Source organism: Ochotona princeps, chromosome 8 (assembly GCF_030435755.1).
Source record: "Ochotona princeps isolate mOchPri1 chromosome 8, mOchPri1.hap1, whole genome shotgun sequence".
Taxonomy (NCBI): Eukaryota; Metazoa; Chordata; class Mammalia; order Lagomorpha; family Ochotonidae; genus Ochotona; species Ochotona princeps.
The window spans coordinates 36900729-36972817 of record NC_080839.1 but is presented as its reverse complement, the minus strand read 5'-3'; the positions used below and the strand labels follow the sequence as shown (position 1 = coordinate 36972817).

The 72089-nt window shown below is 41.4% G+C and overlaps 1 protein-coding gene and 1 pseudogene across 1 annotated transcript; one reads left to right on the top strand and one right to left on the bottom strand.

Moving 5' to 3' along the window:
• Positions 1 to 14979: 14979 nt before the first annotated feature.
• On the bottom strand, positions 14980 to 71779 carry SANBR (SANT and BTB domain regulator of CSR). Its single transcript, XM_058667849.1, has 21 exons — positions 71630 to 71779; positions 65363 to 65521; positions 61444 to 61630; positions 58975 to 59068; positions 55975 to 56213; positions 52150 to 52208; positions 48539 to 48699; positions 43456 to 43542; positions 43236 to 43346; positions 41869 to 41992; positions 35396 to 35548; positions 33353 to 33498; positions 32395 to 32494; positions 30244 to 30276; positions 29340 to 29439; positions 23791 to 23882; positions 22666 to 22694; positions 22506 to 22579; positions 20963 to 21051; positions 17258 to 17349; positions 14980 to 15191 (listed from the first exon to the last, which is right to left on the bottom strand). The coding sequence occupies exons 2-21, from the start codon at positions 65510 to 65512 to the stop codon at positions 15155 to 15157; spliced, it is 2157 nt and encodes a 718-aa protein (XP_058523832.1). The 5' UTR covers positions 65513 to 65521; positions 71630 to 71779; the 3' UTR covers positions 14980 to 15154.
• On the top strand, positions 62038 to 62524 carry LOC105941535 (ubiquitin-ribosomal protein eS31 fusion protein-like; annotated as a pseudogene).
• Positions 71780 to 72089: the final 310 nt, after the last annotated feature.

Sequence of the window (72089 nt, the reverse complement as noted above, 5' to 3'; positions counted from 1 at the left end):
CTGTTTGAGTCAACCAGGTGAGGGAAGTTTCTGTCTGTCTCTCCCTCTGTGTAACTCTACCTTTCAAATAAGTAAATATTTAACAAATATACTAATCTTTTTGCAAAAGCTATTGCTTCTGGCCTTTACCTTTTAAGTCTCCTCCATTCACACTCCTTTTTCTTCTCCAAATATGTCTTGATTATCTTTAGCTTTTATTTTTTTCCATTCCAGTTTTAATAACACTTATTTACCTGTAGTTTTGAAAGGCAGAGTGATGGAGAGAAGAGAGAGGTGTCTTCTGCCTGCTGGTTCCATCCCTAGATTGCTGTAACACTGGGGCTGGGCCAGCCTGAAGTAGGAGTCAGCAACTCCATTCCAGTGCTCCTCGTGGGCAGCAGTCTTAAGCCGCCACCCACTGCTTCTCCAGGAACAGCAGCAAGCAGGTAGTCTGAAAGCAGAGCAATCATTAGACAATCATGGAGAATCATTAGACAAGGTAAAGCACGGGGAACAGATTACAGGAAAAGATAGGGGTCAGGCAGTCAACAGAGGTATATCTGGAGATCCCCTGGACATAGGGAAGAGGTGGCGACAGCAGAGCGGTGTTACAGGGAACAGAAAACCCACCTCCCGCCGATCTGGGCACCAGTGACAACCAGGTATCCAGCGTGGGCCACAGGTGGGAGCTTGGGTTTGCACGGGGAGCTCAGGAGGTGAAGGTAGGCTGGGACCAGCCAATCCTGCCGAATAGATTGGCCCAACAACAAATGGGGATGGAGTGGCAGACTCTTAGGGGCAGACTGCTGGAGAATTGCAACTCACAGCACAGGGATAGAACGCCGGAGTGGGTGCGTTTCTGGTTAGTCACACAAGGCTCATCCCAGGGGGAAGACAGAGCCAGCTTCATGTTCTGCAGGACCTATGTGGTCCCCGGATCCAAAGGCCAACAGCCCTGGCTCTCCAGCAGTGCTCTGCTGGGCACCATCTTGTGTATCTAGACAAGATCATTAATGCATTTAAAGGGAGAAATAGACTCCAACACAATCATAGCAGGTAATCCTATTAACATCAATGAACAGATCAAAAAGACAGAAATTCAGCAAAGAAACAACAGAACTCACCCAAACTCTAGAGCAAATGGACTTAGTTGATATCTACCAAATCTTTCATCCTAGATAAATATATATTTTTTTCATCAGTACATGGAACTTTCTCCAGAATTGACCATGTTATAGTCCACAAAAAAAGTCTCAGCAAATGTAAAACACCTGAAATTATACCATGCATCTTCTCAGATCATCATGGAGAGAAGTTAGGGTTTAAAAAGGCAAAACACCCAGGAAGACCTGCAAACACATGGAGACTGAACAATGTGTTACTAAATAAGCAATGGGTTAGAGAAGAAATCAAAGGGGAAATTAAAAATTGCTTGAAACAAATGAAGGCATCAACACAATATATCAAAACTTATGGGACACAATCAAGGCAGTGTTAAGAAGAAAGCTCATCTCAATAAATACTTATGTTAAGGAATTAGAAAAGCATCAAGTAAATGAGATAACCTTACAGTTGGAGGAGCTAGAAAAAACAACAGCAAAGCAATCCCAAGATTACTAGGAAAAAAGAAATAATCAAAATAAGGGAGGAAATAAACCAAATAGAGACCAAGAGAATTGTACATAAGATCAATGAATCAAAGAGCTGGTTGTTTGAGAAAATCAACAAAATAGATTCCCCACTAGCCCAACTAATCAAAAAAAGGAGGGAGAAGATACGAGAAAGGAAACATAACAGATACCTCACACATACAGAGAATTATTAGGAACTATTACAAGCAACTATATGTGAACAAATCAGAAGAGATGGATAGATTTTTAGACACAAACAATCCACAAGAATTGAGTCAAGAAGCAATTAACAATCTAAATAGACCTATAACATGGACTGAGATTGAATCAGTAATTAAAGCTCTCCCAAGCAAAAAATGTCCCGGACCAGATGGCTTCCCTGCTGAATTCTACCACACGTTTCAAGAGGAACTTACCCCAATCCACAAGCTTTTCCAAACAATAGAAAGAGAGGCAATCCTTCCAAACTCTCTTTATGAAGCCAGCATCACCTTAATACCAAAGCCAGTTAGACAAACAACAGAAAAAGAGAACTAGAGACCAATATCCTTGATTAACCCAATGCCAGCATTATACTAAATGGGGAAAGACTGGAAGCCTTTCCACTAAAATCTGGAACTAGACAGGGATGCCTACTGTCTACTCTTGAATATAGTATTGGAAGTCCTTGCCAGAGCTATTGGGCAAGAAAAAGGAATTAAAGTAATCCAAATTGGAAATGAGGAACTGAAATAATCTATTTGCAGATGACATGATTCTTTTTTTTTTTTTTTTAAAGATTTATTTTATTACAAAGTCAGATATACAGAGAGGAAGATCTTCCATCCGATGTTTCACTCCCCAAGTGAGCTGCAACGGGCCGGTGCGCGCCGATCTGAAGCCGGGAACCAGGAACCTCTTCCGGGTCTCCCACACGGGTGCAGGGTCCCAAGGCTTTGGGCCATCCTCGACTGCTTCCCCAGGCCACAAGCAGGGAGCTGGATGGGAAGTGGAGCTGCTGGGATTAGAACTGGCGCCCATATGGGATCCCGGGGCATTCAAGGTGAGGACTTCAGCCGCTAGGCCACGCTGCCGGGCCCTGATGACATGATTCTTTAGGATAACCAAAAAATTCAGTCAAGAGACTACTGGAACTCACAAGAGACTTTGGCAGGGTAGCAGGATACAAAATCAATGAACACAAATTGATGACCCTAGCGTACACAAATAATTCCATGGATGAGAAAGAAGTTGCAAGTATAGTCCCCTTAAATACCTAAGGATTAAGCTAACTACATATGCGGAAGACCTCTATTATAAAAAGTATAAAACATTAAAAAAGGAAATAGAAGAGGATATTGAAAAATGGAGAAGCTTACCATGTTTCTCGATTGGCAGGATGTCCATATTACCAAATGTAATATACAGATTCAAAGAAGTCCCAATCAAAATCCCAACAATATTCTTTTCAGAAACAGAAAAAAGATTAAAAAGTTTATCTGGAAACACAAAAGGCCACGAATCACCAAAGCTATCCTGAAGAATAAAGCTGGAGGAATCACAATTCCAGACCTCAAGACATACTATAGGACAGTGGTCATCGAAACAGTCTGGTACTGGTACAGAAACAGAGAAGAAGACGAATGAAACAGAATAGAAACCCCAGAAGGGAGCCCATACATGTACAGACAACAAATCTTTTTTTTTTTTAAGACTTTATTATTATTGGAAAGCCGGATGTACAGAGAGGAGGAGGGACAGAGAGGAAGATCTTCCATCCGATGTTTCACTCCCCAAGTGAGCCGCAATGGGCCGATGCTACGCCAATCCGATGCCGGGAACCAGGAACCTCTTCCAGGTCTCCCACACGGGTGCAGGGTCCCAAAGCTTTGGGCCGTCCTCGACTGCTTTCCCAAGCCACAAGCAGGGAGCTGGATGGGAAGTGGAGCTGCCGGGATTAGAACCGGCACCCATATGGGATCCCGGGGCGTTCAAGGCGAGGACTTTAGCCACTAGGCCACGGTGCCGGGCCCCAGACAACTAATCTTTGACAAGAAAACTGAAAACAATCCAGGGAAAAAGCCTGGTCTAGTTAACAAATGCTGTTGGGACAACTGAATAGCAGCCTGCAGAATTAAGAAGCAAGACTCACACCTGTCACATTATGCAAAAATCAGCTCTAAATGGTCAAGGACCTAAATCTACACTCAGAAACCACCAAACTATTAAAGCAAAACATAGCAAATACTCTCCAAGAAATAGGAATGGGGAAAGTCTTCTTAGAAAGATGGCAAAAGCACAGCAGTCAAAGACAAACAAATGGGACTACATCAAACTAAAAAACTCTGTACAGCAAAGGTAATGAATGATTAACTAAGTAATGATGCAACCAACAGAATGGGAGATTTTTGCACACTGCACAAGTGATAGGGGACTAATATCCAAGATTTACAAAGAGCTTCAGAAACCTAGGGACAGAAAGAAAGAAAAAGAAAAAGAAAAAGAAAACAAACATAACCTTGTGAAAAAATGGGCAAAGAAAACATTTTTCAAAAGAACAGATACAAATGGCTAACAGACATATGAAAAGATGCTCAGGCTCCCTAGCCATCAGAGAGATACAAATGAAAACCACATTGAGGTACCACCTAACTTCAGTAAGACTGGCTTACATTCAGAACACAACTAACAACACATGCTGGTGTGGATGTGGGGAGAAAGGTACCCTCCTTCACTGCTGGTGGGAGTGCAGGCTAGTACAACCACTACAGAAATCAGTAAGGAGTGTACTTAGAGAATTGCAAATAAACTTGCCATATGACCCAGCTATCCTGCTCCTAGGAATATACCCCGAGAAAATGAAAACTGCATATGAGAAGAGGATCTGTAATCCTATATTAACAGCAGCACAATCTACAATAGCAAAGACATGGAAACAATCCAGATGTCCATCCAAAGAAGAGTGGTTAAAGAAACTGTGGTACATCTACTTCATGGAATATTACTCAGCAAGTAAAAAGAATGAAATCATACACTTTGCAACTTGATCATCCCAACTAGAAACCATTATGCTCAGTGAAATAAGTCAATTTCAAAAAGAAAAATACTATATGTCCTAATATAAGGAAATCATCATGCAACCTTGAATGTATAGTGATAGAGTAATGGAAACTACCATATCCAGATATGAAGACACAATGTGACATGCATCCCTACTTTCAAATCAAAGATGGAATCCCAATGAAACTGTCTGACATATCTAGATAATGGGACAGACAATGGGACATTGTCTGTACCAGCAATGTTGGGGCACACTTAAATAGCAGACTGATGGAATTGTAACTCCTTATGAAGACATATATTGTGACAATATGGGGAAATTCAGTTGGGAGGCTGGGCATTGGGGGGAGGGGAATTCAAGACTATTCAGAATTGTACCATAAAATTCAAAATTTAAAATAAAGATTTTTTTTTTTAAAACAGACTGAAGCTCATTAACTTTTCACATGTTTGAGGTTTCTCTGTAATTACTTTTCAGGGGACTGGGCCCGGCACCGTGGCCTAGCGGCTAAAGTCTTCACCTTGAACGCCCCGGGATCCCATATGGGCGCCGGTTCTAATCCCGGCAGCTCCACTTCCCATCCAGCTCCCTGCTTGTAGCCTGGGAAAGCAGTCGAGGACGGCCCAAAGCTTTGGGACCCTGCACCCGTGTGGGAGACCTGGAAGAGGTTCCTGGTTCCCGGCATCGGATTGGCGTAGCATCGGCCTGTTGCGGCTCACTTGGGGAGTGAATCATTGGACGGAAGATCTTCCTCTCTGTCTCTCCTCCTCTCTGTATATCTGACTTTGTAATAAAAATAAATCTTTAAAAAAAAATTACTTTTCAGGGAACTTATTCCCCAGTGCCTGCCTCCTTTCTACTGGGCTGCTGATAGTCAATGGTTAAATATTTAAAATGAATAATTTATGTCTGTATTTGGAAAAGAAAGTTAAGGAAAAAAGATGCTAAAACTCTTACTATAAAAAAAGAAGGGCCCGGCAGCATGGCCTAGCAGCTAAAGTCCTCGCCTTGAACGCCCCGGGATCCCATATGGGCGCCGGTTCTAATCCCGGCAGCTCCACTTCCCATCCAGCTCCCTGCTTGTGGCCTGGGAAAGCAGTTGAGGACGGCCCAATGCATTGGGACCCTGCACCCGTGTGGGAGACCCGGAAGAGGTTCCTGGTTCCTGGCATTGGATCGGCACGCATCGGCCCATTGCGGCTCACTTGGGGAGTGAAACATCGGACGGAAGATCTTCCTGTCTGTCTCTCCTCCTCTGTGTATATCTGGCTATAATAAAATGAATAAATCTTTTAAAAACAAAAAGAAAAAGAACATATCAGTCTGACTTCCAGGAGTTTGGAACTTGAAGGATCCTGGCACCTAAAGAGATTCCAAGGACTTCACACAAGTTCTGACTTGATGGTGAACTCAACTCTTATGCTTCAAAAAGCCTCACCTGAACCTAGTAACTGTATTGGGCTCATTTCCTACTATTGAAAAAGTGTCCACAGGTGCCCAAGAGCTTAATAAGAGGCTTAATAAACCTTTTTTAAAGGTTTATTAAGTTTGGGGAGGGGTGGAGAGAATCCAAGTACCTATGAAACTGTGTCACATAATACAATGTAATTAATGAATTAATAATAATAAATAAATTTTTAAAAAGGTTTATTAAGGAGTCTTTATTAACCACGCTTGGTGATAACAGGGCCCATTAGAAATAGCAAATCACAAGTCCATACAGCAATCCAACAAATCGTAACTCCAAGAAGTCCATTTGTTAAACTGAAGATCTATGTCCCAGCTTCCCCAGCAACATAAGTTATCCTAAGAGACAAACATTGAATAACCTGGACACACTTACAAAGCTACAGGCAGTCAACCTTTCCCTGGCTTCTCTGCCCACATTCCGCTACTGTTAGGCCTCAGCTCTCCTGGAACTCCCAGTAGTACACAAATTGGAAATACAAAGCATCTTAGCATTGCTATCTTACTGTTCCGCCCAAGCAGTGAACAGAGGCTGAGGAATACATACAGGCGCCAAGCTCAGGGGATACCTGTCTTCAGAGTCTGTCCGTCAGAAGCCAGGGAGCAAGCATGTACAGGGGAGGAAAAGAGTCAGAGTGCTAGAGCAACAGAAGCACACGACCCAGAGAGTGAGCATCTCCTTATCATGAGCCTTTATAAGGGCTTGTGAGGGGTGTGGTTACACGACAGTGCAATATCGCCCCTCTCAGGTCCAGGTGATAGGTGAGCATCACAGGTGAGCAGGAGGGTACATGTAGGCGGTGGTGGAGGAGTGGCTTTCAAGTCTGTGATCCTGAACTAGCTGCCTATCTCACCACATTCCCCCCTCAGAGACTTCCTAACCCTTAATCTTGAGAGTTGCTGAGGGAGGCAGAATCTTATCTTCTGAGCTGCTTCCTGCTGATTAGGGATGGAGGCACTGCCTTTCTGGGGTTTAGAAGTCTCTCCATCTCATCTAGTTAGTGGATCCATCTCATGAGTTGGATAATTTTCAGTCACTGCAAAGGGCTGTGCCCCCACATGGTCTGTATTCTCCCAAGTAGTTGCTAGATTCGGAAATAGACAGTTTCAATCAGTATAAGCAAAACTAGAACAAAACAAATAAACACTCTAAGGCCTGTCAGTTATCCATAACTGTTTAGACAGAGTATCCATAGATTTGAGTGTTTGCTATGAAAGCTGGAAAGCAGTGAAGCGCCTGATTCTTAATGTCAGTCTGCTGCACACAATGTAGGCCTCAGGCCTTTGTGCAGCTCCTAGGAGTGCAGCTACGCCCTCTGCTGTTGGAGAACTTCCTGAGATACTATTCCTGATTCAATGGAGGAATTCTATACAGAATCAACAAGGCATCTTCCTGAAGCCCTGAACAGCAAAACCCACATGACAACAGCAGGTGTTCATCACCCTGCCGAATGGCGTCTACAGCGAGCTCTCTAACTTAATGTTTGATATTGAGAAGGAAAGTGATCTTAGAGCCTTCAAGAGTGCCAGGAGGGTAACAGCTAGCCATGTATTTTAATGCTCCACGGACAGCGCTACAAAGGCAACCAGATGAAAAAACTGAAGAAAACCCATTGGCCTTCATGGAGAAAAACATGCCCTTGCCTTTCTTATCTGGTTGATGTCATGAGGGGCGGGCATTTCCTCCGTGTGTTAAGCCACTGCTTGGGAGGCCCACATCCCATATCTGAGGTCTGAATCAGTCTAGGCTATTCTGCTCTGCACCCAGCGCCCTGTTAATGTATCTAGGAGGCGGCAGCTGATGACTCAGGTACTTGTATGGTATACACCGAAGATCCTGGTGAAGTTCCTGGTTCCTGGCTCTGACCTGACCCAGCCCTGTTACCATTTGAAAAGTGAACCAGCAGATGCGAAGATACTTATAACTCTCTACCCACTACACCTAATGTCAAATAGCTGAAAGGAACTATTAAAGAAAAACTTTACAGAAATATATTACTGATTCTGAAAAGGATGCTGTCACACTTCTGCATTAAAAATTCTTGTTTTTAATCTGAAAGGCTGAGAAGGAGAGAGAGAGACAAATGGAGATTTCCCATCTGCTGGTTGAGTCCCAAAAGACCTACAACTACCTACTTGGGTGGTGAGACTGGGCCAGGTCAGTAAGGAGCCCCAAATTCCATCTGTGCCTCACATGCAGGTGGCAAGGACCCAACCATTTGAGTTGTCATCAACTGCTGCCTACCTAGGTGCATTTCTGCATTTTAGGAGCCTTTAAAGAGCATTTAATAGGCATAAGGACCAGAGCAATGGTTCAATAGTTTAATCCTCTACCTGCAGCACCGACAACCCATATGGACATTGGTTCTAGTCCTGGCTGCTCCACTTTTTTTTTTTTTTTTTAAGATTTATGTGTTTTTATTGGAAAGACAGATATACAGAGAGGACAGACAGAAAGATCTTCCATCTGCTGGCTCACTCCCCAAGTGGCCGCAATGGCCAGAGCTGAGCTGATCCGAAGCCAGTAGCCAGGAGCTTCTTCCAGGTCTCCCCACGCAGGTGCAGGGTCTCAAGGCTTTAGACCATTCTCTACTGCTTTCCCAGGCCACAAGCAGGGAGCTGGACAGGAAACGGGGATGCCGGGACAGGAACCAGTACCCATATGGGATCCTGGCAGTTGAAAGGCAAGGATTTTAGCCACCAGGCTTCCGCGCTGGGCCCAGATGCTCCACCTCTAATCCAGCTCCCTGCTTATGGACTGGAAAGAAGTAGAGGATAGCACAAGTCTTTGGGACTCTGCAACCACATAGGAGACCCAGAAAAAGCTTTGGAAATGCCTGGCTTTGGAAATGCTCAGCTCAACAGTTGTGGCCATTTGGAGAGTGAACGAGCAGAGAGAAAATCTCTTCTCTCTGTAAATCTGCCTTTCAAATAATAAATAAATCTTTGGAAAAGAGAAAAAAAAAAAAAGAAATGCAGGCCTAGACTTAGAAAAATCTCCCATGCCCTTTGTTTATTCCTCAATTGCCCACGAGAATCAGTATTGCAGCAGGCACATTCCACAAGTCTGTGAATTAATTCTCCCTCCCCATGGGTGGTAGGGACCCAGAGATCTGGACCATCACACTGCACATTAGCAGACAGCTGGACTGGACTGGAACTGAATTCAAGTGTCAGTGTCCCACAAGACACTCCAACATACAAGTGGAAAGTTACCTAATTGAGCCATCACACTTGGCCCTTAAAGTTACTTTCTAACTTTTACAGATTTGTGGTCGCAGGAAACTTCCTTTAAAAAGACTTATTTATCTATGTGAAAAACAAACTTCAGAGGGAGGAAGAACTATTTCCAATCCAGCTCCCTGCTTATGACCTGGGAAAGCAAGGGAGGATGGCTCAAGTCCTTGGGCCCCTGAACTCATGTGGGAGATCAGGAAAAAGCTCCTGGCTCCTACCTTCTGATTGGCTCAGCTCTGGATGTTGTGGCCATTTGGGGAGTAAACTAATGGATGTCTCTCTGTATTTTTCCTCCTTTCTGTATAATTCTGCTTTTAAAATAAAAATAAAAATACATCTTAAAAAAAAAAGATACTTTATTTTTCTAAGTTCACCTATAACCAATTCCAAACACCACTCACAGTTATGAAAACTGAACTTAAGTTTCAGGTTCCAGCTTCTGCCTTTTGTGTCCTGCCAAAGCAGACACTGGAAGGTAGGGGTGATGACTCCCATAATCAGACTTCTGCCACCTATGTGGGAGGCCAGGATTGAGTTCCTGCTTCCCAGGTTTGGCCTAGACCAGCCCCAGCCTTGTGAATATTTGGTGATGGAACTATAAGAAGGGAGATCTCTCTTGCTCTTTTTTTCTCCTGCTTCTCAAATATGTAAGTCTAAAGACTGTTAGTTCAGTTATTCAGTTATTATTATGTATTTAGAGCATGTTCAAGTTAAAGATAGATATGTGGTTGACAGTTATATACACTGCTTGCGATTGAGCTCCAGCAATCAAGTTTAGAGACCTCCAGTAGTATTCTACCAGCCATTGCTAAGCACCCAGAAACAGGCAGCCCACTGCATGCAGCAGAACTCAGCTAAACCACAGATGTGTTCCCTTCACACACTCAAATATCACCAGGCTTCCAGAATGTAACCTAAGGTTTAAAAAGGAAAGACGGGATAGAGAAACAGACCAAAGGCTCTCCTCATTGGCTGTCTTTTTCAGTACTGTACACATGCCCCAAAGGCTGATGAAATCGTAACATGTGGATTCTGTGTACTGATTACATCACATTCTGGCTGCAAAGTGTCCTTTTATCAGTTTAAAAAAAAATGAGTAGCAGGCCCAGCGCAGTACCCTAGTGGTTAAAGTCCTTGCCTCACATGCACCAGGATCCTGTATGGCTGCCAGTTCTTGGCAGCCCTGCTTTACATCTAGCTCCATGCGTGTGGCCTGAGAAAATGGTTGAGAAGGGTCCAAAGCCTTAAGACCCTGCACCTGTGTGGGAGATCCAGAAGAAGCGCCTGTCTCCTGGCATTAGACTGGCTCAGCTCCGGCTGTTGGGGCCACCTGGGGAGTGATGACTCGGGTGCTTGGGTCCCTGCCACCCGAGTGAGAGACTCTGATTGAATCCCAGTTTCTGGCGTCAGTCTGGCTCTGGCCTAACTGTTGAAGCATTTGGGGAGTGAACCACCAGGTAGGAGGGCTCTGTCTCTCTGAACTGCTTTTCTTCCTTTTTTTTTTTTTTAAAGATTTATTATTTTTTAAAATTTATTATTATTATTATTATTATTGGAAAGCTGGATATACAGAGAGGAGGAGAGACAGAGAGGAAGATCTTCCATCCGATGTTTCACTCCCCAAGTGAGCCTGAACGGGCCGGTACGCACGAATCCGAAGCCTGGACCAGGAACCTCTTCCAGGTCTCCCACACGGGTGCAGGGTCCCAAAGCCTTGGGCCGTCCTCCACTGCTTTCCCAGGCCACAAGCATGGAGCTGGATGGGAAGTGGAGCTGCCGGGGTTAGAACCGGCGCCCATTTGGGATCCCGGGGCTTTCAAGGTGAGGACTTTAGCTGCTAGGCCACGCCGCCGGGCCCAAAGATTTATAATTATTGGAAAGCCGGATATACAGAGAGGAGGAGAGACAGAGAGGAAGATCTTCCATCCAATGTTTCACTCCCCAAATGAGCCGCAACAGGCCGGTGTTGTGCCAATCCGATGCCTGGGAACCAGGAACCTCTTCCGGGTCTCCCACACGCAGGTGCAGGTTCCCAAAGCTTTGGGCCGTCCTCGACTGCTTTCCCAGGCCACAAGCAGGGAGCTGGATGGGAAGTGGAGCTGCCGGGATTAGAACCAGCGTCCATATCGGATCCCGGGGCGTTCAAGGAGAGGACTTTTAGCTGCTAGGCCACGCCGCCGGGCCCCTGAACTGCTTTTCAAATGAAGTAAAAATAAAGTTAAGAAAAAATAAGAATATCCAGTTTGAAGGGTTTACTATGAGGCTACAAGAGATAATGCACATACTAAAATAGCACCATCCTCAGCATAAACTAAATATTCAACAAATAGCAACCACCTGAACCATGACCATCTCTGGTCTAATAACAGCTAGTTTTGTAATAGACAAATAATAAGACCCAAGCTACTACTTACAGTTTCTCAAAGACAGACATACCCTGGGAAGATAGCTGCAAATGATCATGCCAAATCCACTGTCCTTAACTAAGCCTGTGTAAACAGCATAGGCCAGTAACACTTACCAACAAGTAGTATTTTTCTATTTTGCTTTCTGCAGATGCCATTTAACTCTGTCTAGATAAGGCAAGACATTTAGTATGATTTCTAAATGTCTCAAATGATGTGTAGCAACCACCAAAATATCAGGTCCTCCTATTTAAACACACATACAGTTGAAGAAGGTTAGTCAACACTTGTTAAAGCACGACAAGGATAACTATGCAGGATCACTATATTTTGTAGGACCACTTTGTGCAAGACAGGGCTCTTGCTGTGGGAGAAAGATTGGAGTCAGGTCTGAATACATACAGATAAGAGGGAATTTAGTCATGTAGCAGGGTGGGTGACAGTGTATGGGAAATTACTATGAGTAAATATTAGGAGTGGAGAATTCTGGCTAAGTTGATCTAACGGGATGCCTGTTGAGGACAGGTGTAGGGTGATCAGCATCTGGGAAGAGGTAGAATATGAATCTGACCAAGTATCAAAGTTGGGGTAGAGTTTTTATTCTTTGCTAAGAGGATTTTATAAGGAAGTGCTCAGAGGGCCAAGGAGAAGGTTCAGAAGTTCAGAGCACATACATGTAAGATTTGGTAAGCAAAGAATCTTTGTCAAGACACACACATACTAGTTGCAGCCACTCAAGTTACAGGAAGAGGGATATCAAATTCTCATTCCAGAATTTTAAGGTAAAACCAATTCACTTAATCCCTCCAGCAATCCTATAATGGTGGGAATGACGTTAACCTTGTATTCCTCAGCTGAGAGTGCAGGCAGCTGCCTATTAGAATTGAACCGTCCCGGGGCCTTTATCTTGGGAGGTGTCAAGCAGTGGTTCAGTGACCTGATGAAGGATGACAGAAGAATTAATCCAAAGCATTGGGAGAAAAATGGTACTTTGGGGATTAGGGTTTATGTTAAAATGTGTCATTAGCAGATGAGCATTTCAGAGCTCTGGCCTCACCTTCCAGAGCACTCAACATCATATACCATCCAACTGAGCATTCCGGGGAAGGAAAAGAACAAGCTGTCAGGTGCATCAGCACAGTTCCGAGGTGCCTTTATTCAGTTGCATTTTATCCTGAAAAGTTCTGCTGAATTTTTACCAGAATAGTCTAATTCAAAACAATCATGAAAGTTTCACTGTGGAAAGCAGTCACTTTTCCATAAAAATTTGCAACATCTAGAGCCAACACAGACATCTTCTGAGAAGAGGGAATGATTCTGATGTAGGACTCCCCCAACAATTTTTGTAACGTTTATTTCAATGAAAAAAAAAATGTGAATTCAGAGTGAATGTCAAGATAAAAATCTCAAGGTATTTGCAAAATGAATGCTGTAAACAGTTTGAGGAAAATGCGTAGAACCTGTGCAGCATCTTGCAGACAGACAGTAACAAATATAAAAAGTATATACTGAAATGAACCAAAATTTGCTCAATACTGGTCTGCAAAAATCAGTTCAGTGGTATGGGCTCCTCAGGGGAGAAATAATTTGCATTTCAACATGAGTTATCAATCGCAAGAGCATACATTCCTCTTCTAGTTGTGACCATCACGGCACTGCTTCCATACAGAAACCCAAATCCTTTACCAGAGCATCAGTAAGCTACAAAGAACACTCTGAGATTTACAGGGCTTATACATAATGCATTACAAAACATTTAAAAAAAACACAAAAACAGTATAATCTATTTCCAAAATATCAAACAATGAAAGCAAATATAACCTGGAACAAAATTCCCAAACAAAAGTTCAAAAACCTTGGCAAAGCCATACGTATAACATTTACCTTAATTTGTGAACTAAAATACTCACCAAAAATAATGATTTCTGAATATGTACAATGAGCGTAACATTTCAGTATTTCAGTAGAAATTGTCACAACACATCGTCAAAGCATGTTCTCTGTATAATTTTAAGAAATTTCAATTATAAGGCAAATGAAAACTAAAAAATAGAAACAGTGCATCTTGAAGTTTTTCAGAGACCTATACAGGTAATTTCCAAACACATAATTTATTATAAGCTTACGATTTGGAAAAAGTTTTCCCTGAGCAGTCTGCCTGGTTAGAAAAATGATCTATAAAATAAATTTCATTTTGATTTTTCTTGAATACATGTAGTTTTTCACCCAATTACAGTATTTTGGGAATTTTCTTTTTATACATCTCTTAAGTATCTGGCAATCACAGCTGCTTTAAGGGGCTTTTCAAATGGCTATAGAAATAAAGTTTGTTTTAAAAGCCCTGAGTATCTCATACAACTGAAATGACTTGACTACAACTATCAATAGTTATTTTAACAAATTCAGAACAGCACTAGCTTTACAGAAAAGATGATAATCCAGCTTCTCAGATGATTGATAAACATTAAAAAACAGAAGAAAAAACTGGTTAAGATTATAACATTAGCCCCTCTGCCCAACACAGTCCTGAAATACTTAACCCTTGAAACTTTAATGAAGTTTTAAGATCTGCAACTTCTTAATATTCATGCAAACTGAAAATTCACATCACTGGATATTTCATCCTACAAAGTGCAGTTCTCACAGTTCTAGAATTTACAGCCCTGAAGACACACTACAATCAGTGCACATACACAGGAAAACTACCAGCCGTATCCTTTCTTTTTTAAAGGTTTTACAAACACCCAGTTTATGTTCTTCTCTTTGAAATAAATAAAGTGTAACAAATAGTAGGAGACTTAAACAACTTTATACACAGTTGTCTCCTATACAGTCTAGAATCATATTGAAACAAACTCAGTCTTAAGAAGTAGCACATAGGGCCCGGCACCGTGGCCTAGCAGCTAAAGTCCTCACCTTGAAAGCCCCGGGATCCCATATGGGCGCCGGTTCTAATCCCGGCAGCTCCACTTCCCATCCAGCTCCCTGCTTGTGGCCTGGGAAAGCAGTCGAGGACGGCCCAAGGCTTTGGGACCCTGCACCCGTGTGGGAGACCTGGAAGAGGTTCCAGGTCCCAGGATCGGATCGGCGCGTACCGGCCCGTTGCGGCTCACTTGGGGAGTGAATCATCGGATAGAAGATCTTCCTCTCTGTCTCTCCTCCTCTCTGTATATCCGGCTTTCCAATAATAATAAAATCTTTAAAAAAAAAAAAAAAGAAGTAGCACATATACAACTGGATTTTCATAAAACTTAACTATTTCTCTTAGCATAATTTGTGTGACTTGTAAGAATTAATAATAAATAACTTAAACATTTAGAAGACATCATTCTGAAGATATTCACGGGAGTAGTTTCAGATGTCTTGGAGTATGCCTTTTGTCATCTCATGGTGTTTTATGCCGGACGTCCTGGGCCAAAACGACTCTTAGACCTAGATTTTTATAAACAGAAAAGAAGGTTAGAACTCCTTCTAAAACAACAGGAAGTTGTCATGGCTTTAGATTGTGTTTACTTGACATCATCAAAGTCTAATAAAAATTATACTTCAACACCTGTTTTCTAAAACCTTTGGAACAAGATTTATTATTTTGGAATCCAAATTTTTTTGAGAATATTATAATACATACATGATATCTGATACATTTGGAACAGTTTTCCATAATCAAAAACAATGTTTCTCTAGTGACACAAGAAACATTTACATTAAGTGGGATAAACAAACATTATAGGACACATCACAGCAGCTTAATTCAGCTTTTCATTGCCAAAAACTAATGGGGAAAAAACCCACTTTTGGATTTCTGAACTGTCTGGATTTTTGAATTACTGATAAGGCATTAGGATCTGTTAATAATAATGTTCAAGCCTCAATAACTGTTAATCTCAAAAAATGACAGATTCACAAGTTCAATTTTATTAAGAAAAGTCATAAATGAAAAGACTTCAGTGATTTATATAAAGCAATATTTCATATTCTACAAATATTAAAGCTTGTTTTTAAAATATAGTTATTTATTTGAAGGAATAAGAGGCAGAGGCAGGGCAGCAGGAGACAGACAGACATGCAGTTCCCATCTCCTGGTTCACCTCCCACATGCCCACTGTGGCTGTACCCGGCTAGAATGGAAGCCAGGAGAGCAGGGACTGCAGTTCAGGTTGTCCATGTGTCCAGGAGCCCAAAGACCTGTGCCAACAATCCTACCACTCAGGGTCTGCATTAGAAGAAAGTTGGATTGAGGAGTTGGGGCCAATATTTGAACTCAGGGACAGTGCTGTAGGACATGGGTATCTTACCCGCTGGGTGAAATGCCTGCCACTACAGCTTACATTTCATCAGCAGCTGACTCAGAATGAAGGCTGCTCAATAAGCAGCAAAAAATGCTTAAACCTTATGCTTTCATTAAAATTTGTACTTCAAACTTCTTAAAATTTTAACTTGTAAGTTAAAATTAGGTTGTGAGAAACGCATTAAAAGTTTTTGTGATGATGTTTACATATTTGATCAGGGTGGGAAGGGTCGAGGATCAGGGGATAGTGAGTGAGATTCTTGATACACATTTTCTCCTGTTTCTTCCTGTATATGGGGAAAGGACGATACAAGAGGAGAAACCACACCCAGCCTCCCAACCACTCCTTTACCCCGGGGATTGGGGAACTGCCACCCGATGTCATCCCAGGGTTCCCACTGTGGAGCATTTTCTGAGGGCTCTGTTCATGTGTTTTTGGTGGTTATGAGATGCTGCTGATATCGTCGCTCCAAGGATGAGGAAATCTTTCCAATGTCAATTGGCTGTCCTAGTTCGCCTCTGAGTCTCTGTTGGCCCAGAAATTTGCTGTCAAGTTTCATGTGGGTAGTCGATCAATTTGTTCTGCCCTCCATCCTCAGCAAATCAGGCCTGCTCTGACCAGCCCTGACCAACACACACTCGGCCATCATGTACTGCAGTGGGGGCTGCAGCCCAGTCAGAGTGGCCCCCAATAACCCCCACTGGAACGGCCCCCCAATTGTGTGTGATAAATGTATTGTTAAAACTAAAACTAAACTCAGGGATCCCACTGTTGTGGTGCAGTGGGTTAAGCTGCCACAGGTGATGCCTGCATCCTATGTGAGCTTTGGCTCACAATCGGGCTGCTCTGTTTTTGATGCAGCTCCCAGCCATTGTGCCTGGGAAAGCTGTGGAAGACGGCCCTGGTACTTCGGCCCTTGCCACTTACATGGGAGACCTGGATAGGGTTCTTGGTTCCTGGTTTGGGCCTGGCTCAGACATCATTTTGGGAGTCAACAAGTGAATGGAAGATCTCTTTTATCTCTCTCTACCCCACCCCTTCTCTAATTCTGCCTTTCAAATAAATAGATCATTAAAACAAAATCAAATTATGTGCTTTTAGTGTTTATATGACTTTAACCTAAACACACCCCCCCAAAAACCAAAAACCAACACAAAAGAAGGTGGCTTCAAAGCCAGTGGTAACTTGAATTAGTTTATGGTGCTTTACCTTGTGTTTTTCTCTGAGCTGCTTTGGCGGGCACTGACAGGAACTGAGGCCTTGATCTGTGCTTCGAGCCTGGAATAAATGCCTCCCGCAAACTGCAAAATAAGCAAAATTAAATTGCTTTCAAAGAATTAATGAAAGCACTGCACTATTAAAATTACATATTTTGGGGCCAGTACTGTGGTGCAGCACATTAAGGCACCATCTGAGGTACTGGCATTCCATATGTGCACTGGTTCAGTACTGGCTGCTCCACTTATAATTCAGCTCTCTGCAGCAGCAGATGGCCTAAGTCCTTGGGCCCTCGTACCCACATGGGAGACCCAGAAGAAATTCCTGGCTCCCTGCTTCAGACCAGACTAACTCTGGTCACTGCGGTCATTTGGGGAATGAACCAGCAGGTGGAAGATCTCTGTCTGTCCTTCTTTCTCTACAACTCCTTCAAATAATAAATAAATAAAATCCTTAAAATACTATCTATTTTTAAATTTAGAAGTAATTCTATTGGGACATTTCAGACTTAAGCTTTTTGAAGCATAATTTTACAATTAGTAAAAGTGACTATTTTAGTGTAAAGTTTTGGGTGTTGACAGATGTGGTTGTGTAAACACTGCCACAGTGAAGACAAACACTTCTATCACCAAAAGAAACTCCCCTTGTGCTCCTTTAAGCAAATCCTTCTACCGCTATCAATTCCTTGTAACCAGTGTTCTATTTCTAGACCCTACAATTCTGCAGTTCTTAGAGCATTACACAAATGCAATCATACAGGACACAGTCTTTGGATTGTTTTTAAAGATTTCTTCATTTTTTATTTGAAAGGCAGATCTACAGACAGAAGGAGAAACAGAGAGAGTATCTCCCATCTGTTCGTTCACTATCCAAATTGCTGCCAATGGCTGGAGCGGAGCTGATCCGAAGCCAGGAGCCCAGTGCTTTTTCTTTTGGGTCTCCGACCTGAGGGTAGGATACCAGGGATTATGAGCCATTTTCCTCTGCTTTTTCAGGCCACAATCAGGAAGCTGGACTGAAAGTAGAGCAGTGAGGACACAAACTGGCACTGGTATGGGATGCCAGTGCTGCAAGGAATAGGATTAGCTTACTAAGCCATTACATTGGAACCTGATTTTCTTTCACTTAGACTAACATGTATGAGATTCATTCACACTGTGGCAAGTATCTTCAGTTTGTTCTTTTTTATATGTATAGTTTATATTTAAAGGCTATCATCTGAGATATTTCCAATTTTTGGTCATTATGAATAAAGTCACTAAGAAATATGTGAGAACTGACTTGTACAGCAAATGCATAAAGAAACTGCCAAAGAAGGTATTTCGTACAGTGGTTAGGACACCCGTATCCCCTATGGGAAAGCTTGGGCTTGGACTTCAGCTTCCTGTTGGTACAGACCCTGAGAGGCTGTAGTGATGGCTGGCTCAAGGAACTGGATCCCGGCAACCCACGCTGGAGACCTGGCTTTCATTTTTAGGTCTTGATTCCAGCCCCAGCCATGGTGTGCATTTAGGGAGAAAGCCAGTTAATGGGAGCTCAGTCCATCAGTTCGTCTCTCAAATATATACATAGTTAAAAAAATAAAAAATAAACTGTCAAACTTTTTCTAAAGCAACTGTTGTTTTTTTGCATTCCTACTGGATATTGGATATGTGTGTGTGCGTGTGTGTGTATGAATTCCAGTTACTCCACATTCCCACCAGCACTTGGTACTTTGATTTTTAAATAAGTTAATTTATTGTACGTGTATTACAATTTATTTTACTTATTTGAAAGGTGGAGTCACAGAGAAAAAAAGAGGGAGAGAGAGATCTTCAATCTGATAGTTCATTCCCTAAAAAGCTATAACAGCTTGGGCTGGGCCAGGATGGAGCGAACAGCTTCATCTCATGTGGGTGCAGGGGTCCAAGTGCTCAGGCCATGTACTGCTGCTTTCCCAGACACATTAACAGGGAGCTGGACCAGAAGTAGAGCAGTCGAGATTGGAATTGGTACCAATATGAGAGACGCCTATATTGCATGCAACAACTTTACCCACTATGCCACAAAGCCAGACCCTGTGTACATGCTTTAAGATTTATTGACTATTTATTTGAAAGTCAGAATTACGGAAAGAAGAGATAGAGAAAGATCTTTCATCTGCTGGTTCACTCCCCAGATGGCAGTAGCAGCTGGGGCTGTGCTAAGTGGACTTCAGGAGCCTGGAAACGCACCCAGGTCTCCCATGCTTCCCCACGTATATTAGCAGGGAGATGGATTGAAAGTAGAGCAGCCAGAACTCAAACTGGTGCTCTTACAGGATACTGGTATTTTAAGAGTAGTTTCAACCTACCACTTGAAAAGCAGAGAGAGGGAGAGCGAGAGGGAGGGAGACATAGTGGGATAGGAAGGAAGAGAAGTAAAGAGGAAGGGAGAAAGATATCCCCTGTCTGCAGTGGGACTGGAACTGGCACTGGCACACTGAGGGCATCCCAAGCAGTGACTTAACTTGCTGCACAACAACACTCATACAGGAATTTTATTTTTTAAATGTGAGACATTCTAGTTGGTATATTTTGGCATCTCATTAAAGTTTAATTTACATTTTGCTAATTTTGTGTGCTTATTTGTCATCTAAATCTCTTACGGTGCCTGGTTCATTCTTTTTCAAATTTACTTTTACTGTATTATTTAGATTTGAAAAGGTCTTTACATATTATATAAATTTATTCTCAGGTATGTTTTTATGCTTTTCTTCTCCCCATTTATGGCTCATTTCTTCATTCTCTTAGTAGTGCTTCTCAAAAACAGTTTAAGAATTTTGATGACCTGCAGTTTGCCCATTTCTTTAATAGGTCATACTTTTGGTGTTATAGGTAAGGAATACTTACGTAAATCAAGTTCCCCAATATTTTTCTCCTGTTTTCTTTTAAAAGTATTATAGATCTTTAAGAATAAAACTATGTAGTTAAACAAAAAGTATTATAGATATCATCTTATTTCTTTTTAACTTTTTATCAGGGTCTCACATGTGGGTAGAAGAGTCCCAAGTACTTGGGCCATCTTTCCTTGTTCTCCCAGGAACATTAGCACGGTGCCGGATCAGAAGTACAGCTGGGCCACAAACTAGTGTCCACATGGAATACTGATGTCACAACCAGCAGCTTTAACCACTGCACCATAACAACATTAGCCTCGACAGTTTTTACACTTGATCTTAGCCAAGAGGCTGAGAAGCGATGACAATTTCTTAAATAAAAGAATGAGGCCAAGACTTATGATATACATTTAATACCAACACAGATGATAATATGATAATTTATATGTAACTCTAGTTAGAATTTAGGTATTTCTGGTTATTTTCAGCAAGCTAGCATTTGATACTAGAGATGACACTGAAGTACCACATATAGATTACAACAGAATCAGGGCTTTCAGAAAGACCCCCTCTGGATAGCCAGCATTCATTCAGTCAACAAAGCACAAGCTAATTTTGTATGATCTCACACTGTCCACTATGATATACTATTTGGTGTGTTATAGAGGACACAAAAACATGGATAATAAGAGGTGGTGGAATGAGCTGGTTAACTGGAACAGAATATGAAAATGAATAAATAACTCTTGTTAATTTTGATTAAATCATCCTTATACTCTTCATGTTGAAAATAATAGCAGGAAGGCATAGCTTATACAAGTCCAGTAAACAGCTCTTACTTCTTTTGCTTCTTTTGACTTGACTTTGTCAAGATCACCCAATCTCATTTTTATTAAGTGTCCTGTAATTTCAGACATTCGTCGCTGATCTGTAGGAGAAAACAAACTTAGCAAGAGTGATGGCAGTCAATGAAGGACTTAAGAACATATCTTGGTATTATTTATAGACACATTTATATACTTCCATCTGTAAATAATTTAAGACAGTATCAACATGACTCAGTTGTAGTTAATTGTAATCATTTTTAATTACTGTAAAGCAGCCTAAAACATATTTGATCATCTTAATGTGAAGTCTCAGACTTCAAAACCACAAATGTACGAACCAATACATTACCTATGGGGACTAATAATGAAACTCTGGTTGGTGCCTAAGAGAAAGTAAAATAAAAAATAAATTCTGAGCCTATCTCAGCTGCAACCTTCAAAATTATTCAGCATATGAAGATGTAAAAACTGTGAGAAAATGGAATTAAAACATTCATTTATGGGGCTGGCATTGTGGTGGCAAAGCTGGAATCCATGAGTGCCAGCTCAAGTCTTTTTTTTTTTTTTTCCAATTAGAAAGGCAGATTTACAGAGAGGAGAGAAATATCGTCCAACTTTTGCTTCAATCCCCAAATGGTTGCAATGGCCAGAGCTGGGTCCGTTGAAGCCAGGAGTCAGGAGCGTCTTTCAGGTCTCCCATGTGTATAAAGGGTTCCAAGGCTTTGGGCTGTCCTCTGCTGCTTTCCCAGGCCACAGAAAGGAGCTGGATGGGAAGTGGAGCAGCTGGGACATACCAGTGCCCATATGGGATGCTGGCACTTGAAGGTGAAGAATTTGCCAGCTGAGCCTTCGCACTGGCTCCCTCCAGCTCAAGTCTTGACTGCTCCACTGCCTATGCAGTTCCTGCTGATGTCCCTGGTAAGACAGAAGAAAAACAGCACAGTACTTGGAGCCCTGCCACCCATGTGTGAGATCCCTATGGAGTTGCAGTCTCCTAGCTTCCACTGTAGCCATTTGAAGAGTGAACCAGTGATAGAAGATGTCTTTCTAGCTCTACTTTTCAAACAAATAAATCTTAGAGCAACTTAAAAATTATTCTGTTACAAAAAATTTAAAAACCCATACATGATTTTTTCAAATATGAATTTTAAAAAAGATTTATTTTTATTGGAAAGTCAGATTTATAGAAAGGAGAGATAGATAGAAATATCTTCTATCTGCTGGCTCATTCTCCAAGTGGCTACAATGGCTGGAGCTGAGCTGATCTGAAGCCAGGAGCTTCTTCCAGGTCTCCGCACAGGGGCAGGATCCCAAGGTTTGTGCGATCCTCAACTGCTTTCCCAGGCCATAACCAGGGAGCTAGAAGGGAAGTGGAGCAGCCGGGTTATGAACCGGTGCCCATATGGCATCCAGGCACATGCAAGGCGAGGACTTTAGCCACTAGACGGCCATGCCAGGCCCCACATTATGAATTTTTAGTGAACTTTTTGAAGGCTTTTTGTATTTCATAAAATGAAATTTTATTATCATTTAGACCCCAACTAGTTAAACTCACCATCTTCTCTTTGTGCATCCTGGTTGAATCTCAAGGATCTTGAAGCATCCCACTTATTTTTCTGCATACTCACACTATGGGAAAAAATTGAACAAGTATCAGCATTGCTGCTGCATTAAGAGTACACGGACATCCAACTGGCTTCAAGAGAAATACTTACACAAAAGGGGACACATCTCGAGAAGATGACTAGAAGAGAGCAGATGACAATAAGGCCCAATTACATTTACTGAAAACTAATAATAGCATTCATATTTCTTGAGTGCAAGACACAGTATCAAAAGCTTTTACAAGTGTTACTTCATTAAAACTTTGCAATGATCATGCGAGACACTGTTATATCCATAACAAAAGGATCCAGAGAAGAAAACTCTTGAAGGAGGTATGAATCTAGTATTTAAACTCTGCTGATTGGGAAGCCACGAGATTATATTCTTCCAGAATATCCCACTCATGTGCTGTGATAACTGACCCAAAGTGAATGTACAACCTGTTCAGCCCAATTGTGGGAGTCTTGTCTCGGCACCATCCTTTCACACGTTTTTGAAATCCATGGCTTCTCTTTTAGCCAACTGTGGTGGCTACTGTCCTCTTACACTCACTTGACTTTTTCTCAAGATCACAGGGAAATATGAATTATTTTTAAAAGTCACAAAACTAAAAATCAACTTTTTTGAATTAGTAGCACTGGTTCAAAATTCAAAAGATTAGGGCTTGGCAGCGCGGCCTAGTGGCTAAGGTCCTCGCCTTGATCCCATATGGCCGCTGGTTCTAATCCCAGCAGCTCCACTTCCTCTCTATCTCTCCTCCTCTCAGTATATCTGACTTTGTAATAAAAAATAAAATAAATCTTAAAAAAAAAGACTAGAAAGCTTAAACATGGGAAAGTAATTTCATCAATTTGATTTAAAAAAGAAAATTCAAAAGATTCAGAGAGTAAGTATAACATAAAGCATCTCACCACTGTCCTACACACTTTCATTTACCTTCTGAGAACCAGTCAATTTCATTAATTTCTTGCATAGCTTCCCATACACATTCAAGAAAACACTCCTCTATTATATTACACAATGGCAGCATACTTTGCCACTACACACATTATTTTTCTGCCAATGTATCTTAGGAATCTTTAATCCTAGTCTACAAAAATTTACTTTTTACATAGCCAGCTTTTCAGCAAGGTATTTAGCATTAATTATTTTTTTTTTCAGATTTTGCCTGACTACACTTGCTTGCCTAGTTCTTCTTATAAATTTCAGAAAAATAATGGACAATTTCAAGTTACCTTCTCCAATGCCTTTTCCTTCTTTTGAGTACAGGGAGAAGACATTTGCTTTTTTGGTTGTTTAGTGAACTTCTTTGGTTTCTCCTTTTTCCCTGATAATGGAAGGTCAATAGTATGAATATGGGTCCCACATAACTGCTGCAATTCACTTGCTTTCTCTAAACAACAAATACAATATTATTTTCCTAAACCAACTAATTGGCTCAAGGTAAAAACTAAATATATGGAGAAGTCAAACTGAAATTGTTTAAAGAGGGTCATTTTAGTTATTATTCTTCTTTGTATTTGGTGAAAACCTTCCAGAGGCAGAGGGGCAGAAATAAGGGCAATAAAATGAAAAATAAGTGTTGGGTGAAATTACATATTTATTTCTCTGAAGTCAAAAGTAAAATTGCGGGCCCGGCGGCGTGGCCTAGCGGCTGAAGTCCTCGTCTTGAAAGCCACGGGATCCCCCACACGGGTCTCTCTTCCGGGTCTCCCACACGGGTGCAGTGTCCCAATGCATTGGGCCGTCCTCGACTGCTTTCCCAGGCCACAAGCAGGGAGCTGGATGGGAAGCGGAGCTGCCGGGATTAGAACCGGCGCCCATATGGGATCCCGGGGCTTTCAAAGCGAGGACTTTAGCTGCTAGGCCTGCTAGGCCATGCCACCGGGCCCTAAACATTTTTTAATGGCTTTTGCTTAGGCAGGAGATAAAATCTTGGAAAGAGGTAGACTGGGACGAATTATATGATGGATTAAGGTACTCTTGGAGCCAATATTTTGACACTTCTGGATGACAATTTAGACAGCTTAAGGAAAAAGAGAAGGGGAGAAAAGGCAGAGAAAGAAGCATTTCTTTAAAAATAACATAAGACAACAAGACTAATACCCTGATTAGCTATGTCTTAAATAGAAAGTGCTTGCAATCACTTTCACAAATTTTCATTTAAAAGGGAAACTTTGTAAAATTACCATAAATATGAAACCCTAGCATATGCTACAAAAATGAAAGCCTTGAAGACACTAAAATGAAAAAAGCAAAATTAATAATTAGATAACTGCATTTGTCTGCTGCCATGCCTGGAGATTCTAACACATCTCTTTATTCAATTGGGACATTCTGGAGTGTTATAAATTGTTAAAAGACATGACTGGTTGGGCATTTGAAAACAGTATTGTGGGCCCGGCCTGGTGGCCTAACGGCTATAAGTCCTCGCTTTGAATGTGCTAGGATCCCATATGGGCGCCGGTTCTAATCCTGGCAGCCCTGCTTTCCATCCAGCTCCCTGCTTGTGGCCTGGGAAAGCGGTCGGGGACAGCCCAAAGCCTTGGGATCATGAAGAAACTCCTGGCTCCTGGATTCGGATCGGCAGTCACTTGGGGAGTGATTCATCAGATAGAAGATAGAAGATCTTCCTCTCTGTCTTTCCTCCTCGTTCTATCTATCTGAATTTGTAGTAAAAATAAAATAAATCTTTTTAAAAATAGCATTGTAAAGAGGCTGGATAATTTCTTCCATTAGAAAAGAGAAATTAGGGCCCGGCGTGATAGCGTAATGGTTAAGGTCCTTGCCCTGAATGCACCGGGATCCCATATGGACGCCGGTTCTAATCCCGGCAGCCCCGCTTCCCATCCAGCTCCCTGCCTGTGGCCTGGGGAAGCAGTCGAGGACGGCCCGAAGATTTGGGACCCTTCCACCCATGTGGAAGACCCAGTGGAGGCTCCTGGCTTCAGACTGGCACAGCACCAGTCGTTGCAGCCACTTGGGGAGTGAATCATCGGATGGAAGACGTTGCTCTCTGTCTCTCTTCCTCTCTGTATATCTGACTTTCTAATAAAAATAATAAATAAATCTTAAAAAAAAAGAAAAATTATATAATGGAACAGAAATAGTATAAACAGCTCTGAAGATACTGGTAAACAAGCAAAGAAAGGTGTGTGTCTGCACTTGAAAGATGCTTGGGGTCTGAACTCTTGCTAGCTGCCTTAGGGAAGAAAACTGTAGCCTCACTTTCAGGAAGAAGATGGCTGAATTCAAAGCAACAAAGGAGCTGGAAACACAAAGGGGAAAATTTTGAAAGTATGAAGGTCACAGAAGATCTGAGCTCTAAAATGTGAGTATAAACTCTGTTTAATTTCCTAGCTGACTGTTAAACTATACAAGCGGGTGGGGAGAACCCAAGTACCTATGAAACTGTGTCACATAATACAATGTAATTAATGAATTAAAAATAATAAATAATTTAAAAAGAAAAAAAAAAACTATACAAGCGTGTGAGAGTCCCTCAGAGGTCCAGGTAGCAGGCAGGCATAAAGTAGGAAGGGGCGCCTTGAGAAGCTGCTAAGACAACGCTGCTCTCGGTGGTGAGATATGAGAATCGCTAGTGTCCCTGACTAAATTTTCCCAAACTCAAGTTTCAGACAGTTGGAATCTTAGTGGTTTAAGGTGGCACAGGACAAACCTGGGACCAGAAAAACTAGAAATCTAGGGGGAAAACAATAGGAGCATGAATCCAAAAATCAGAAAGTGTAAATAAATATTTCTGCCTTAAAAAAAAAATCAACTCCAAATCTATGCTATAAATAAGATATCCACTTTAAATTAAAAACACAAAGATGCTAACAATAAAAGGATAGAAAATGACAAGTCGTTCAAGCAATAAACAAAAGAAATTTGTAACAGTTATCTTAATATTAGACAAAACCTTTCCAGACAGGCAGCTGTACTACAATGAGGCCTTATCATAATGAGAAATGAGTCAATATAATACAGATGCATATGTGCCTAATTGCAAAGTTCTAATAAGCACAAAGACCTACAAATCTCAAAGAAAAAATATATAAACTATCAACTACAGCTGCTTTTCAAATTACTGCATCCTTTAAAAAAATAATTACTTTTGATAATTTAAAATGACAAAGAATATCTGAAAGACTGACACCACCAATACTTTAAAAGACACCAAAAAAAGTACAAAATTTAAGACAGTACGGTATTATTATAGTAATGTAAAGATCTACATAGGAATCAAAGGAATAAATAGTTTAGAAATAATCCTACTGTAAATGATAAACTGATTTTGAACAAGGTGCTAACATAATCCAATAAGGAAAGAACAGTCTTTTCAATAAATGGTGTTGGGACAACCAGCTCTGCCTCTTTCTGGGGGCTGGGGAGGAGACAGGAAGTCTGGCCCTTAAATCATATCATACACGCAAACTCACCTGGAAGGTATCAGAGATTTAAATATAAAATACTAAAATCAAGGAAATACTGGAAAAACAAACATCTTTGTGACCTTAAGACAGGCAAAATTAAATTTAAACTAAAAAATTAAGAGTTCACAAAATTATATACTTACAGACTTGCTCTCCAGAAGACACTAACAATTGAGAGGCTTTGGGTGTGAGTTGTGGTGCAGTGAGTTAAGCTGCATTGGTGATGCTGGCTTCCTTTTATTACAGTGCTAATTTGAATCCTGCCTATTTCACTTTGAACTGAGCTTCCTGCCAAGGTGCCTGGGGAGGCAGAGAAAGAGGGTCCAAAATGCTTCGGCCCCCATTACCCACACGGGAGAACAGGACCAAGTTCCTGGTTTCTGGCTTTAGCCTGGCCCAGACTAGGCTACTACATTCATTTAGGGTGTGAACCAGTGGATGGAAGATCTCTGTGTGTTTTACTCTGCCATTTAAATAAATAAAAAAATAAACAAATAAATAAATCCTTTAAAAAATCTGAGGCAAGTCATAGATTAGGGGAAAATATCTGCAGGATACTGACACAGGACTTGTGTTTTTAAAAAATTATTTATTTTGAAAGGCAAAGTTACAGAGGGTGTGAGGCAGAAAGAGAGAAAGAGATCTCCCATCTGCTGGTTCACTCTCCAAACCTCTGCAATGACTTGAGCTGGGCAGGCCAGACCAAAGCCAGGGCCAAGAGCTAAGCATTTCCTGAAGGTCTCTCACATGGTTTGCAATCAGCTCAAGCACTTGGTCATCTTCTACTGCTTCCTCAGGTGCATTAGCAAGATTGAAAGTGGAACTGCCAGGACTCAAGGTATTTGAACTGGCTCCCATATGAGATGCCGGTGGTAGGCAGCAGCCCCATCTGCTACGCCACAGCACCGCCCACAGGACTTGTATCTACAGCACACATTAAAAAATCTTATGTATGATAAGGCAATGACCAATTAAAAATAAAAGGGAAGAGATTTAAACAAACTGGCTAAAACTAAAAGGACTAATAATGCCAAGTCGTGATGCAAGCACATGACTAGAACTTTCATACAGTTCTGGTCATCACATCACAAAGGAGTCTGATAGTTTCCTATAAAATCAAACATATACTTATCGCATGATCCAGAAATTCTACTCCTAGGTATCTATAGAGAAAAATTAACACATGTGTCCATGACAGACTTGTATGCAAGTTTCATAAGCATATTTATGGCAGCAAACAAGTGGAAATACCCCAATGAAGTGTTCATTAAATTGTGAGTGGACAAATAAATTATGGTATATCCACACAAAGGAATAGTAAGTACTCTGCAATAAAAAGCAAGAAACACATGCTATGACATGGATGAATTTCAACAATACTACACCAAGCAAAAAAACCCCAGAGCTAAAAGACTGGCTATAATGTCATCGGTCTGAAATGCCAGAGAAGGTAAACTACAGTGACAGAACACAGATCAGTAGTGCCTCAGGGTAGAAGCGAGGAAGGCAATTAAATGTAAAGGGGCCGGGAGGAACTTTACAGAATGACAGTATTGATCTTGATTTTGGTGATGCTTATACAATGTATGTCAAAATTCAGTGGCATGCATACTTAGAAATGGGTGAATTTTATTACATGTAAATTATCATATAAATTGTCAAAAAACCACAACATAAAAGCACTCTCTCCCTAACTAGAATGGAAAAAAAATTAATAAAAAATTGAATTTTTTATCAGAGAATTCAACATACCAAGAAAAATTAGAGAAGATAATTTTAGATAATATAGAAGTATATTTTTTAATTCTATCGAGTGGAAAAAACAAATCTAAAGACTATGGGTTTGCTGCCTTGTAGAATATTAAGCAGTTTACTATCTTTCCAATCTTTTCTTAGTGTTTTCAAATGTCTATGAATATCTGAGTTACTGCCAACAGTTTTTGTACCATTTTTGGAGCTTACAAGATGAAAAATCGTAACAGAATTTCAGAGTTGTAGAATCATTATTTTAGTATTTTAAGAACTGTATTTCCATGACTGCTACTTAATGGTTTATTTGCGTGTACTCTGGATCATCTCAAGTGCAGCTCAGGTGACATTTCATCCCATGTGAGCCACCCATTTTGAGAAATACATTATACCTGAAGTACACATTTGAAGGATTGTTTCTCAGCATACTGCACTTCCTTTATAACTATACAGTTCATGCTGGTATCAGGGTTAGAGAATCCTGACAAAGTCTCTTTCCTTGTTTCTATGTTATACCCTATCTTCTGTAAAGCCTATCCCACATCAGAGGCTTCAGAAGGCAACCCGCTCACCAAAAAATTTGATTTTAAAGTCAATACTTTGTTTCTTGGTTATTTCTTCTTCATCACCAACTTCATCTTCAGTGACCTCAGATCCAGTAGTATATTCTTCCTCTTCTGAAAATAATGACTGTTGTTTCTAAATTTAAAAAGTCACAACAAAACACATTGATTATAAACGTGAATGACATTTTTTGTGAATTCTTTTCAGCACATTGTATACATTTATGTGGGATGAATGAGTCAAACAAGAGTTGCTAAAATGAGCACTGGATATGTGGCACAACATCTGGGAAATGACCATAAGGATGTCTACCCAGGACAGGATCACAACACATCAAACACTTGTATGTACTGCCTTCACAGAACTTAGGATAGCGGTAAGTATGTAATAAACACTCATGTCGACATGTATCTCTATCACTCAACTGAATGCATGTGCCTTGATACTGAGATTTTTAATTTACTATAATTTATACAATGACTGCCAGTATTAGAGTCACAAACACACATGTACATTCTCTGAGTGAATGTGGCCCTCAATTACTTAATCCTACCTAGAGCAGCTGCCTGCATCAATCTCTTTTGTCTGTCATCTGTTCTACACACTGTGATTCCATTCTTTTGAATACTGATGGCAGAGGGCATAGTACTGGCAAACAGGTAAAACATCCACAGCTAAATAGTTAGAATTTAGATTTTCTTCTTTGTTCATTGTTTCACATGTGATTTAAAAGTGATTTTGAAACCTGTGGTTTAAGTAGCAGATACTGGAATCAGTCTATCTTAAACAGCCAAATGGCATTTCGATAAGTTCAAAACTGGAGGTGAAAAGGAAGATATGCATTTGACTAAACTTTGCAAAACAAGAAATTGATATGATTCAATGTAACTAAACTTTAAGAAAGAGATCCATGGCAGTTTAATATAACTGCTCACTTACCAGTTGCAGTGCCCAGTTTTTCAGTGACAAGAACTGTAAGACACAGGAACAGATCAACAGATCAACACCCACTCAGAATGCAGCTCCTTATTTTCATACGGATACTGCATAAGAGCTGAAAATAGTTACAAGAATAGTTCCTTCTCAGGTTGTGATATGATTTAAAACTCAGGCTAAAACGGATGTATTTATAGTCTTTAGCATCTCTGCCTAAGGGAGGATGTGGAAGTTAGAAGAAAAAAATCAACACTTTCCAAATGACAAGTAGATTGCATGTAGGGACAATACAGTTTGAGAGACAGACACACACATACACACACATAAAGAAACCCAGAAAAATTCCATTTTCCCATTTGCTGGCTTCACTCCCCTAAAATGTCCACAAAAACTGCAGCTGGATCAGGCTATAGCTAGGAGCTGGGAACTCAATCCAGGTTTTCCCACAAGGGCTGCTGGGACCCAATCACTTAAACCATCACTCGTTGCCTCCCAGGGTCCACATGAGCAGAAAGCTGGATTCAGCAAGGGGAATCAGTACTTGAAACCAGGTATTCTATTAGGCTTTGTGAATAACCCGAGAGGTGTCTTAATGGCTATTCCAAATGTCTGCTCCTGTAACTATTTTGACTGTTTTTAAGTTTTTTTTAATTATAAATTGAGGAATAAGATTAAACATGGATATTCTATAAATCTATTTGCTCTGAATATTTACACAGCTCTCTGGAATTTATAAAACAGTTTACATGAAATATTTCACTTTTCTCAGTTAAATCCTACCTCTACCAACACAAAGGCAGAAAGTTTTGAAGCAAACAGATATTTGTCTGTATTAACAGGTAACCAAAAGACATCAAAGGAATAAAAGCTTTTGGGTCACCTTAAAAATATGTATTTGAAGGGGCTGGCATGTGGCATGGTAGGCAAAATCTGTCATCTGCAACATAGCATCCTATGTGGGTCCCAATTGCTATCCTAGCTGTCCCACAAATAATCCAGCTCTTCACTAAAGGAAAGGAAAATCAGGGAAAGATGGCCCAAGTGTTTGGGCCCGTGCAGCCATGTGAGAGACATGAATGAAGCTCCCGGCTCCTGGCTTTGCCTTTGGCCCAGCGCTGCGCTGCCATATAGCCATCTGGGGAGTGAATCAGCAGATGGAAGACTCTGTCTCTTCCTCTACCTTTCACTCTTTCAAAATAAATAAATACATCTTCTTAAAAATTTTATTTTGGACCTTTAGAAAAATTAAACATATTTTGGATTACGATAGAAATGTAAGAAAAAATGTTCACAGTTTGTGGAGGAGACAAAATATCCATGTACTGTATTGTCAATGTTTAAGACATTATTTAATCATAATAAAACATTTAAAACTGCTATTTTAGGGCCCGGCGGCGTGGCCTAGTGGCTAAAGTCCTCGCCTTGAACGCACCGGGATCCCATATGGACGCTGGTTCTAATCCTGGCAGCTCCACTTCCCATCCAGCTCCCTGCTTGTGCCCTGGGAAAGCAGTTGAGGAAGGCCCAAAGCTTTGGGACCCTGCACCTGCGTGGGAGACCTGGAAGAGGTTCCTGGATCCTGGCATCGGATCGGCGCAGTGCTGGCTGTTGCGCTCACTTGGGGAATGAATCATCGGATGGAAGATCTTCCTCTCTCTCTCTCCTCCTCTCTGTATATCTGACTTTGTAATAAAAATAAATAAATCTTTTTTTAAAAAAGTATCTATTTGAAAGATGTAGTTACAGAGAGGGACAGGCAGAGGCAGAGAGTGAGAGAATCTTTCATCCCCTGGTTCATTCAGATGATCACAGTAGCCAGTGATGGGTCAGGTGGAAGCCACGAGCCAGGAGCTTCATCCAGGTCTCCCATGTGGGTGTAGGGACCCAAGTACTTGGGCCATCTTCTTCTGCCTTTTGCACGCCATTAACAGGGAGCTGGATTGGAAGTTCAGCAACTGGGACTTGAATCAGCACCCATGTGGGATAGTATATGCATGTGGCAGTTCAACCCTGTGCCGTAGTGCTGACCCCTGACAGCAACCCTATTAGAGTAAAATTTTGCTATGAGTAGATAGTTCAATTTAAATAAGTTAGGCTTCTGAAATGTCATCAACTTTTTCCATAAACACAGAATAAATGTAACAAGTTACTCACAGCATTGAGCTCCCCAGTTTTGGGGCCCCATGGTGCACTGGGCTCCAGTAGACCATCACACTCTAGACCTTTTTCATCACAGGGGCCAAGTGCAGGATCACTGGAAATAAAGACAGTTTTATAGAGAAATTTAAAATTTCTTGAAATTTTAAATGTGAATGCTTATAAATGTTTTATAAATCACTCTTTAGAACACTGTTTCTGTGCCTAACAATTTTTTACTTCAACATTCGTATTAAATTTTTTAAAAATTTAGTTGAGAGAGAAAGAGAACACAGAGAGGGATCTACTCTCTCACTACACACAAAGACACACACACACACACACACACACCCCAAGCTCCCATCTTCTTGTTCACTTCCCAGATGCCTGCAATGGTTATAAAAGGACCAGATGGAAGCCAGGAACTCAATCCAGGTCTTCTCTGTGCATAGCAGAAAACCCGAGTCCTGGGAGCCATTATCATTGTCTTCCAGGGACTGCATCAGCAGGATTCTAGCTAGAGTCAGGAACCAGAGTCAGAAATTAAACCAAGACACTTTGATATGTGAGGTGTGCATTTTAATCACCAGACTATATGTTCACTCCCACATTTGCATTTCTTAACTCATCTACTGATTCCTCAAGTAAAAGTCATTCCACATATGGGAGCCCTATGGGAGCACCACTGCACTGGAAACATTACACTTGCAAGGTGATAGAATGTGCTAGGAGTGATACTGCTTGAAAACGGCTCTTTTCAAGGTCCTCTAGTTCCCAGATTGATGGATTAGCCATTTCCTGTTGTTCTTAACATCATCCAACATGCAATTTCAGTAAGGCTTTCTGAGACAGTGCAAGCCATCTAAGGACTGATATTATTGATTTGGGGAAGCACAAGGGGTTAAGGATTCTGAAGTGGGAACCACTGGATAAAGCTGTAATAGTGTTGGTTGCTGCTGTTTTTATTTCTCCTCACCCAGCTGTATCTTTAGAAAAAGGTACAACAATGACATCTTTGTGCTTGTGTAGATCATCCAATATTCTGGCTGTTGGACAGGGCAGCAAGTCTCCACTTTCACCTTGATCACGACGAACAACTATGTGGTCCCTCACTTTACAGCCCTGCCATGTAAGAGACACTGAATTAGAGCGGTTGGCTTGTTACCGAAACACTCCTTTATTTCATTTTAAATACTTGTTTGTTTGAAAGGCAGACACACATAGACAGAGCATCTCTCCATGCTGATTCCCCCAATGCCCTCAATAGCTGGGAATGCGCCAGATGGAGCTGAGATCCAGCACCCAGTTCAGATCTTCTATGATGGTGGCAGGGATGCAAACAGCTGAGCCATCACAAGGTGCATATCTGCAGTAAGCTGGGTTGGAAGTGGAGCTGGGCCTCAAACCCAGGCACTCAAAGTAGCATCTCAGTCACTGTGCCAAACACTTGCCCTAGAAACATTTTTCAAGATAACCATATAGCTTTTAGTCTTTACTTGGTCTATCACAATTACTTTGCAATTTTTTTCTGTATGCAGCTCAAATGGAAAAAACAAAAAGATAAACATAGAACTTATTAAATACTAATACCCAAATATTCATAAACTCACATCCTCGTTAAGGAACAGAATATTGTGACACTCCAAAAGCATTCATTAGCCCCTTTCCCATCATCACTGCTTCCCTCCTACTAAAAAAATCTCATTTTAACTTTAGGGCAGTCCTTTCCTTGCATTTACCCTTTTATGATGCACCCCCAAACATAATTAATTTAGTTTTGCCTCAACTGTTTTATTTAATATTAAATGGTTCATCCATGCCACTGCATATAACATTAACACTGCTTTAATTTATAGAATTTATAGTATTCCATAATATGAATATATACTATTTGTATATCTCTTCTAGAGTGGGTAGATGGGTTACTACCAGATTTGGGTTATTACAAATAATAATGCCATGAATATTCTTTTATACTTCTCCCTGTGCAGCTGTATATGAGAATTTCAATTATTCTGCATCTTTGCCAACATTTAGTTAGATTTTCATTTTGGACACACTAGTAAGTATACACTGGCTTCTACTACGGTTGTGATGTATTTTTTTTTCGAAAGGCAGAGAGCAAGAGAGGTATTTCTCATCTGTTGGTTTATTTCCCAAATGCCCACAATAGCCAAGGCTGGGTCAGGCTGAAGCCCAGAACTCCACTCAGGTCTCCCATGTGGGTGGCAGGGACTCCAGTATTTGAGATAATATCTGCTGCCTCTGAGGTTGCACATTAACAGGAAGTTGAGTAAGTGCAAGAGCTGAGGTCTGAACCAGGCATTCTGCCATGGGGTCAATGTGACTCACACAGTGGCTTAACCTGATGTGTCACAACACCTGCCCCTTATTGTGGCTTTAATTTATATCTACCCAGATACAAATGAGGCTGTCCTTTTTACATTTTAATTTGTATAGTTTCTGTTGTCTTTTTTTCTTACTGGTTTGCAGTACTTCTGAAAAACACATACGGATAGTATGGAAATAGGTATTGCTAATGTTCCACCCCAACTGTGAGCCTGTCTTCTCAGTTTTAATTTATTTAATATGGTTGATGAGGGTTAATTTATCAAACTCTTACTGTATGACATTCCTTTAATAGCTTTATTAATTTTCCTTTGATATATAGGATTCATTGTGAATGGTTTTGGTATACAGTACTATTCTACCTTTCCCTCAGTGTCCCACTACTTCTTACTGGAAAGTCAGCACTTTGCCCATTGCTCTGAAGGCACATTGGTTACAGTCAAGTAGCTAAGTCACTCTATTGAGTAGTTTGCCCTTTTATTGGTCTGTCTGCCATACTTTTTACCAGGTTCATCTTGTCCCAGCTGTCACAGCTTTATAACAAATCCCAATCTCTTCCTCATTTAAAAAAATTGTATTTAAAATGCAAAAAGACAGAGATTTTCCATCCTTAGTTCACTCCCCAGAAGCCCACAACAGCCAGGACTGGGTCATGTCATGCAAACCTCACCTTTGTAAGGGGAGTAGGGTCGAACCGAAGAACTTTCTGGTTACAACAGGGGTAAATTCCAGTGCCCACAGTGCTCAGTGAACTTACGGTGGTAGGGTAAACCACTGTTTCTGAGTGGTACTGACAATGTGAAAACTCAATACAGAGAAAAGCCTAGAGAAATCAAACATACAAAATCCATTATTATCCACAGAATGAAATAATTGAAAGTATTTTACTGAAGATCATTATGTGTATCATTTATATGAAATGTACAGAAAATGTCCAATCTATCGAGACTCAAAATAGATTAACGTTGTTGGATACTGAGGGGTGAATATGAGGTAGAAGCAAGTAAGTACAAAGAATCTTTTTTGGGCTCAGCACAATGGCTCATTGGCTTAAACCTCACTTTGCATGTCGCCAGTATTCCATAAGGATGCCGCTTCGTGTCCTGACTGCTCCACCTCCCATCCAGCTCCCTGTTAGTGGCCTGGAGAAGCAGTAGAGGATGGGACCCTGCTCCTGTGGGTGAGACCTGGAAGAAGCTCTGGCTCCTGGTTTTATATTGGCTCAGCTCCAGCCATGTGGCCACTTGGAGAGTGACAGAGCAGATAGAATATCTTTCTATCTCTCCTCTCTATAAATATCTTTCCAATAAAACCTTTTTTTTAATTAAAAAGAAGAATCTTTTTGGCTTAATGGCAAAGTACTAAAATGGAATGGTGATGATTATTGTGTACCTCTGTAAATTTCCTAAAAAAATATAATACATAAACTTTATGGCATATAATTACATTTAAAGCAAAACAAAAGTATTTTACTAAAAAAAATCAGATTAATTAATCTGATCTTGATACACATTTACCTTTTTTTTTTTTTAAAAAAGGTCTATTTATTACTTGTATTGGGAAGTCAGCTATACAGTAAGGAGGAGAGACAGACAGGAAGATCTTCCATACACTGATTCACTCCCCAAGCAGCCACAACTCAGCTGATCCAAAGCCAGGAGCCCGGTACCTCTTCCGGGTCTTCCACACCAGCGCAGTGTCCCAAGGCTTTGGGCCATCCTCGACTGCTTTCCCTGGCTACAAGCAGGGAGCCAGATGGGATGCAGGGCTGCTAGGACACTAACTGGCACCCATATGGGAACCCAGCATGTGCAAGGAGAGGACTTTAGTCACTAGGCTATTATGTAAGGCCTGATACACATTCACTTTTATAATTGGCCACTCATTTAAAATTTTTCTATTAGAAATGAAATAAATGTTAATTTCATTATTCCCTGACATGTTTTTAAAAAAGATTTATTTATTTTTATTGCAATCAGATATTCAGAGAGGAGGAGAGACAGAGAGAAAGATCTTCCATCCGATGATTCACTCCCCAAGTAACCACAACGACCAGTGCTATGCCAATCCAAAGCCAGGAGTTAGGAGCTCTTCTGGGTCTCCCACGCAGGTGCAGGGTCCCAAGGCTTTGGGCCGTCCTCTACTGCTTTCCAGGCCATAAGCAGGGAGCTGGATGCGAAGTGAAGCAGCTGCCAGGATTAGAAACGGTGTCCATATGGGATCCTGGTGTGTTCAAGGTGAGGACTTTAGCTGCTAGGCCACGACGCTGGGCCCCCCTGACTTATTTTTTGAAGATTATTTATCTTTGCTTGAAAGGCAGACTTTATAGAAAGAGGACAAACATAGAGATGTCTTCTATCTGCTATTTCACCCCACAAATGGCTGCAACAGCCAGAGCTAACCTGATTCTAAACTAGGAGCCAGTAGCTTCTTCCAGGTCTCCCACGTGGGTGCAGGAGCCCAAGGACTTTCGCCATCCTCCTTTGCTTTCCTAAGCCATAAGCAGAGAGCTGGATCAGAAGTAGAGCAGCTGGTACATGAATTGGCACCCAAACGGGATGCTGGTGCTAGTAGGCACAGGATTAGCATACTATGCCACAGTATTGATTCTGCTTATTCCCCAACATATTTCACTGCAGGATATTTCAGATTAGTCAGGATATGGAAGTAATCCAGGTGTTTATCAACAGATGAATGAATAAAGTAAATATAATACATATACATATACACAAAGTCTTATTCAAACTTCAAAAAATTCTGTCATTTGCAACTACGTGAATGAAGCTGGAAGACATGCTAAGTGAAATAAGTCAGGCACAGTAGGACAAATACTGCATGCTCTGACTTACACATGGAAGCTAAAAAATCGATCTCACAGAAATTGAGAAAACAGAACTTCCAGAATCTAGGAAGAATATGGCGGCCTGATCAGAAACAGGATGGCTCATTTGTGCAGGAAAGCAGCTGCTTAGGAGGAATAACAATTCATGTTCCACTGCACAACAGAGAAACCATGGTACCAAAACAAACTTAATTTTAATAACATATTACATATTTTGCATTATTAATATTGGCAATACTAACTGAAAACTTCAAAATTACAAGTACAGAGGATTTTGAACATTTCCAGTACAAAAAATGATAAACATCAGATGTCACAGATATCAATTATTCTGATTGATCATTATGTATTGTAACCATGTGCCAAAATGCCACACTGTATCTTAAAAACACATTGTCATTTGTCAATTAAAATAAAGATATATCTTAAAAAGTGCTAAGGCAATCTTTAGCATCAATATTAATGAAAATTGCAGTATAACTTTGAATTGTTTGTGAAAAATACTTATCGAAGCTTAATTATAAAGTGGCTCAGTTTCAGATCTGTACATGAATTGGGGGGGAAATACAAAAACAAAACAAAAAGTTATATTAACAACAGCAGCAATAACACACCTGACTACATCAGGTACTAGTGAGACAGGGAGCAACGGGAACTGACATACGTTATTGGCAGCAATGCAACATGGTTTAATGACTCAGGCACAACAAGTGGCACATTCACATTATATCTGTCATATAATCCAACAATCCTCCTCCTATGTAATTTTCCAAAAGAAATAAAAATCTAGTTTCGGCCGTGGGGTTGGGGCAAAAGAAGCTCCCTGCAGTGTGGCGGCTTTGGGGGGTGTCCCTGCCAGGCCAGACCCAATGCTGAAGACTCAGGCCAAAGCCACTGCCGAAAGGCAATGACCGAGTCTTTGTCTTTGGGCCCAGTATGCCTATTACGCACAAGACTCTTCCTGCTGGTCACCCGGCGGCAAGCTCTGGGGTTTTTAGGATATGTAATTGCTGCCTAGGGACACCCATGAATAAGACCAGTTTTAGTGTAGGTGAGAGATGAATTCTGGATGATTCTCAGTAACAGCGTAATGAAACTTTCGAGCCAGTGTGGGGACTAAGACCTGGTGGTTTGGAGGGGAGAGTTCATAATATCTATTTGGGCTAGACTGATTCATCAAGCCCCATTAGAATCCTGAGATGGGCTGTTAGCATAGAGCATCACTGACTATCACACACCAGTCCACACAAAAGCTATGGCTGGGGGCCTGTCTGGCAGGGCAAGGTACCAGTACCTGACTGAGTGGTGGAACAGGGCATGGGTCATACTTGGCAGAGTCAAGACACTAACCAGCATGCAAGAGAACCAGTTCCGGGAGTAGATTCTGTTGGGGAAGTATGGGCCCAACCCTGCAGAAATACAAGTCCTGCTAGTTAGCTCAAGAGCTGGGTGGTGATGGGCTGAGCTAGGTGTGACCAAGGAACCTGACATCTCTTATGGTTAAGGAACCAAAAGCAGTCTGGGCAGGTCAAGGCAGCAGCACCCGAATGTGCACCCAAAAATAGGATGTGGGGTGGGTCAAGCTGCAACTGGAAGGGGGTGGACAGGGCAGGGCCAAACAAACCTCAACTCACAAGGAAGAACAGAAATCAGGATGGAGCACAGGTCATGCCAAACTAGGCTGTTACACCGACTGGTAACAGCAGGGATATTAGGTATATTAGGGATATTAGGCCACAGCATCAAAGGCAAAGGCTGATACAGGTGAGGGGCTAAGCCAACTGGGTCAGAGCAATCACTGGCATGCGTGTAATCTAGGGCTGGGAATAGGCTTGGTTGGGAGCTGTAAGAGTGTACCTGGTCTGGATATGGCTGTAATCTCCCTTGGCACAAGTGTGAACTGGACCTGGGTACACCTAGCCAGGCTAGACGCCAGCACCATCTGGTGCTCTGAAGGACCTGGGTAGATGTAGGACAGACTAGGCTAGGTCTCTGCCCCTACTGAGCCATGTGGGAGCAGTGTTCGGGTATGGACAAGCCTTAGTTGGGCTGAAACATCCAACAATAAGAACCAGAATGGAATGAAGGCCATCAAGGAGGGATGGCTCATAGACTCACCAGTATGCGCAAGATCTGGCAAAGCGAGAGGTTCTGATGGAGGAGCTTAGGAAACTCTTCTGTTGGGACAGTCTCTACATGTGAGCGCAAGAACCACGAAAGGGAGAAACACAAACAGGCCAGAAAAAGATACCCACCAGCATACATTTGGCATAGGTAGGGGGCAGACCAGGCTGAACCTGTTCACATCACCTGCTGGCGAATCCGAGCACCAGTACAGAGTGTGGGTCAAGCTAGGTATGTTCGTGACACAAACCAGTGTACATTATGGAATGCCAAGGTAAGGTGAGCTGTACCAGATGTGGCCACAGCGCCCAAACAGCACACATGAGAACCAGAGAGGGAGGGGGCAAAGCCAGCAGGGGGAATGTGGGCTCCTCTGCTAGACAACCACTCCCACTGGAGAGTGTGAGCTGGGATGGGGCAGACCAGACCAGGCAGGGCTACAACACCTGTGGGTCTCATGTGAACTAGATCAGGGAAAAGCCAGGTTGGGCTGACTGTTCTGACTGGTGCAAGCAAAAATTAGCGTGGGTGAGGGTTGGTTGAGCTTTGCTGCAGCATCAGCTGGCAGAGGTTGGCACTGGGGGCTAAATCTGTCAAGTTAAACTCCAGAACCACCTGGAAAGTGCATAATCGGGGAGTGGGAGTGGTCTAGGTGGGAAGTAGTGGGTACCTCCCTCTTGGGTTACCACTCCCACTGGAGAGCATGAAAACCAGGACAGGAGCAGTGGTGGTTAGACAGAAAGTTACCTGCCAGTATGTGTGTGGGCTGGATGGTAGGATTGGTTGGGTTGAACTAGGCTTCAATGCCCACTGACATGTACGAGAGCTAAATGGGATGTGGGACAGACTGAACAAGTCTGCAAGCATGGGAACCAGGGCAGGAGGCAGGCCTGTGGAGGTTATGGGGAGTGGTACCAACTAGGCTGCAGCTCCCACTGGTTTGTGTGAGGACCAAGTATGAAGTGGGCAGGATCGGGCTGGACTGCTCAACCATTGTTTCGCGTGGAAGACAGGGCTGGAAACAGAACTGACCCAGCAATTGCAACGACCAGCATGTGCATAAGCTGACTGGGGCGACAGACTGTGTCAGACCCTGTACTGGCAAGCACACACAAGAATCAGGTCTGGGATCATCTCAGACAAAAGTTTCTTTGGAGATCCCTCCAACTGAACTGCTGATCTCAGAATCCCAACCATGAAGAGACTGTGTCAGCCAGTGAATTTTGAAGAGATTTCATCGTGATTGGAACGGTGAGATTGGCAGCAATTCAGAACTGCTGAACTATCAAAACTGCTTGAGCAGGACCCTTGGAGCATGCCCCACATTGGGGACCTGGGATGGGTGGGAGGCTGGGTGGGGCTTCTCCCTTTGTTTCTCCCCTGACCCCAGATACAGGGGACAAAAATGATAATAGTGTGGAAACAATGGTCCTACCTACTTTCCTATAGCCCTTGACCCTTTGTACCCTAATCAACTACGTAAGATTATCAAAAAAAAGAAGAAAAAAAATAAAAGAAAGCAGAAAAAAAAAAAAGAAAAATGTATGCTCAAAGGAAAACCTGCATGGAATTTTTCACCAAAGCTCTCTTTATAATGGTCCCAAATAAGAAACACTGTAAATGGCCCTTAACATGTAGACAACAACCAATTCAACAATAAAAATAATAAACTGACACATGCAACAATGCGGATAAATTTAAATGGATTTTGTTAAATAAAAGATTTTAAACAAAACTCAAGAGGGTAACTACTGTTGACTATACAACATCCTAGAAATTTTAAAACTATGAGAAAAATATCAGTGGTCGTTAGAGCCTGGCATGGTACAGAGAACTAATTAATTAAAGGAAAATGTGGGTGATACTGGCTAGAAAAAAACTAAAGGTAATAGAAATTCTTTACTTATTTTCCTTTGAAAAAATGGACTTGGTCACTTAGGCTTCATTGCATTTGTAAAAATTCACCAAAGCACTGAGTATCACTGCAATGATAATTATAAAAAGAAACACGGCAAACAAATGAAACCAGAGGTAAGCCGCGTCTATCAGAACCTTTGCTTCTGCCATTAGTGTCTCAGAAAGATGCTGGACATTACCAAACACAGTCATTAAACTGAAGATCCCAAGGGAATTGCTCTTACAGTCTGCATGGAAGGATCTTGAAGAAAAAAGCTCACCTGACAACATCTTGCACAAGTCAGCCAGTTGACTGTTCCCCATAAGCGCCAATATACATCTCTCCAAGATTTTAATTCTTCAAAAAGACCAGTCAAATATTCATGAACATCCCAAGTCTTATCTCTGGGGGAAAAAAAGGCCTCAACTGTTATACTGTTTTATAAGCAAGCAACATGAACAAATGCATTAAAACTAGTCACTTTTCCCCAAGAATATTCCCCACATGTGTGTAATGTGGACTGTCCTGAAAGGTAGATAAAACTTACTTAGGGGATGTGTTTATTCTGTGGACAAAAAAGGTATGAAAAATTGAATGCCAAATTATTTCCATTAAGCTAATAAATTTAAAACAACATAGCTTGATAAGCCATCTTTTCCAAGTTTTACGATCATTGTGTTTAGCTCAACATGTAACAAAATGTCATCATTTGGGAGTGAACCATCATTTGCAAAAATTTCTTTCTTCTTCTCTGAAACTTTCTGCCTTTCAAATAAACAAATAACAAATACACCTTTTAAAAAAATAGATAATAGGATATTCTAATTTCAAAGAATTCTCGTCACTCACTAAAATTTAACTGAAAGTAATTCTGATCCTCTTGTTAAATTCAATATATTTAAGTATGTGTGGGGTGCTGCTGTGTTGCAATAGATTACGTGGCTGCCAATAACACCAGCATCCCACAAAAGTGCCAACTGGAATTCCACCTGTTCTACTTCCAGCGCAGCTCCCTGCAAAGGTGCCTGGAAAAGCAGTGGAAGATGGTCCAAGTACTTGGGCCTTTACCATCCATGTGTGAGACTCACACGGGTGCAGGGTCCCAAGGCTTCGGGCCGTCCTCGACTGCTTTCCCAGGCCACAAGCAGGGAGCTGGATGGGAGTGGGGCCAGGGGGATTATATGTGATCCCAATGCATTCAAGGTGAGGACTTTAGCCACTAGGCTATTGTGCTGGGCCTGAAAAATGGCACTTTTGTAGGTATGCTAGCAATTCACATCAAACAGCTGTATTTTATTTTATTTTTAAAATTTTTACTAGAAAGTCAGATTCACAGAGAGAAGGAGAGACAGAGAGAAAGATCTTCCATCTGCTGGTTCACTTCCCAAGTAATCAGAGGCCGAAGGTGAGCCAATCTGAAGCCAGGAGCCAGGAGCTTCTTCTGGGTATCCCACATGGGTGTAGGGTCCTAAGGCCTTGGGTCATCCTCCACTGCTTTCCCAGGCCACAAGCAGGAGCTGGATGGGAAGCGGGGCAGCCAGGACACGAGTCGGCGCCTACATGGGCTCCTGGGCATGCAAAGTGAGGACTTTATCCACTAAGCTACTGCACCAGGCCCAAACAGTTGTATTTTAATATTTGCCACACCTTATGTGAATATAGATGATATTTCCATGTTGATCCACATTGATTTTTCCAGGAATGCAAGGAATTCTCCTTTCTGTTTCTTTTGTTAAAAGTTTCTTGCATAAACAGCATCTACAAATCAAAGAAGATACAAAAAATCCAAGCAGAAAATTTTAGATGAGGTAAATTAAAAAATATAGCTGCTTCATAGACCATGACAGAGGTGAAGCACACTCCATACCTGTATAAGGTCGCGGCATTACTCCGAGAATCTGGATTCAAGCACTCAGGATCAAACAGTCTTTCGATCTTCTTACAGAAGAGCTTACTATTAAGAACAAAGAACCAATAAATTAGCTTTCTATGTGTACTTCTACTAAACTTGCTTCATAGTGAAGAAAACAAACACCGACCTATTTGTACAAGATAAATGAACCCTGCGAGAGACAGACTTTTCTCTTGGGGTTTATAATACATTTCTGATGTTCTAACAAATCTTTTAGAGAGTTCACGTATTTCTATCAGAAACATTACTAACAAATATCTGCCTCAGTTCTTCAACTTTCATACTCATAATCAGAGATTCTGAGAATGCAGCAATCTGGTGCTATCAGTAACAAGGTATGTGATCTTGACCCTCTTATTTACAGTCTCTGAACCCTCTTTTCTTTATAAAACGTGACTAATGATACAAGGTTTAAATGATGTGCTTCTAAGGAGTGCCAGGCATAATGCTAAGCACTCAATAAATGTCAACTACACTATGATGCATATTACTAATGGGACTGAATTTTAAGCCTTAGATATATATACTATTAATTCCGAATGTACATCCTGTCTTCACTATTCCTAGATGTTTTCTGCTATTAAAGGCCAAATCTGGACATAGGCATCTATTCTTATTTTCTAGTGTTAAGCACTTGGATACTTTCTTTCTGTCTCATTCTCATTACTGGTCAAATTCTTAGATAATCTCTATATTATCAGTATCTACCTCCAGTGGATCATTCTGATCAGCATATAAAAATAATCTAGTACCACCCTCCTTTTTTCTAAAAAACATTATTATGATGAGAGGGACAGACCAAGATCTTCCATCAGACATATCACTCCCCAGATGATTACCACAATTACCAGGGCCAAGCTAAACTACACACTTCCTGGAACTCCAACAGGGTCTGCCATGTTGGTGGTAGGGGTCCAAGCACTTGGGCCATCTTCTGCTGCTCAGGCACATTAGCAGGAAACTAGATTCAAAGTGGACTAGCTAGATATTGAATCAGCACTCATATAGGATGCTAACCTTACAGGCAGTGGTTATCTCACTGTGCCATGTCAGCCCCATAGTAACTCTATCTAAAAAAAAAAAAAACTCCTCTTGAGCCTACCTCCAATAGTGACTGCTGAAATTTTTAGATTAAACATCTGGAAAAATGTTTACCAAATGCCAATTGGTTGTATTTCTGTCCCTATTATTCCATATACTTGGTCACCTAATGGTTTTTCTTCTTTGGAAATTCTCATCCCTTGGCTTTCCTTTCTACTTCTAGCTTCTCCTCCTCAGGTTCCTCAAAAGCTGCTTCTCTGTTGAGCCTCGAATTAGGTAGCCTTTATCAATACTTTCTTGCTTACAATTTGAAGATGAAAGAAGACCAACAAATTAGCATCAAAAACTAAATGTCTAGGAATAAATACACCAAAAACTGTAAAATACTGCTGAAAAAATTGGGGGCTGGCATTGTGGTGTAGTTGGTTAAACCACTACCTACAATACAAGCATCCCATACAGGTGCCAATTCAAGTCCTGACTCTTCCACTTCTGATCCAGATTCCTGCTAATGCACCTGGAAAAGCAGCAGCAGATGGCCCAAGTCTTTAAGTCCTTGTACCCATGTGGGAGACCGGATGAAGCTCCTGGCTTCAGCCTTACTCAGCATTAATCACTGTGCCTATCTGGGGAATCCATCAGCACATGGGAGAGCTCTGTCTCTCTCATTTCTCTCTCTCCCTCTCTAACTCTGCCTTTCAAATAAGTAATTTTTAAAAATTAAAGAATAGGGGCAGGCAGTATGCTGCAGCAGGTTAGGCTATCACCTGTGATACCAGCTCCTTACGAGGGCTAGTTTTGAGTTCTAGCTGTTCTACTTTCAATTCAGCTCCATAATAATGCACCCGAGAAAGGAGAAGCCTGAAGGCGTGGGTCCTTGTCTCTCACATGGGTTCCCCAGAGGGGAGTTCCAGGCTCCTGGCTTTGCCTGAGGACCTGGTGATCAAGGCCATTTGGGAAGTAAACAAGCATTTGGGAGATCTCCCTTTCTTTGCGTGTGCTCTCTCTCTCACTTGTTGTCTCTCTCTCTCTTCACATCTCCGTAACACTTTGAAACAAATAAATCTTCAAAAGGTTTCAATATTCAAATAAATGGAGGGATATACTCTATTGGTTGAATACTTAAAACATTATTAACATGTTAAATTTTACTTAATTAATCTACATGTTCAGTGCTAAATTTCCATAGATTTGCGGCTGAGAAAGAAAAAAGGCCAATTGTAAAATTTTTGTAAAAACATGGGTGTTCACTCTAGTGCTTAAGACACCTACATTCCACACTGGAGTACCTGGGTTCAGTTCCCAGGCCTGGCTCTAAACTCCAGCTTCCTGGTAACGGGATCCTGGGAGAAAGCAGTGATGGCTTAAGCAGTTGGGTTCCTGCCATCTACATGGGAAAACCAGATCAAGTTCCTAGCTCCCAGCAGAGAAATCTTACTTCACCCTAGAAGGTGTGAGGAAGACGGGAAATATAACCTATCAGGATCATAACTGGTAACTCATAGACAGCAGACTGGAGTCAGCATTAGACAATAGCAAAACTACAAAGGCAAATGGGGGAATCAGGAGTAATCCTAACAACCTCTTAACAGGAGGTCATGCGCATAAAGCAGGGAGGAACCCCAGAGTGGAGCAGGCAGACAGGAGGAGGCTTGTATCCCAACCCTGAAGACTCCCAGATCCTCACCAAGGACTCTCAGTAGGAGCACCAAGGACTACATCCCTACTGCCAAGGAGACCACGGGGAAATGGAGTGCTTTCAGAGGCCGAGGACTCTGAGGTCACCCACCCCCATTTGGATCTACCACATGGGATGGAAGAAGCCCAATTCCTGCCTTGCAGGATCCAAGGTCATTGGAACAACAACCAGGATCCCTGAGCGGTCCGCAGAAACAGAAGAACAGTAAACTTCCTTCAGGACTAGGGAGAGGAGCTTTCTCTGGTCCTTGTCTGCTTCCAATTTTGGGTCCCCACCCCCTCTCGTAATAACCATCAGGATCGCTCCAGAAACCCCTCATAAAAAACAAACAAACAAAACTAGAATAGATAGAGAACAACAAGGAAAGCTTAGAAACAGACAGGATACGGTCAGCGGGGATGCACTTATAACTCACTGGGTGGGACACAAAGATTAGTTACTCCTCACTGGGGTATGGAAGATTTCTCTGCACACCCCTCCTAAACATGCCCACCTAACTGTTGACATATATCCTGTTAGAATTATAGAGTTAGACCACCTGAAAAACAGCCAGGTTCAGCGAAAATGTGCTTCAATGCTATAAACTGCTAAAGACTAAAATTAAAATAGGCATGAGACAGCTGAATAGAAATCTAAGCCATTTTAAGGTGTATAGAACACGGTTGAATATAAACCAAAATTGAAATGTCTATGCAGAAGTCACAGGTTGTGGTTGAGAACCTGTATTTTCCTATTAACATATTGGTTAATCAATACCATGTCAATTAATGCCACAATGTTGTAAATGGTTGGAAATATTATGTTGGGGCTTTTAATTGATTGGGATGATACTCTGCCGGCTCTACCTTCAGACCAGAGATGGTCTCACCAAGAAACCACTGAACTTACCAGGACAATAAGATGCTGGACTTTATGCTTGGTAAATACCTCCAATGAAAGAATGTCAACTGAATTTGAACTATGGAAATGCAACAAGGTGGAGCAATCCGCAGTGGGGGGAGGGTGTGGGGAGGGGCGGGGGGAATCCCAGTGCATAAAAAAATGTATCACATAATGCAATGTAATTAATTTAAAAAAATGAAATGCAATAAAAATATGTTTAAAAAAAAAAAAGTTCCTAGCTCCCAAATTTGGGTATCAGCCCTAGGTGTTGTGGGTATTTTGAAGGTTCATCAATAAACAGGAGCGCTGTTTCTCTACTTTGCAAAGAAACATTTACAAAAAAAACCCTTAAATTCACATGAAATGCAAAACATAGAATGGTCAAGGCAGCAACCTTGAAAGAACGCAAACCTACAGAAATTATTCACATAAAATTATTTTTTATTACTGATAAAAAAATAGACAAATCAACAGAAAAAAATAGGGACTGCAGTAACAGAGGTTGCATCTGATTTACAGTGAAGGAGACACTGAAGCTTAGTGGGAAAGCGGTTGTTTTCTGAATATGCTCATGTAATGTGGTGCTAACTAGATATCTACTGGAAGGAAAAAATGAATGTTGGTCCCTACCTTATGCCACATAAACATATTCACTAGACACAAATAGCTATTTTGAAAAAAGAGTAGAATACCATTACCACCTTAAGGTAGGCAAAGAGCTCTCGCCCAGGATGTAAGAAAAGCTAACCGTGGTCTCATCTAGGAAATCTCATCTAATTCATTTAGTTTCAGGTTTCAAATCTCATCTACTCTAACTCTTCTGTGTTTTGCCTTGATCTCTGTGATAAACGAAGGTGAATACATATATCAAACTGTGATCCACCTGTGATCCACCTGGATGTCCAGCAAGTTCATTAAATAATTTCAAAACACCCAAATTCATCTCTTAGTTTTCTTCACTTCCACCCTTTTCCATCCCATCTTTGTTTTCTCCATTAATGGCGACACATCAACTCAGTTGCTCAAGCAGAAAATCTAGGAAGTATCTCGGAATCCTCTCTCTCTTCTCACATGATTTCACTCACAAGTTTGTCAAATCTTTCTAATAATATAACCTGAATCCATCTACTTTTTCATTTCCTCTGATTCTGCCCTAGTACAAATCCTTCAATTTCTCACAAGATTACAAAAACCTCCTAACAGATGTTTTTCCTTCTTAATATCCTTCAAGTCTATTCTTCACACAGAAATTAAAATGATCTCTTAAAAACACACATCAAATCACATTATTGTGTATCCTATTTGCTATCCCCCAAACAATCCTCAAATGATACAATGATGTTAACCTCATATCAGTAGTCCTCCTTTTTATATCAATGCCACTCTGCAGCTTTAAAATTAAATTTAAAAAGTTACCTCCGGAATTTATCTTTTTTGTCCTTTAAATCATCAATTTCATTGTGTGTGAACAAATCTGCTATACGTGTAAGAAGATTTGCATTGATACAGTTCATGTTGCATGGGGTAGCTACTATAGCATTCATATTTTTGTGGCAATACTGAATGCACTGTTCAACCTATAAAACAGAAAACAAAATAAATGTTGCAAATAGTAGCATGAAGGACAAGGCCATAGCATTACTTTCTAAGATGAAATTTGTTAGAAGTCTAATCCAAGTATTGCTAGGTACTAGCTACTAACAGAGCTTGACCTATTTGGGCTAATCTACACCGTTCAAAGTGGTCTCAGCTGCTTCATTTTGTGAAAACACGTATCTAGAAAAAATATTTTCAACCTTATTTAAAACAGTAATTGGGTTAGCATTGTGCACAATGTACTGCCTATGAGGCCTGCACCCCATTAGTGCCAATTTCAGACCCAGTTGCTCCACTTCCAGCCCAACTCCCTGCGATGTGCTTGGGAAAGTAGAACATGGCTCAAGGACTTGAGCCTCAGAAACCTATGTGAGAGATATGGATGTAGTTCAAGGTTCCTCACTTTGGTATGGCCCAGCCCTGACCCTAATGGCCATTAGGGAAGTGAACCAGTGGATGTAAGATTTTTGATCTCAAGCCCAGCGGAATAGCCTAGTGGCTAAAACCCTTACCTTGTACGTGCTGGGATCCCATATGGGCACCGGTTCTAATCCCAGCCACCCTGCTTTCCATCCAGCTCCCTGCTGTGGCTTGGGAAAGCAGTAGAAGATGGCCCAAAGCATATTTGACTTTTTCATAAAAATAAATAAATCTTTTTTAGATTTTTTTAAAGATTCATTTATTTTTATTGCAAAGTCAGATACATATAGAGAGGAGGAGAGATAGAGAGAAATATCTTCTGTCCAATGATTCACTCCCCAAGTGAGCGCAACAGCCGGTGCTGTGCCGATCTGAAGCCAGGAGCCAGGAAACTCCTCCAGGTCTCCCCCATGGGTGCAAGATTGCAAGGCTTTAGGCTGTTCTTGCCTGCTTTCCCAAGCCACAGCAGTGAGCTGGATGGAAAGCAGGGTAGCTGGGATTAGAACCGGTGCCCATATGGGATCCCGGCACGTACAAGGCGAGGACTTTAGCCACTAGGTCATGGCACCAGGCCTATAAACAAATCTTACAAAGATTTTTGATCTCTAACTCTGCCTTTCAAATAGTCTCTTCAAAGTATGTAACAATGTATCTTTCATAATTATTACAGATACAAATTTTAGTCTATATATTTAAGTGTATAGGATAGGTGACTTCCTGCAATTGAGCTGTTATAATTTCTCTGACAAGTGTAAACAAAATTTTAGTCAGCTAAAGGCTGTCTCAGTTTTATTGGGTTTTCTCTGTTTCCTTCTTCTCTTTCCAAACTGAGATGTATTTACTGACTTTAAAAGCAAGAGGGTAAGTCACATATTCTTCCAAATATTTTACCATTAGCATTAAAATTACTTTTTTTTAAGATTTATTTATTTATATTACAAAGTCAGATATACAGAGAGGAGGAGAGACAGAGAGGAAGATCTTCCGTCCGATGATTCACTCCCCAAGTGAGCCGCAACGGGCCGGTGCTATGTTGATCCGAAGCCGGGAACCTGGAACCTCTTCCTCATCTCCCACACGGGTGCAGGGTCCCAAAGCTTTGGGCCATCCTCCACTGCTTTCCCAGGCCACAAGCAGGGAGCTGGATGGGAAGTGGAGCTGCCGGGATTAGAACCAGCACCCATATTGGATCCCGGGGTGTTCAAGGCGAGGACTTAAGCCGCTAGGCCATGGCGCAGGGCCCTAAAATTACTTTTTAGGTCTTAGATTTTAAAACTCACAGGGTAAGGACTCTCTCCGTTTCTATTTTTTCTTCTGTAGCCATTCCCTGTACCAGGGTGGCTAAATGAGAGAGGTTAGGAAGAGACAAGAAAGTAGGGAATTAGAAACACTCCAAATAACAAAATTTTAAAAACTTCCTGGGCTAGGTGTGTTGGTGCAGCAAGCTAATCCTCTGCCTGTAGCAATGGCATCCTTTATGAGCACAGGTTCTAGTCCTAGTTGCTCCACTTCTGATCTGGCTCCCTGTTAACAGCCTGGGAAAATAGTGGAGGAAGGCCCAAGGCCTTGGGCCTCTGTGCTCCTGTGGGAGAACTGAAAGAAGTTCCTAGCTCCCAGTTTCCTATCGGCACGGCTCTGGTCATTGCAGTCATTTGAGGAGTGAACCAGTGGACGGGATATCCCCCTCTCTTTCCCTAACTCTTTCAAATAAAATACATAAGTGAAAATAAAACAAAACAAAAACAAACCTTCCTATCTGTCAATATAGCAAAGAAGTATTCTGCCCTGTGAAATTTTACCAGGAACTAAAAGCAAATATTTAAGTACTGACCACAAAAATCATATCAAATCATGTGAATGATAAAGAAATTAAAAAGAAAAATAAATATATTTAATGTGAGAGCTTAAAATATATACATCTATATTGCACTTTTATGTTTTGTCTGTTACAGCTAAGCAAGACAAGTAATTCTGTGATACACAAAATTATATTCATAGTTAGGTATCTGTTCTTGGTTTACTGAACCATAAATCAAAGCTACATAAAATGGCTGAAGAAACTACTTAAACGGCAAGTAAAATATATTGCCATCAATTTTTATTTAATTTGACTATAGGGAAAAACCTCTTTTGGGGTCAAATTTATTCTGGATACTCTGAACACTGCTTGCTTTCTGGGCATAATAATACATACAACTACACTAGTCTCAACTCCTTACCAACAAAACAAAGTACCCCAAACATCTGAAATTTATTCTATTGAAATTATATTCTTGAGTTAACAACCAATCTAGCAAGATGGTTTAGAACTTTCTAGATATTTGAAGAGTAAAATATAGTGAACAAAAGAAAATCAATTTTTTTAAAGATTTAAACGTTTTTATTGGAAAGTCAGAGATGGGAAGATCTTTTGTCCCCTGATTCACTCCCCAAGTGGCCACAATGGTTGGAGCTGAGCCGATCCAAAGCCAGGGGCCAGGAGCCTCCTCCAGGACTCCCACAACGGTGCAGGGTCCCATGGCTTTGGGCCGTCCTTGACAGCTTTCCCAGGCCACAAACAGGGAGCTGGATGGAAAGAGCCCGCTAGAATTACAACTGATGCCCATATGGAATCCTGGTGCATGCAAGGCAAAGACTATAGCCACTAGGCTATCGTGCCAGGCCCAAGAACATAATTTTTAATAAATACTTATTAATTGTGGGTGAGTGGCCTAGAGGCTAAATTGCCAGTTGGAAAGCTCACAAAACATGCTGCAGTGTCTGGGTTAAGTACTGGCTTTGCTTCTGATTCTAATTTTTGCTAATCAGCATCGTGGGAAGCAACAAGAGATGGCTCAAGTAAATGGGTCCCTGTCGTCCACATGGTAGACCCCCAACTAGGTTCCCAGCTCCTGATTTTACCAGTGTGGCTCAGCTCTAGCCATTGTAGACACCTGGGGAGCGAACCCATGGATAGGAGTGCTCCCTGTCTCTCTGTCTCTCAAAATAAATGAAATTAAAGAAATACTTACCAATGAATCCATTTTCAAAAACTCTGAAGATATAAGAATTGAAATGATATTTCCTGGTTCTAGAGAAGAAGAGAAAAGAATAAAAATCCTCTTTTTATTTGTAACTTGGTTTCTCAGAGCAGGCTCCCCACCTTGAAGAGGATGTACTTTAATAAGGACAATTTCAAATAAATTTATTAAACCACACAGATACAAAAAAGAAAACTCTACCTCATATCTAAGAGTATAAAGAATATGCTTAGTAAATCTGCCCTAAAGTTGGTTTTGTATCAAGTAACAGGACCTGAACTAAAGACATGGAAAAGTCAGAGTAAGGAAATCTAAAAAAATGATTAATGAGCATACTTGTAAGTGAAGTAATTATAAAAAACATCTTGATCCTGGCGCAGCAGTGTAGTGATAAAGTGCTTTGCCTTGCATGTGCTGGGGTCCCATATGGGTGTCAGATTGCATTCTAGTTGCCCCATTTTCCATCCAGCTCCCTGCTTGTGGCCTGGGAAGCAGTAGAGGATGGCCCACTGCACCTGTGTGGGAGACCTAGAAGAGGCTCTTGGCTCCTGATTGGCTCAGCTCTGGCCATTGCAGCCACTCGGGGAGCAAACCAGCAGACAGAAGATCTTTATCTCTGTCTCTCCTTACCTCTGTAAATCATCTGACTTTCCAATAAAAATAAACATTTAAAAAAATAAACTAAAAAGAGCTCATTGTTTGCTACTAAACAAATACTTAATTAAAAAAAGATTCTGAAAATAAATTTTTTTTCTGCTCCTAATGTGTGAGACTTCAGATACATAGAGAAGGAAAGAGAGTGACAGCTGGACAACAGTAGTTTGAGTAAACCAGTCATCTCCCATGAGGCATATTTAAGAAAAATAAAACACTGTAATATTCTGCGTTTATAATATACTAAAAATTCTTCTAAATTCTAAATACTAGCAATTTTTCCTATACTAAGAAGACAATGTTTAAGATAAATAATTCCAATCTTATTCTACTAAGCAATTCTAGACCAAATCTTCTGAAGTAGGAACAGTGAAGGGAAAAGAGTAGATGGTAAAAAAGCTCTTAATGAAATTGCTGTATACCTCATACCAGTTAAGAACCAATGACTAGACTACAACACAATTAAGTGAAGCATTGTGGTAGTTTTCTGGTTAGAATAAGGATTGCTTTTATAAAAGTTCACATTTGCAGGCCAGTGGTATAAAGCCAAAGTTAACAGAATGACAAATCTTAAAAGGGTTGGGGGAAGAGAGACAGAAAGAGAGAGGGGAGATTGTGATACAACGGGTTAAGCTACTGTACCTTTTGGGATGACTTGTCTCATATCAGAGTATTGGTTCGAATTTTGGCTATTCTACTTTTGATCTGGCTTCTTACTAATACACCTGGCAAGGCAGGTGTCAAAGTACTTGGACACTTGCCATCCATATGGGAGACCCAGATGGGAGGCCCAGGCTCCTGACTTTGGCTTGGCTCAGCTCTGGCTATGTGGGCATTTGTCTCTTCCTCTGTCTCTCTTACACATAAATAAATTAAAGACAAACAAAAAAAGACAACAGGATAACTAGCTTTGTTCCATTTCTTTTACATTTACTACACTCATAAATGCCATATCAAAAATACATGTTCTTTCTACTTACATTCATTGAGTATTATTTCACATACATGCATAGCTGCATTAGTTTGGTAAAAATTTTGATTTAGCCATCTTGTAATTTTTCTTTAAGATTTACTAGAAATATTTTCTATTAATTTGGCTACTAGAATATAATAAGTTATAAACTTTTCTGGAAAACTTTCATATCAGTATTGATATATTTACCAGAAAGAGTTTAATATTTTGGTATTCCTAGAAATAGCAACTCCATTGCACTAAAATCTTTATTAAGCAACAAGTATGACTTTTAGTGCAAGTCTCTGTACACTAAGACTTGCTTAGCAATTATTCTTGTTACAGTTAAGAACACTGATTCTCAAACTTCAGTCTCAGGACCCCCAAAGCACTTTTGTTGATGTGGGTTTTTCCAATCATTATTTATACTATTAGAAACTAAAAACAGAAAAAAAATCCTTAAATATTCATTTATTTTAAAAGAATACTCCTAATCCTCTATCATGTCGACTTTTTAACAAATGTATTTTCCAAAATAAAAGCAAGTTAGAATAGTATTGACATTTTTTGTAAACCTCATCAATCTCTGACCTAAAAGACAGCTAGATCCTGTTTCAGCATTCAATTTTTGAGTAGCCTTCTTTGATGTTACTCTAAGACTGAACAAGTGGGTAGTTGTAATGGCTTCTTAAATCACAGCAGTGAAGTTTTCCTGCTTTGTTAACATCAAAACCCCATCTTGTACTTTCTTTTTTTTTTTTTTTTTAAAGATTTATTTTTATTACAAAGTCAGATATACAGAAAGAGGAGGAGAGATAGCGAGGAAGATCTTCCGTTCGATGATTCACTCCCCAAGTGAGCTGCAACGGGCCAGTGTGCGCTGATCCGATGCTGGGAATTAGGAACCCAGCTTGTACTTTCAATGGCTTTTAAATTCATGCATGAAAACATCAAGCTGGGCCCGGCGGCATGGCCTAGTGGCTTAAGTCCTCGCCTTGAACGCCCGGGATCCCATATGAGCGCTGGTTCTAATCCCGGCAGCTTCACTTCCCATCCAGCTCCCTGCTTGTGGCCTGGGAAAGCAGTGGAGGATGGCCCAAAGCTTTGGGACCCTGCACCCGTGTGGGAGACCTGGAAGTTCCTGGCTCCTGGCTTCTGATCGGCACTGGCGCAGCACCGGCCGATACGGTCGCTTGGGGAGTGAATTATTGGATGGAAGATCTTCCTCTCTGTCTCTCCTCCTCTCTGTATATCTGACTTTGTAATAAAAATAAATAAATCTTAAAAAAAAAAAGATTTATTCAAAAAAGAAAAAACATTAAGCACTGGTCATTTGGAAAACAATGGTCCATTAAGTTAATGAGGATCTCCAAATGTTGAAACATTTCCTTGTCTCTCTCTCTCTCTCTCTCTCTCTCACAGGTCACATTTGTTAATACGACCACCAATCTCAGTAGAAAAGTCCGTGTTATGATGAGTTGTCACGATCTTGGAAGCAGGTAAGCTTTCTGCATTCTAATTCCTCATCTGAAACCAAAATCGTCAGTAGTTTCCACTTAAGTGACAAGTTCATCTTCAAGAAAATGTCTAAAAAAGCAACAATTTCTCCTAAGTGAGAATGGTTTTCAATTTCTGAAAACTTGGCTGGGTTAGTCCATGACTGAAACAATTCCTCCAAACAACCACGGAATAATGGTGCACAGCAAAGTGAGTTTCCCCCGTCATCACAAAGAGTATTATCAGAGATGCATATCCAAGGGTCAAGATTTAATAAAACCAGTAACTTTTTACTGCTTCATCAGCAACATTCAAGCTGTTCTTTTCTCTTCTCCCTCTCTCTTTTTTTTCTCCCTTTTTAAACTATGAGTACTTTGTGTTGAAGAATGCAATGACTATAGTTTGGTCCTCTGCCTTCCTCTGGGGGAAAGCTCTAACAGTTTCACTCATTGCTTCTGCACCATCTGAACATCTTGAAATGATTCATCAAAAAGGGTGTCCAGGACCTCTGTGGTCCCTTTACTACTTGTTGAGAACTGCCAATCCAGTACATTTACTGAATGCATTAAGAGACCAGTTTCTTTAAAGGCTGTTGCTGATATGCACATAAATGCTAAGGCTCCAGCAGTTTTCTATATTCCACTTGTGGGCTGAAATAACTACTGGGTGGCACACAACTTTTGCTACAAAATAAGCAACAGATAGTCTTTTACCTAAAGCAGGCATCTCACAATCTTTGTTCTCTTCAGTGTTCCTTTTAACATATTTTATCAACCAGTCGAAAATGTGAACATCACAATGAACTGAAATGTCCACTTCTTCCCAGCGCTGGGCATCCATAGAAAAATATTCTGCAAAGTACTTCATTTCTGATATCAAAAGATCTCGTGGGCAAATAAAGTCTTCTTTCAAATTTTTTGCTTCATCACATACATGGATAACCACGTTTGGCCTTCATAAAAAAGGTTACACAGAAATGAAATTATTGAGAGTTTTAGTCAAGAATATAAACACTTAGTGTAGTAGTAAGAAGTTTTTGAAGATTTAGACCACAAATAAGTTTTATAGGACTTGACATTCAGAATTTTTCAAAATACTATTAACAACCTGAAGCCATCTAATATTACGACTAATTTTAGTATCCAAGTAAGATAAAACTACTTTTACTAAAGGACTAATTTTCAGTTTAAATTTAGTTTAATTATATATTAACTATAACATTTATCAAACAATGCCAAAAATGAATATATTCTAATTTTTGTAAGGAACACAAAATTGTACTTCTAATTAGGTGATTATGAATATGAGAGGAAAATTATAATTAGCTATCACATTTTCATACTTGGAAAAAAAGAAAAACAGTTAAAACTGTATATGAAAGAATTATATTAAAACTTAGCATGGGGCCCAGCATGATGATTCACTGGCTAAATCCCTGCTTTGCAAGTGCCAGGGTCCCCTATGAGTGCCGATACCGGCTGCTCTACTTCCCATCCTATCCTGCCTGTGGCCTGGGAAAGCAGTGGAGGATGACCCAAAGCCTTTGGGACACTGTACCCGTGTGAGAGACCCAGAAGCTCCTGGCTCCTGGCTTTGGATCAGCTCAACTCCGACCCTTGCAGACACTTGGGGAGTGAACCAGTAGATGGAAAATATTTCTCTCTCTCCTCCTGTAAATATACCTTTTCAATAAAAATAAATAAATCTTTTTTAAAAATCATGGCTTAGTTTTCATTGGAATACATTTTGCTTTTAGGTTTATAGAAAATAAATAAAAATTTAAAAATATACTTCAGAGAAACCTCAGAACAATAATGTATCTACATATTTAAAAATAATTTCAGGCCTGGCGCCATGGCCTAGTGACTAAAGTCCTCGCCTTGAACGCCCTGGGATCCCATATGGGTGCCGGTTCTAATCCCGGCAGCTCCACTTCCCATCCAGCTCCCTGCTTGTGGCCTGGGAAAGCAGTCGAGGACGGCACAATGCATTGGGACCCTGCACCCGCGTGGGAGACCTGGAAGATTCCAGGTTCCAGGCATTGGATCGGCGCGCACCGGTCCGTTGCGGCTCACTTGGGGAGTGAATCATCGGGCGGAAGATCTTCCTCTCTGTCTCTCCTCCTCTGTGCATATCTGGCTGTAATAAAATGAATAAATCTTAAAAAAAAAATAATTTCAGAACAAGTTCAGATGATGCATCAAAAACTTGTCTTCAAAAATTACACACTACTGGGCCCGGCGGCATGGCCTAGTGGCTAAAACCCTCGCCTTGCATGCACCAGGATCCCATACGGGCGCCGGTTCTAATCCCAGCATCCATGCTTCCCATCCAGCTCCCTGTTTGTGGCCTGGGAAAGCAACTGAGGACGTCCCAAAGCTTTGGGACCCTGCACCCACGTGCGAGACCCGGAAGAGGCTCTGGGATCCTAGCTTCAGATCAGTGCAGCTCTGGCAATTGCGGCTGTTTGGGGAGGGAATCAACGGATGGAAGAACTTTTTATTATAATTTTAAAAAACCATATCAATTCAAAAAGAATCATCAGCGTGAACCCCGACTGCCTTCGTGTTACAACAAAAGGAAAAGAATAAACAGACACACACTAGCCTACAGTATGAATGTATTGTGTTTAACTGTATTTCACAAATGCCCAGTAAAAATTAATGCTAGGGTACCAGAAAAATTCAATAACTATTTCATAGTTATTGAATAGTTACTGAATTCAATAACAAAAAATAAAACTAGGGTACCAGAAAAATTCAAATAACTTCACAAACTGTTCTTCCCAAGGAATTATGGTCAAAATGTAAACAGGTAATAACTGATTTAACAAAACAAAATTTCTACAGCTTTTGGGGCAATATGAAATTATAAGGTAAGTTCAGTAAAAGCAAATTACCTAGCAAATTTTAGTGCCACATGAATCTGCCAGTTAAAAATCACCAAACCACACATTTTAAAAAGATAAACTTTTTTTTGTTATGGTACAATATACATGATATAAAATTTGTCACTTTACCCAGTTTTATGTGCAGAGTTCAAGACATTTAGTAATACCTCAATCATTAACACTCACTGCCTTCAGAGTTTCTCAAAAGGGTACGCTGTATGATTTGGGAATTATGTATTAGCAAAGCTACTATTAAAAAGTCTATTACAAGTAAAAGTACACAAAGGAACTATAAGGGATGATGAAAATGTTCCGTCCCTTGATCTGGGTGATGGTTATATGGTATATTCATCTGTCAAAACTCATCAAAGCAAACACCTGTTCAAAATATACAAAAGTCAAAACAACATACTGAAAGATATATTCTAAGGTTTCAATAATGAGTAATTATATTTAAATAGTTCCAAAGGTACATGTCTAGTTTCTTTAGTAAAACTGGAGAAATAATAAATTTTAGGGGAGATATTAAATTTCACTTTTCAAAGTTTAATGTGCAGACATTATTTCTGGTACTGTCAAATATAAAATTGAATTTGTAAAAATGTTAATACATAGTCCAATTCAACAACAGCATGAGCAAGTCCTGTTAAGATATTAAGCAACTATTTAAGTTCTATCTGTGAACTAAGATGATTTGAATTGCTTCAGCAACTGTATAATGTGAATTCCTACATTATGGTTACTTATGTATATAATCATCAATAATATATCTTATAAAGTTGTTATGAATTAAATCTTATCTGGAGAACAACCAGTCTCCTACCCTTCAGATTCTTCAGTCTTTTCTCCACCAATATGAGTAGTACAATTTTCACTTTCAGAAGAACAATTCCTTGTGGAAGCTATACTACGTCTTCCTTAAATACGGAAACACACACACAAAAAAAAGAAAAAGAAAGAAAAGCAGGGGTGCTGGTTAGAATTTCTAGCTGAGAATCCGTTATCATTTATTGAATGACGATACTATAAATGCATGGCCTCAAGCTACTTAAAGGCTATACTTGTCATTTGGCATTTTTCTTACTATTTCCAGAAGTATATTGAAACACAAAACTAAAATGTGGATACAATTACTAATGTTAGAAAGATTTGAAAGAACATTGAGGTGATATGTACAAATAGGGTGCAAATGTCCCAAAGCCAACTGCCACTGTCGTTTGAAGCTTTCAACTGTAATAAACAGTAGTTTAAAAAATATTAAATGAGGGCCCGGTGGCGTGGCCTAGCGGCTAAAGTCCTCGCCTTGAAAGCCCCGGGATCCCATATGGGCGCCAGTTCTAATCCCGGCAGCTCCACTTCCCATCCAGCTCCCTGCTTGTGGCCTGGGAAAGCAGTCGAGGACAGCCCAATGCATTGGGACACTGCACCCGTGTGGGAGACCTGGAAGAGGTTCCAGGTTCCCGGCATCGGATCGGCGCGCACCGGTCCGTTGCGGCTCACTTGGGGAGTGAATCATCGGGCGGAAGATCTTCCTCTCTGTCTCTCCTCCTCTGTGTATATCTGGCTGTAATAAAATGAATAAATCTTTAAAAAAAAATATTAAATGAGAGGGGTCCAGCACTGTGAAGCAGCAGGTTAAGTTGTCTCTTGCAGACACCAGCACTTAAACGGGTGCTGGATTGAGTCCTGGCTGTTCCACCTCTAACCCGGCTCCCTGCTAATATGCCTGGGAAGCCTGGGAAAATGGGAAACCTGGGAAAATGATCCAAGTACTCGGGCCTTTGCCACTCGAGTGGGAGATCCAAAGAAGCTCTTGGCTCCCAGTTTTGGCCCTGACAAGCCCCAGTCTGTAGTCGTCTGAGTAATGAACCAGAGGATGGAAGCTCTGTACCTCATCTTTCTTTCTGTAACTCTATTTTAAATAATTAAGAGAAAAATATATATTTTTAAAGACTTATTCATTTTCATTGGAAAGTCAGAATTACACAGAGAACAGAAAGAAAGATCCTCCATCTGCTGGTTTATTCCCTAAGTGGCCACATCAGTCAGAGCTGAGCTGACCTGAAGTCAGGAGCCAGCAGCCTCTCCTGGGCCTCCCATGTAAATGTAGGGTCCCATGGCTTTGGGCCACCCTCCACTGCTTTCCCAGGCCACAAGCAGGGAGCTGGAAGGGAAGTAGAGCAGCCAGGACATGAACCAGCAGCCATATGGGATCCAGGTGCATAAAAAGAATAGATTTTAGCCACTAAGTTATTTTTCCAGGCCTGAGGAAGAAACATTTTTTTAAAAATTAGGAGAGGCAAGCTAGACTTTCTTAGTAAGAAAAAAAGAATGAAACACAAACCATCCATCAAAATTCTTTCAATAAGGAAAGGCCTTATGGTACTGTGAGTTAAGCTGCCACTTTGGATACCCATGCATCATGTAAAAGTGCCTGGATCGAGTTCTGCCTCATTTCCAGTCCAGCTTCCTGCTCATGCACCTAGAACCGAAGTATTTGATCTGCCACCCATGGAAGAGACCTGGATATGGAATTTCTCTCTCCTAGCCTCAGCTTGGCTCAGATCAGGCATTCAGGGACTCAAGAAGTAGACAGATCTCATTTTCTTTCGTCACTCTGCCTTGCACATACATACATTCCTAAATCTTCTAAAAAATTTATTTAAAATAAAAAATATTCTCAGTAAGTAATAAACAGAATAACCAGGACATTAGACTGGAGTAAGAAATCTTTGTAATAATATACATCTCGCTTTGGTAATGGTGTTTCCTCTAGGGTCCAGCGTGATGGCTCAATTAGCTAATCCTCCCCTTCAAGCACCAGGATTCCATATGGACACTGGTTCATGTTTCAGCAGCTCCACTTTCTATCCAGCTCCCTGCTTGTGGCCTGTGCAAGCAGCAGAGGATGGCCCGAAGCCATGGAATCTGCACCAACACGGGAGACCTAGAAGAAGCTACTGGCTCCTGGTTGGCTCAGCTCCAGTCATTGTGGCCTTTTGGGGACTAAACCAGCAGATGGAAGACTGTTCTGTCTCTCCTTCTCTCTGTAAATCTGCCTTTCCAATATAAATACATAAGTAAATAAATAGTGTTTGACCTTATATTAACACTTCAAATGTTTTTAAAGTATAACAAAAATAATTATAATTTTTTAATTCAGGAAGATTCGAATTCTAACAGATCTTTCTATTCATGTTATATTAGCCTTTCAACAAAGAAAAGCTGAATTACATAGCTAATTCTGTAGAAATTGCATAAGGATGAGTATTAATCTGTTCTCAAACTTTACCTGTTTTGGAAACTGCATCCTGACCAATGGCAGTGTCCTGAAAGTCTCCCTGTGTGTCTAGCAGGGAAGATTTGATATAGGTGGCTAAAGTTTCAACAGGACTCTCTCCAGCAGCCATGAAGGGATTATACTGGTTGTCAACTGGTGAGTTTCCACTGCTCTTCAGTTCATCAAACCTTTTAGCACACTATAATGCATAACACAAAACAAAAAGATGTAAGTACGGAGGTTTTAAAAATTTTGCTCTCTACATTTGAGCAGCAGCAGCGAGCTACTCCCTATCAACAGATTCATTCTCCAAATGCCTGCAACAGCTCTGGTGGAGCAGGCAGAAGCTGGGAGCTCGAGAACGCAATCTGGATTTCTGTGGCTGGCAGGAATTCAACTACTTCAGCCATCACCACTGCCTTCCAGGGCATTTATTAGCAGGAAGCAGCTGGGACTTGAACCCAGGCACTCTGATCTGGGATGCAAATGTTTCAACTGATGTCTTCACCACTAGAACAAATGCTCACTCTAAGGGGATTTTTTTGTATTGTTATTGAAAAAAAAAATGTGAGGTGGGCCAGTGGTACCCTTCCTTTTTAATCCACCATGTGCTGTGGGCCTGCCACCAAGATTCAGATCTCCGTAACAATCCTTACAGGGAAGACTACCACACTCGAGGTTGACCTGTTGGATACAACAAGAAATGTAAGACCCAATATCCAGGAAAAGGAACGTATTCTTTCTGATCTGCAAAGACTGATCTTCGCTGGCAAGCCACTGGAGTACGGACAGACTTCATCTGACTACAACATTCAAAAGGAGTGTATTCATGTGTTGGGACTTTGTGGTGGTGGTAAGAAAAGCAAGTCTTACACCACTCCTAAGAGGAATAAGCACAAGACAAAGATTAAGTCAGGTGTCCTGAAGTACAAGAATGGGAGAATTAGCTGCTTATGTAGCAAGTACCCTTCAGGTGAATGTGGTGTTGGGAGTGTTCACCATCAGCCATTCTGACAGACATTACTGTGGTGAATGCTGTTTGACTTACTGCTTCCACAAACCAGAAAGCAAGCAGCTGCATATGAGGAGTTAATAAATAAAGGATGGTAACAAAAAAGAAAAAAATGAAAGAGAGAGACAGAGAGAGAAAGAGAAAGTTAAGCCACCACCTGGGATGCGAGCAAATCATATGTGTTCTACTTCACTTAGAATTCGGCTCCCTGCTAATGTGCTTGGGGAAACAATGGAAGATGGCTCAAGTGTTTGGTCCATGTTACAAACCCAGAAGAACCGCCTGGTTGCTGACTTTGGCATGGCCCAGTTGCAGACATGCAGCTGGGGAGAGAACCAGAGGATGGACAATCTCTGTCTCTCAGTAACTCTACCTTTCAAATAAGTCTTTCTTAAAAAAAAAAAAAAGAGAGAGAGAGAGAAGATACTTTCTATTTGAAGATACTGTCCTGTGATTGCTTTCTAAGTAAATACCAATATGGTAACAACTAATTTTGTTTTTAATTCAGGGTGGATATTTTAAAAAGATGCTCTAACCCAAAAGCAAAATGTAGTGACGTTCTTTCAGAAAACAGAAAATTGTCTTGATGTTATATTTCCTTTTGTCTGCATCCATCATTAGCTGATAATACTAGTAACTCAGTTAAAAATTTTTATATCAACTGAGCTTTCATAAAAAAACCCAAAATTCTAATTTTCAATAGGAAGCAACCTAAATAGTATATGATTTATGATGTCAGATTGTCTTTCATAAAATTACTAATAACATTCATTACTAGTGGCTAAAGTCCTTGCCTTCCATGCCTCAGGATCCCAAAAGGGCACCAGTTTATGTCCTAGCTACTCCCACTTCCAGTTCCCTTCCAGGTCCCTTCTTCCAGCTCCCTGCTTGTGGCTTGAGAAAGCAGTAGAGGACAGCCCAAAGTTTTGAGAACTGGCACCAACGTGGGAGACCTAGAAGAAGCTCCTGGATTCAGATCAGCTCAGCTCCAGCCATTGTCGCTACTTGGGAAATGAACCTGCAGACCGAAGATTGTTCTGTCTGTCTCTCCTTCTCCCTGTAAATCTGGCTTTCTAATAAAAATAGATAAATATTTTAAAGAATTACTAATAAAGTCTCTGGTTTTACTAACAGGCTGACCTTGTACAAAATATACTTTGGTAATACTTCATAGCCATATATCAGCATTTCATCATAGTTTGCTTCAGTAAAGTTTTACCTTAATCAATTGGTTGATCATGAAATCAGTTTAGAATACCCAGATTAACAACTGAAAAAAGGTGTTGGGGAATTCAGTGCTGCGGTGCAGTGAGTCAGTCTGTTGCCTAAGCTGATACTGGCATCACATGGGAACACCAGTATCAGTCTAGGCTAGAAATTGACTTCTTCACCAACTCAACACATACTTCTTGAGTGCCCATGACAGACAGGGCAGTGGGGAGGGGTCAAGCCTCAATCTTCTGCATACAGATATTCTGTTTTACCAGAACCATGTAATGAAGATCATTTATCCAAAGTATGTTTTTGGCGGTGTAGATTAATTTCTTGGCTGCTTATTCTGTTCCACTGATCTGCTTGCCTGTTTTCACATCAGTGCCATGCTGCTTTTGTTACCATAGCTCTGTTATATATCTTTCTCTCTTTTTTTAAAAAATGTATTTCATTTTCATTGGAAATTCAGATATACAGAGAGGAGGACAGACAGACAGGAAGATCTTCTGTCCAATGATTCATTTCCCCAGTGGCCACAAAGGTTGGAGTTGAGCCGATCTGAAACCAGGAGCCAGGAGCCTCTTCCAGTTCTCCCACACGGGTGCAGTGTCCCAAGGTTTTGGGCCATCTTCAACTGCTTTCCCAGGCCATAAGCAGGGAGCTGGATGGGAAGCATGGATGATGGGATTAGAACCGGCACCCATATGGGATCCTGGGGCATTCAAGGTGAAGATTTCAGCCGCTATGCTACTGTGCTGGGCCCTCTTGTATATCTTGAAATCATGTATTGTGATGCCTCTAGCTTTGTTCTTACTCAAAACTGCATGGTCTATTTGGAGATCTTTTGTCCTTCCATCATATGAAACTTCAGATATTTTTTCCAATCCTATGGATAACGTCATTGTATTCAATGGCGATCTTGTTGGATTTATACATTGCTCTGATTATGGCTAACACCTTCTGAGGCAAATCAGTCATTCCTACTTCTAGAATTGTGAGATGTTTCAACCACGTTAAGGTCTCTCTTAACAGCAGAAATTCTGGGGTCAGTGTTCATGGATAAATTACAGGATTACTCCCTATCAGGATTTTCAAATTTTGATTGTGAGGTCCATATTAATAAAATCATCTACCTTATCAAATGACAGTACAGTGTCATTGTTCAGCTGCTTTCTGTTTGCAATTGAATTGGTACTAAGAAATAGAAGGTAGAAAAGGGACATCACAGAGGAGAGAAGCATAAATACTGAATGAAGGTAACTGCTACAGTGCCATGTACAGCTTCACTGCAGATTCAAGAGGGAAATGTTGAAGAAAGCTTGGACAAGCTCATGGCCATGTGCCATACTGCCCGCCACTACAAGAATCAACTCAAAATGTAAGACCTGGAAACTGAAATCACTAGAAAATCACAGGGAAAACATTTCCAGACAATGGAATAAACAATTTTTTAATTATAACTCTAAATTTTAAATTAAGATATTAGTGATTCTGCAGTTGATGTAAAACACATATGATGTTGAATTTAAATATACCAAGTGGATTAACACAGAATTGATATACTTTGCATTAAAATCATAGATATGTACATACATTATTTACATACACAAATGAATAAACATTCCAATTATCATCTCCTACTTCTTCCTTCTTATTGATCACTTTTTCTAAGCTTGGTCAGGAGATAGGTGAGCAACTGCTGTTTACCTCTTTGGGTGTTAGTCCAGGCACCAACCTTGCCACACTTTCCCAGTTGATGGTTTGAGGGATGCCAATTAAGGGATAAAGGATCATGTCCAACACCATCTGGTTGTTATTGTTCAGGAAATTGTTGTTTTCTGAATATCCACGGCTCATCTTTTGGAACTATGGGAAGGAAAGACAAATAACTTTATTTATATTTGAAATCCAAATGCTTTTAGAGTACTACAGAACAGCTATAATTTATTCCTAAGAATTACCTGCTATTGTGTAAAACAAAAACAAAACCTAAAACATATGGCCTAAATATTTTCAAATACAATGGCATTTGAATATTACAGTACAAACACTTATAACACAAAGAATATTTGAATATAATAAATGGTAGTACAGAAAGATACATAAGTGTTAAGAATATTTGAATATAATAAATGGTAGTACAGAAAGATACATAAGTGTTAATTTAAAAGAGAGCAAAATAAGATACTAATGGCAGGGTTGAACCATCACCTGCCCACATGTGGGTGTCTGGATGCTCTGCTTCCTGTTCAACTTCCTGCTGATATGTCTGGGAGTGCAACAGAGGGTGGTCCAGGTGTCTGGTCTCCTGCACCCATGTGGGAGATGTGAAGAGGTTGCTTGCTCCTGACTGCAGCCTGGCCTGGCCTCTGAGGCCACGTGGGGAATGAATCAGCAGAGAGATGACCTTACTCTGTCTCCCAATCCAGCTCCCCACTAATTTACCTGAGAAATCAGTAAAGAATGGCTCAGGTAGCTGACAACGTGGGAAATAGGAAGGAAGGAAGGAAGGAAGGAACGGAGGGAGGGAGGGGAAAAAAAGGAACGGAGGGAGGGAAAAAACAGGAGGGCAGCAGGTTAAGTCACTACTACTGGCACCCCATATCAAGGTGCTGGTCTGTGTACTGGCTACTTCTGCTTCCGTCCAGTTCCCTGCCAAGGCACAGACAGGGCAACATAGGATGGCTTAACTGCTTGAATCCCTACAACCCAAGGCGGGAACCAGGATGGGGATCCTGGAACCTGGTTTTAGCTGGCTCATATCTGACTGTAGCAATCATTTGAGAAGTGTTAAGATCCCCGCCTTCTTCCCTTACTCTGCCTTTCAAATAAATAAGCTGGGGTTGGAGATAATACGAATGGGGAGAGAAAGAAAGGGAGAGAGAGAAAGAGAAATCTTGGAAGACTTGATAAAATCTTTCTTTTACAAATATTTATGAATGTTAACGTATATGCTAATTAGCAACTCACAGGTGATGGAATAAAACAAAACTGATTTACAAGAGTCATTACAGGCCCAGAGCAGTAGCAGCTAAAGTCCTCTCCCTGCATGTGCCGGGATTTTATATGGGGGGCAGTTCATGTCCCAGCTGCTCCAATTTTCTTCAACTTCCCTGCTTGTGGCCTGGGAAAGCAGTCAACATCCCAAAGCCTTGGAACCTTGCACCCGTGTGCTGTTGCGGCTACTTGGGGAGTGAATCAACGGATGGAAGATCTTCCTGTTTCTCCTCCTCTCTATATCTGACTTTGTAATAAAGATAAATAAATCTTTAAAAAAAAAAGCTAGGGATGCTTATATTAACAACTGCCAACTGAAATAGCTTTTCTTTGGGTAGTTGTTTTCTTCTTATTTTAGAAGCAATGTGACAATTTGCTTGGTGAGTTTTAATTTTTACAACCTTCACACACTGACAGTCATATAGAAAGAGCCAAGGCCCTCCCATACATACACACTCACTCAGTCCAACAGAGCTGAGGTCTCCCATGCTTCCTCACCTGGTTCCCCATCACAATGTGTAATTTAATCCAGCAGTTCCTAAATTCCATATCTAATGTGTCTCATCTTAGCCCAGTGTGGCCAAGACTGCAGGCTATGGGGACCTCTTCTATTATACACACACCACTCCTTTTTTTTTCCCCCACAGAAAAGCCAGTTTATTACTCTAGGGTTTGTGGGAGACCATGAATCACATTTTGGCATTCATACCAATAATGTGACCACATATGCAAGCAACATTTTAAACATGAAATGATATACCAATACATGCTAGAGGGGACCTTGAAACATTCATGGAAAATGTGAATTAATGAAAACTGTGCATGCATGTCAACTTTTACATCAAAATAAAATGTAACTTTTAATCCCAATTCCCATGGACATTTTGAGGTACTCATATAATGTCTAACGCAAACATTTTGTCTATCCTTTAATTCGCTCACATTTTGAATAACTGAAATTATGCATAAACATTTCTTTTTATGATAGGTCAGGATGCTATATTGACTATGTGAAAACAGATGTGAAACAGTGGTAAGTGGTACTCTTCCCTGAAATTATAAGACTATGTATGTGTGTGTGTGTATATATCTCAAATCCTTTGTACACATTCCATCTTTTGGCCTATACTTCATATATCTGTCTCTCTTATTTTATCTTGTTTTAAAGCCATCATTAACCAGACACTTAAGCCAACCTTCCTTTTTCACTAGGCTCCACCTCTGCAAGCCAAGTGGTAACAAGACATTTTCCTAAATTTCTTTGGAATCGATCTCTTTTCCATTCAAGTTGACTTTTGGAATTCTACTTCTTCATGGGTCTAGCGTTTGAGACTTGAATTGCTCTGCTGCAGATTTCTCTTCTTCAGTCAGTGGTGACAGCTGACACTCCTGGGTGCCGGGGCTGGAAGGAGGCTAGGCAGGGCCAGGCTGCAGCCCCTGCAGGCCTGCAGCTCCCACACAGGAGTACAAGAGCCAGGGCTGTGAGTGGACCAGACTGAACAAGGTGGCGACACCTCCAGGTCTGTTTGCTTTTGTAGTTGTCGTATCATAGTGATAGCTTTATTCACTGTAGTACAAATAAAGTTTTGTCTCTTTCTGCTCAGTAGCAAGTGGTTCAAAGTGTGCAAAGCTTGATATTGAGACTTTATCACTGACATATCCTTTAAGAGTGTTACTAGATTTTTCTCACCTGCCGACTCAGGATGATCAGCCTTGATTTCATATTCCAGCCTGTACTGAACATAATCCAGATGGGAGTCAGCTTTCCGGAACATCCAGCTTATCGACCTCTACACACTTCTCTTCTGGTGGCTTTCCAAACAGACGGCAGTTTGACAAACATTTATTGAGTCCCAACTATCTACCACACACATCCTTACCACAGCTGGCCATGAGCTCTCTGGTAATTTTACTATCATATTAATATAATGTTGGTTATGAGTCAAGCAGAGGGAAGCCAGCGAGAGGCAAGGGTGTTTAGGGACAATAATAACAGCTGTAATTTATTAGCTACTAGGCGCCTGGATCTGTGCTAAGCCTTTCACATGTTATTTCAAGAACTTCCGATTACTTCTCCCTAAAACAGGTGGTCTCTCCACTCTTACAAGCTGAGGAAAGAGGTTCAGGGAAGTTATATACTTTGCACAAGGTCAAAGATAGTACAAGGCACAGCAAGGATCCAAACCCAAGTAGACTGACTTTCAAATCTATACTCTCTCCATTCAATCGAGATACAAAATAGGGGAGATAACAGTTGGGCAATAATGGTTTATGGAGAGAAGGGACAGAGCCTAATGTATTTTGAAGGTAGTTACAATTCACTGAAATAATCTGGACAAAATTCTGACTCTAAGATGAAGAATAGGGAAGGTTGTGTTAACAAATAAATGACTCACTCAAATCTAAAACATTTCAACAACTTTTTTATATCAATGTATATACCACTTCCGTTTTATTTATTTAAGTATTACTATGCCACCCCTCAACTATATAGTAGGCACTACAACTACAATCAAATCATAAACTGACAAGAACGGCACTGGCTTGTGGCTAGTCACAGCTATGACATTAACACTGAGTTCTGGGTTGGAAACACAATCTCCAACTACAAGCTGCTCTCATGGGAAAATGTTGTCTTTAAGAGGAGACACACAATGCAAAGATCCTCTGACAATCAATGCAGTGGGAAAAGCAGTGTACAGAGAGTCTGAGACTCTGGTTTGAGCTTTTGCTCTATCAGTTCTAGTCAAGGTCAGTCACTTAACCTTGCTGAACTACAGTTAAAAAATTAGATGACAGCACTAGTGCCATGGCATAGCGACTAAAGCTGCTACCTGCAGTGCTGGTATCTACAGGGCACTGGTATGGACCCTGGATGCTCCACTTCTGATCCAGCTCCCTGCTACTGTGCCTGGCAGGGCAGCAGATAATGACCCAAGTGCTTAGGCCCCTGTGCCCACATGGGAGACCCAGAAGAAGCACCAAGCTCCTAGCTTTGGGCAAACCCAGATCTAGCCACTGCAGCCATGTGGAGAGTGAATCCAGCAGATGAAGATCTCTGTCTCTCACTCTTTCAAATAAATAAATAAATCTTAAACACACACACACACACGTCATGAAATATTCACAGAATTATAAAATGAACCGGTTAATATTATATAATTATTTAAGTACTTCTCTGCTGTGGGACATCTGAGTGGTAGAAGTTACTGCACATGTGTGTGCATGAACATCAAAAAGGAACAGAATGATGGGACCCACACTGTGGCCCGGCAAGTTAAGCTGCTGCTTATGATGCCCGCGCCCCACATCAGGAGTACTGGCTGCTCCACCTTCCCTCCAGCTTCTGATTAATGTGCATGGGAAGGCAGAGGAAGATGGCTCAAGTCTTTGGGCCCCTAAACTCAAGTGAGAGACACAGAAAAGCTCCTGTTTCCGAGCTTCAGACTGGCCCAGCTTTGGCAGTAGTGACTGACTGGAGTCTCTCTCTTTCCTCCGCTCCTTTTCAGTAATTCTTTCAAGTTAAAAAACTAAATCTTTTAAAAATTCAACTAAATTTTTTAAAAACACCACTCACAGCACTTAAAATTTTGTATGTACATGTCAAATATTATTTCCATTTATGCTACATATGCTTAAGGATAATTCAAATCATCTAAAAATATTTTTGTATTGGCCTTATCTTCACACAACTGACTGTCATTTGGCAAGGTGACTATCAGCATTAATTCTAGTTCTGTGAATGTTGGAAAGCGTCTGAGTTGGGTGCTTGACATCACTTAGGTCACTGCTGGGGATATCTCTAGTCCACACTGGAGCAACCTTCCTGCTGCTCTACACCCTGGAAGGCAAGAGACGAAGGCTCAGGTGGTTGGGTCTCTGTCACCCATGTGAGAACCGGGAGTGGTATTCCCGACTCCAGGCTCCTGTTCCACACAGCCTTCGCTGTCTAGGACATTTGGAGAGTGAGCCAAAGGAACGGAGATTTCTGTTTTCCTCTCTCTTTGAAAGAACAAAACTAACTGCAAGCTTCAGTTACAGTCTGAATGTACGTATGAAAGACACAGAACTGACGGATAATCCCTAATGAAAAAAAAAAAAAAAAAAACAAATTCCCTCGAAAGAGCTGACGCAGTGTACTTCATTCTGGAAAAACCCTCAATGTACCCAAAACAATATGAAAAAAGTTCAAGGCTCAAGTCACACTACTACCACTCACAAATCTCCCACCGATGACACAACGTTTCAAAGTGTTTAAAGTAGAATGCTATTTATGGAAGATAATACTTCCACTTGTTTCATGAAATCACTCTTAGTAGGAATACATCCTTTACTCTACCCATGTGTTAGCTCAAGTTATGTATTGGTCAAACTAGGTCACTGCTGCAACAGAAGTCGGCAACACCTGAATTTAATTTTTTTTTTTTCAGAGAGAGGCTCTAGCTGAGACTTCCCCCAAGCAGTGGCCAAGAGGAAGCGAAGCCAGCCAGAGGGGCAGGTGAAAGCCTTTGGCTTAACTGGGCGCCCGGGCTCCCTGACAAACCCCGACGAAACGCGGCAGCTGGGTTTGTGAAGAACAAAGTAAAATCGCATCCCAAGCCCAAGAGGAGTCCACGACAGCCCTTCACACTCCGGGCCCACAGGCGTGGAGCGCGGCGCGTCCCGAGGACACCCCTCGCCCCTCGCGGAGTGCCCACCCTCACCCCACGCAGACGCGGGACCCCCCTCCGGGCGCCGAGCGGGTGAGGGGCAGACAAAGGCGCCGGGCAGCGGGGCCAGGCGGGACAGATGCGGGGCGGAGGCCCGGGGGCGCGGCCGGCCGGCGGCCAGAAGCTGACACTCCCTCAGCCGGCCTACCAGCCGGGACGGGCAGCTGGGCTGCGGAGCCGGCGGGCTGCGCGGGATGGAGCGTTTGGAGAGCGCGCCTCCGGCCCAGCCGGCCGGGTCGCGGCCCGCTACCGTGGGCGTCTGGCTCACCTTCACAGGACCGCAGCGGCCCTCGCAGCGCCGGTGTCACCAGCAGTCGCCGGCACCGCCAAGCTTGGGCACCGGCAATCTCCCACGACACGGCGGCAGCGGCCTCACACGCCGCCCTCACTCGCGGGCGGCGGCGGCTGCGGACCAGCGCCGAGGGGAGGAGAGCGCCAGCCAATCACGGCCCAGCGCCACAGCGGCGGAGCCAATGAGCGCCGAGCTCCTTCGCGGCGGGAGGGAACCGGAGGCACGGCTGCCACGGGCTGCAGCCTCGCCTCGCCTCGCCTCGCCTCGCCTCGCCCGAGCCTTCCCCCTGCTCCCCGGCTTGTCGCAATGCAGAGTCCCCACCCTCCTAGCGTCCTGTCTCTTAGCAACCAGATCCTTGGAGCCAGATACTCGGTGACCAGCACCGAGTTCGCACGAAACCGGAAGACGGGCAGAGAGAGGAGCTGGAACTGCGGAG

What these genes read in the sequence shown, in the direction of transcription:
- SANBR (XM_058667849.1), bottom strand. Translation starts at nt 65,512, where the DNA reads ATGAGCCGTGGATATTCAGAAAACAACAATTTCCTGAACAATAACAAC. An exon ending in TTGTGAGATGCCTGCTTTAG is followed by an intron (nt 52,209 to 55,974) that starts GTAAAAGACTAT and finishes CTTCTTCTCTAG; the next exon opens with AACCAGGAAATATCATTTCA. An exon ending in ATCATCTATATTCACATAAG is followed by an intron (nt 41,993 to 43,235) that starts GTGTGGCAAATA and finishes TTTTTCCCCCAG; the next exon opens with AGATAAGACTTGGGATGTTC.